Source organism: Emydura macquarii, unplaced genomic scaffold, assembly GCF_026122565.2.
Source record: "Emydura macquarii macquarii isolate MOO-44397 ecotype Brisbane River unplaced genomic scaffold, CSIRO-AGI_Emac_v2 contig_3517, whole genome shotgun sequence".
Classification (NCBI taxonomy): domain Eukaryota; kingdom Metazoa; phylum Chordata; order Testudines; family Chelidae; genus Emydura; species Emydura macquarii.
Window position 1 is genome coordinate 196,443 of NW_027133654.1, and position 72,089 is coordinate 268,531.

The following is a 72,089-nucleotide window of genomic DNA, read 5'->3' on the forward strand; positions in this document are numbered from 1 at the left end:
GAGAGAGAGAGAGAGAGCGCTTTGGAAATATAAAGGTTTATACACTATAGATTGACTAAGTGTATACCTGACTGAAGGATAGCTTTATGTCATCTATGCAGTCCCCAGATGATGCAGCTTCTCAGAGTTCTCTGAAAACATCCACTCAATGTGCAGCGGCAGTCAAAAAAGCTAACGACGTTGGAAATCATTAGGAAAGGGATAAATAATAAGACAGAAAATATATTGCCTCTTTATAAAACCATGGTACGTCCACATCTTGAATACTGCATGCAGATCTGGTCACCCCATCTCAAAAAAGATATATTGGAAGTGGAAAAGGTATAGAAAAGGGCAACTAAAATGATTAGGGGTATGGAAAAGCTTCCCTATGAGGAGAGATTAAGAAGACTGGGATTTTTCAATTTGGAAAAGAGACGACTAAGGGGGGATATGATAGAAGTCTATAAAATCATGAATGATGTGAATAGGAAAGTGTTATTTACCCCTTTACATACCACAAGAACCAGGGGTCACCTGAAGAAATTAATTGGCAGCAGGTTTAAAACAAACATAAGGAAGTACTTCTTCAAACAGAGCATAGTCAACCCTTGGAATTCACTGCCAGGGGATAGTGTGAAGGCCATAAATATAATGGGGTTCAAAAAAGAATGATATTAGTTCATGGTGGATAGTTCCATCAATGGCTATTAGCCAAGATGGTCAGGGATAAAACCCGTGCTCTAGGTGTCCCTAAACCTCTAACTGCCAGAAGCTGGGACTTGAAGACCAGGGATGGATCACTCGATAATTACCTTGTTCTGTTCATTCCCTCTGAAGCACCGGGCATTGGCCATTGTGAGAAGACAGGATACTGGGCTAGATGGACCATATGGCCATCCTTATTTATGTGTCAGGGCATCTGCAGGATGTTAAAAAAGCCAAACACATTTGAACTCTATTTCTAGGCTATCAGCTATGGGTGAAGTCTGAGCAGCTACAGATTTTGAATATTGACATTTTATAAAGAGAGAATTAACTCTGATTTCTAGCTTGCTCCAATATTTCACAATATAGATACAAATGTAGACAACTGAACTTTTTTGTGTTCATTCTGCTACAACCAAAACTAAGGAATGTTCATACCACTTAGACAATATCCTTATTAGGACATCCTTAGGATGTGCCTCAGTTAGTTATACTCCAGACAGCGTACACTTAGACAAATAACTCATTGGTTTGATGCATTCTTGGGTGTCGTCCATTAATTTATCACTCTACAGAATAAACATGCATCTTTAGTCTCACCATGAAATAAAACTGTTCTCCAAGGACATTGGTATATCACACAAAGCTCACATTAAAATGTAAACCAAAAATTTGGGAACAAAAATGTGATTAGCATTGTGGGGTTTTTATTTATTTGGATTTTTTTTTTCATTTTCACACATCTTGCTTTGTGTTTTTTTCTGGGATAGAAATGGAAATACTAAAATATTTCAAGAAAGGCCATTTTCATGATTTCCCAGAAGTACTGAAAATATAGCAAGGAAACGATTTCTTGTGAAATAAACACCCTAGTCATTAGCCAGTGTGCTTAGGATGAAGTGGTACGAGCATCTGCTGCAAAATGCAGGATTCTGTTTATTTCACTGGGGCCAGATTTCACCCCTGAAATTCATCTTATTACTTATAAGCTCTGTAATTGCACATGACACTGTACAATAGATGCACTGCGTCAAACAGATAACAGGTAGTAAGCCCCTGCCTAGAAGAGCTTATGTTCTAAAGATACAAGGAGGTACAATCCAGTACACAATGTGATCATGGGAAAATACCTTAAACTGTCCACATATGGCATTCCCATCGATTTCAAAGTGAGCACTATTTTAGCTTTACAGTCGGACAACTCTCTTGAAAAATGACTGAGTAAAGACACTAATGCCTTGTTAGCTACCTTCTCATCAAACAGGAGTGTTAAAGACTGCCTTTGTACCAGTCACTACCATATATGAAACTTTCAACTGCCAACACTCTAAGGCCTTATCTGCACATAAAAGTTACACAAATTTAACTCCATCAGTATAAAATTCAGTTCAATTAACTTGGTGGAAGCCGATTTAGAAGTGTCCAAATTAGGGGCTTGCACTGGTTTAGCTAAAGCAATTTAAAAAATGATTTATTTAAACCAATGGAACTTTTGTGCATGCACGAGGCTTGAATCACTCACAGGAAAGAACATTTTGGGGGTGCATTTTTAAGTCAGTGAGTATATGCACAAATCTTGAATGCTCACATGCATATTTACTCTTTTGAAAACAGAAGCAAAATACTGGTTTTAAATACATGAAAAATATTAAAAGGCAGGATCATAAGTTATTTGTGGCTGTCAACGTTTTAAAACATGCACAGATGCAGTATTTTATATCATGGCTGCCATTCTGCTATTTCCTGTGATGTTGTAGCTCTCAGAGCTGTTACAGTTTTTTTTTTTTTTTTTTTTTTAAATATGGTAAAATAATAAAACTTCCTTTGTTTCAAGTTTGCATTGTAAGCCAACAGCAACAGGTGGATTGAAAGAGTTTTACACATTCTTTTGAAAAAGTTATGGTAGACAGTAACAGCAATTCCACTGAAAAATGAACAATTAATTCAGTACATCTGTGAAATTGATTATTGAAGACTGCTGTAATTTCCAAGGGCTAAATTCTGACGTCAGTTACACAGTTTAAATGTGAAGTGACTCCATTGGCTCCACGTACTTTCATGATAGCCAACAGTGTATGTTGCAGCTCAGCTTTTATTAGAATTCCTGTTTTCATTCATTCATTGCTTCCTTTAAAATTGTGGACGGATTCCGCTGTTAGTTCTGCTAGGTGTAAATCTGAAGTAATTCCACTGGAGTCAACAGACTTAATCCAGCTTTATGTTGCTAGAACTGAGAACAGAATTAGTCCCCTCAGTCACAGTCTTAACCACAGACCTGCAATGTGCACACAGCGTCTGAGAGAACTTGGACAGGACCAAGTCTCCTGTAATTGACTTGAATGGGACTATTCAGGTACCTACAGTTAAGTATTGCTGGGACTGTGTTTCTGTTATATGATCGTACAGAGCCTACTGAGATGGGGCTGTGGCATCCTGATGTTACCTCAATAGACAGAACAACATTAGCTAGCATACATTACATATGGAATGTGCAATACTTTAGGAGGGGAACAGTTAACAATGCAGTGAAAACCTTTTTGCAAATAGTCCCATTAAATTCAGTGTGACTACTCACATTGAGTAAGACTTCAAAGGATCAAGGCAATAGGCCTGGTTCTCCAAAGATTATGCCCATTTTAGAGTCCCAGTGAAGCAAGGGTTTGCGCCTACAATCCATTCACAAGATCAGGGCCTGCATTTGGATTGATGTCATTTTTAAATAAGCATTTGCATTTCATTCTAAGTGCTTCCTTATTAAAGTATCATTTAATGCTCTTCTTACACTACTGAATAAGTCATCATATGCATAACACATTGGCAAATTAAAATATTAAATGAGTGTATTAAAAATTTATTGCAGTTATACGGCCAAATGCACCCTTACTGTTGTATGGAGGTGCAGTTTGCACCTTCTCAGCTTTCCTTGCTGCAGCTAGGCACAAATTTTTAACAGAGAGGGTAATTCACCACTGGAACAACTGAACCAGGAAAGTGGTGGATTCTCCATAACCTGAAGTCTTTACATCAAAATCAGATATCTTTCTAGAAAGATGTGCTCTAGCTTGACCAGATGATATGGGTTTGAGGCAGGAGTCACTTGGTGAAATTCCATGGCGTGTGGCATGCAGGTCAAACTAGATGATCATTATGATCCCGTCTAGCCTTAAAATCTATTCATTTAGTGCCACTTGCCCTTCCCCTGAGCTTCAGTTTTAATCATCGCTAGGCTATCTAAGGCTATGTCTACACTGATGGCGGCAAAGTTGCCACTGTCAGATCGACTTATCTGGATGGACTGAGCGGTCAGTAAAGACCCCTCAGTCGATCCAGAAGTCAACATTATTAATCCACCCACGCAAGTGGCATAGTGCTGCGTTGACAGGAACACGGTTCCCACTGGCGCAGTGCAATGAAGATGGCACGCAGAAGAGAAGCACAGCAGTCGATGGGAGTTATGCAAGTTCTTTGTGTACTTTGTGTAACTCCCGTCGACTGCCGCCGAATCGCGGCACTAAGTGTAGACCATGCCTAGGGAATATGCACAACAAGCATATCTCCTAGCCACTTGCTCTCCCTGGTGGAAAGGAAGTTTCACGTACAACACTTTTGATCACAACCCTTTCACCAGTGGAAGAAGGCACAGATTCAGGGCTAATTTGTCCCATAATATAAAAAATTAAAGAATATATTGTTCTGTCATTAGAAGTTGTTTTTACTAATTAGCAGCCTCTGGAATTTCAACACAACACCTTGTGGATCAGAAACAATTCACTTAGCTAGAGAAAACCACTACATCTAGAATCTGAAGCTGCTTTGAACTAATGTCACAAAATCCACATCTTGCTTATGAGAAAAGTCAAATATATTTTTTTCTGTCTCAGGATTTGTATAAATTACCTTTAGTTTTTCATGGAAAATTTTCACACGGTGCACAACAAAAGAGGGAAATATCTGAATTTCAGACTGTTCCAAATGAAACCTCTGGATCCTAATTCTGCCCTTAGAGTCACGTTGCCCATCTGTGAAATGTGGGACAGGAGTTAGTCATTTGAGGAGCCAACAGATAGAGCCACATCCTGTGCTCGATCAGTTTTCAGAACTCCAAGAGGTAGCAATTCATATGTGAATCTAAGGTGGGATATGACTCAGCTAGGATGTTCTCCGTGGCAGATAGCAGAAATCTGAAAGACAAAATAATGAAGATTTAAAAAAAAACCAACCTCAAGACAGTCATGGGCTACTATCTGAAATAATCTGATCTTGAGCCAATCGAGGGCCACATTTAGATAAAACTCACTAAGCGTGATCAAAGGACCAGGACACTCCATGAGGTGAACCTCACAGAATTTTCTTAGAATGCTCCCCTCAGGGGTAGAGGCTTGGGATGGACCTGGAAAAGACCGGAGGCATGGCTTCCAAACAATGTGGAGCCCATGAATTCCCATGAAAACCCTGTAACTGGCAGAATGTGTGTGTCAGACACAGCAAAGCTAAAGAAAATAAGAGACAAACCACTGAAACCTCTGAAATTATATTATTTTTATAGTTTGGTGAAAAAGATGGACGTGCTCACTGGGACTGACCTCCAAGAACTGGTTTTCCAGTCCAACACAAATATTAGTTTTTGTTTTTTTTTAAATCTCTCAATAATCACATGGTATTAGACACAGGGCAATCCAGCTGAACTTTTATTAAGTTTTTAGACCATTAACCAATTTCTGGATTGTTTAGCAACCCCAAATCAGGAGAACATATCTTTAAAGCAGTCACTCTTAAAAACCTTGCCAGGTTTGCTGTAGCTAATTCAATAACATTACCTCAGTATTTGCAGTATTCCCCATATTTACTATAGAAATTCCTTAGAAATCTGCCAATACTGAAGTTATGTTATTTAGTTACATGAAGCAAAGCGATTAAAGTTTTAGGAGTGACCATTGTAATTCAAATGAAGACTAAAGCATACTATTATTGCTAATAAAAAGCCATTTTTAGATATTAAAAAATCACATAAAGTGAATTAATATTCTGTTTCCATTTTCTCCAAAACAAGACAGTTACTTGGGGGCACTAATCAATTAGCATTTATTTACTTCTCACTCAGCAATGGAGTCCACAGAAGAGCAGTTTCTAACCTTTCATTAGAACTGATCAAATTACTAATTGCCACTAAATTATGCAATTAATTTAATCCTTTTCCCTGCTTGTTAACTAACCCCAATTTCTGCAAATCCATATGAATTCACTGAATATTTTGAATGAACAATTTTCAGCCTATGGGTAGTTTGCAAACTATTCATTTCAATTGTTTGCTGTTTGCAGTGCGTGCTTCGTCTCCAGGGCACACGGTATTGTATCATTGAATCAGGGGGCAGAAAACATTCTAAACAAGAGAATAATTAATCATGCATTTCTGGTTTGAATGTTCAGACATCTGAGCATTTGTACTAACAGCCATGATGCATTTTAGCATATATGAGCAGCCCAGAATAGTGACAGAGCGCACTCCTACCTTTATTCACTAATCACTTTTTTTGTATATGTTTCGCAGCTCCACATTTTGAACGATTATACCAGTTTAGCCAACTATGACCTTAGTGTTGTGTTCTCAGTTACTGGGAGAGCGCCTTTAATCAAGGCACTGTGAGTTTGTGCACAGCAACTACATTTACTTGGATTTATAAATCGTCTCTTTGTTTGATCTAATGTAAAAAGTATCCCTGTCAGTAGGACAAGATCAATCACTGAAACAAAAGGTGGTGAACGGTGGTGAAAGGTGGTGAAACCATTTTACCTTCCAAAGTGTACAGCATGAATGGCAGTTTCTGCTCAAGAACAGAGTAATCAAACAGGCTAGGCTTTGTCAGTAGGCACTTTTGTCAGTACAACTTTTGTCGGACATAAATTTTACCGACAGAAGCGCTTGTATGGACAGCGCTAATTCAGCGGGAGACGCTTTCCTGCCAACACAGCTACCACCGCTCGTAAGGGGTGATTTAATTAGGCTAACAGGAGAGCGCTTTCCCATTGGTGCGAGTGGCTACATGGGAGACCTTTCAGCAGTTCTGCAGAGTTAAAAATTAATTAATCCAAATAGGAAGCCTGAGTCTTACATTGGTTTTGCAATAGCTTTATGTCATTGGCTTTTTGGGAATTAGTCCCATTGACTTTAATGAGTATTGAATTGGGCCTTTTACACCACTGTAAAAAGAATATTTTCAGATCCAAATATCACTTGGTCCCATATTTATCCATTGAAAGAAACTAATAGTCAATCAATTAATTAACAATGGGTTTTGCAGGCTCTTCTTGGAGTGGTGGTGGGAATGAAGGGAGAAGAGAATTATTCTTTGATTAGAATAAAGATCAGTTTTATTTCCGATCTGCTTAACTTGTTTATATCCTGCACTCAAATAATCCAAAAGACGGAGATGGGGGTAAAAAAAAAAAAAAAAAAAAAAAAAAAAAAGAGAAAAAAAGCACAAATCCCTAATGTTGGGCCCAGTCTTGCATTACTACCTGTAGAGCCAGTTGAATGGTAAAAAAAACAATATTTGCAAATAATTTAAGTCATCAACTAATGGAAAGAATGCATAAAGAATTTGACAAATATCACGTGACCAACTATTCAGCTGGTTGAATGATACCAAGATGTAGTCATGAACAGTTCATCTAACAACTGACTATATTAAATATAGTTTTTACTGTAACAAAAATAAGACTTGCTGAGCTCTACTTACATGAGAAGACCTTATTCACATGAGAATTTCTGTAACCTGAGTAGGACTACTCATCTGAGAAGGGGCACGCACAGAAATAAAAATTTGGCTACTTTTGGAGGGGACTATGCCCCCATCTGAGAACGGCTAGGACCCTGCGGCCCCAGGACCTGTGGATCTGACACTCCTCTCCACCTCCCCCGTGGCTAGAGATGTTGTCACCTCCTGACCCAGCCTAGGGCAGGAGGCGCTCACTCCCCCCGCCTGGCCCCAGTGGAGTTCTGTGCCCCCACCAATTGGGGTAGGCCCATTTCCCTGCTTGTCCCCCCCCTTGCACAAAGCCCTGCATATGAGCAGGAAACATTTGAGGCAGGCTTTGCAGTGCTGAGAAATTCACAATGCAACACACACACACTACACCAGAGGTAACAGTCCTTTGCACTCAGAAAACATCCAAGATTTCCAGTGCACCTCAAAACATTATTGCCATCCATGCAAGATAGCATCATATTTTGCAGATAAGTAACTGAGGCACACAGAAGGTGTCTAATTTGCCAAGCGTTATTGACAGAGCCAGGAACAGAAAGAATCCAGGCATTCTGAAGCTTAGGGTCCTGCTTGAATGACTAGACTCTACTGTCTTTTACATTCTTCTGCATCCCATATGAATACAGACCAATTAGCTACCTTTATATACTTTAACAAAACTGTTCTATAATCAGCAGCTTATGACCGTGCAACTCACATTTTATGTTTTTCCTCTCTTCAACCTGACACATTGTTGGGTCTTTAGAGGCCAACTTGTGGCCTCAGATATGGATTTAGGTATGGATCTACAGTAGGAAAACATCCTTTTCCCTCTCCCTTCTCAACCCAAGCTGCCAGCACCACTAAAAATATGGGAAAGCCACCAAAATTAGACTGCTTTGTGACAGAAAAATTACTTATCCTTAGATACCAACATAGGCACAATCCTACAAAAACTTATATGGCAAGTAACTTTACTCATGTAAATAATCAGGGCCTCAGCCTCTTTGCCTCAGTTTCTATCTATAAAGTGGGACTGTCACCATAATATAGGAGTTCCTCTCAAATATCTGTGGGTTTATCCTTAAAACCCCACTGAAGTAGAGAAGCATTATCATCTCCATTATACTGGTAGCAAAGTAAAGAACAAGGAAAATAAGTGACTTGCTCAAAGTCACCTAGGAAGCCTGTGGCAGAGCTTGGATTTGAACCCAGCTCTTGAGTCAATCCAGTGCCTTAGCCATGAGACTATTATCACCTAGCTCACAATAAATATGTTTTTAAATGCCCTAACCTTTGCTACAAATGACACATTATTAATGTTGAAAGACTTAAATGCTCATTTTTTAAACAACTGTTTACTCTTTGCATGTGTCTCAGCTTGGACAATAAGAAAATAAACCATTTCACTAGCTTTTGGACTGCAACCTCGGTAGAGATGAAAAAATATTTCAATTGGATTTTTTTTTTTTTTTTTTTTTAAATTCATAGAAAATTTGCAATTAATCCTAGGTGTAAAAGCTCTTAGGCACCACCTCGCACCCCCCCCCCCCCGCAAGAAAATTACCCATCCCCCCAATGATAAATCCAATTTTTGACCTAACAATGTCTTTCTAATTAGTGTTTGGAAAGTACTAATTAAGTGTTACTGTTGCAGCAACAAATTTTCTCAGATTTATTTATTAGTAGAAAGATTTGAACAGATAGAACATCCTTCATCTTCAAACACCATTCGTGAGTCCCCTGCTCCTTTCTTTGAGGGGAGGAGGGGTAACAGCTGACAGAGGTGGTCCCAGCCAGGAGGGAACTATTTTGGCTGCTGCTGCTGCCGCCATAAAATTGCTATAAATAGCCAGAAAAAGAGTGATGTAAGTTAGGAGCACTGAATTTCTGCTCTGTTTACACTTCTGGAACAGAAGACCTGACAGGTAGACAGAAGGAATGAGATGGAACCTTGGGACAAATCTAAACAGGCTCTGGTATTTGTACTGAGAGGCACAGCACATACTTGGGGAGGTTAGGATCTAGAATAAAGTTGTACATACAACTTTAATGACAATTTTTAAAAATTAGTTTGAACAGAAGTTTCCTATTGGTATTTGAATGAGAAAAATACCACAATATAATTTAATATTCAAAAGGTTTTATTCAGTCAGTATAAAACTGAACCTTTCATTTCACTTTATATAAAAGATGACAGAAACTCTATAGTCAGACAAATATACAGCTCACATACAAATATATATTTTTATATTGATATATGATGTGCAGAAACAATTCATCTTACTCTGTCCCCCAACAATATATCTGCAATGGTTAAAATGTATGCCACCATGCAACAGTGAGATGCATATGCAAATGACATCAGTTCATTGGAATATTGCTCTCTGAACATGACTATACTCAAGTTGATTGAAGATCTCCTCTTCTGTTTCTGGAGTGAGCTGGATATTATCTTTGACTGGAGACAATGGGCCTGATTTTTTACAAGAGGGGAGCTTTTCAGAGTCTCTGCAAAAAAAGAGACAAGCAACCATGTACAATTAGGCACACTGAATTTTTTAATCACAGAACTATAATGCATATGCAAGTATGAAGAAATAGAGGAATAAGCACAAGGTTAGAACTCAGGAAACCCAGAGTTATAATCCCACTTCTGCCACTTATTTACTGAGTATATTGGGCAAGTTACTTCAACTCTCTGCTCCACCTATCCTACACTAACTAGAGTTCTTGGAGATGTGCTGTCCATATGTATTCCACTCTTGGTGTCCAAGCCCCGTGTTCTTGAGATCCAAGTCTTTTGGCCAGCACTGTCTGTTGGGGTCATGCTTGCCTTAAGGCTGAAGGGGTGGAGTTGATCCAATCACCACTCAGTTTCTTCACCACCACAGAATCCAGATGCTAAAGGACTCTGTACTAGTGAAGGAGGAGGGTGGGTCATGAATACATATACTCTACAAATGTCAAACAACTCCATTTACTGTAATGCAAGTAGCTTTTCTTCCTTCGAGTGCTTGTCCAAATGTATTACACTCTTGGGGATTTACCAACAGTGACCTGGTGTAAAAGCAGTGTACGCTCTGAGTCTATTTAACAAAGAACAAAAACAAAAACAGACTGATACAGTTCTGCCAAAAGAAGCATCAGACCCTCGACACATCTACCAAATGACAGTAGGGATTGATCTTGAGTAGCTGCTTTGCAGATGTCTGACAGGGGTATGCTTTGCATGGAGGATGCAGAAGCTGCCGAGGCCCTAGTGAAGTGAGCCCTTTGCTAAGCTGGAGGGATCAAGACTGACTAATTTGTAACAGAACCCAAAGCCCACTTGGATAGCCTCTGGGCTGATGTTGTCTGACCCCCACATTCTGCTGGCAAATGCTACAAATATTTTAGGGGAAGATCTACGAACATGCCCTACAAGCATGAAGCCTAGCCTCTTCTTTATTAGAATGTGGTTTAGGGAAGAATATTGGCAGATCATTTAAATGGAAGTCCATAACTACTTTTAGTAAGAACTTGGAATGTGGTCTTTATCCCTATGGAATATGGTATAGGGATGGAATACGGTATAGGGAGTTCCTGCCCCGAGAGCCTGTATTTTCCAATCCTTCCAACAAATGTAATGGCTACCAAAAAAGTGGTCATCAATAAGTGCAATAAGAAGCAGGTTGCCAGGGGTTTAGTAGAGGGGCAATTAAGCCTGTTGAAACCACGCTGAGATCCTATGGGGAGGAACGTTCCCTTACTGGTAGAAAAAACATGAAATAGGCTCTTAAGCAATTTAATCATTAGGGGGAAGAGGGAGGAAGAGGAAAAGAGGGGGAACTGTGTAGCTTTCAATAGGAAGGTGGTATGCAGAAATGGCTGCCAGGTGCACTTTAATACATCAAAATAGTTATTTGGATGTAGATGCAGAGTGGGATGAAGCAGTTGCCAAGGCAAAAGGTCTCCATTTCTGCATGTGCTGCCTCTTTCTTGTGGGTTCCTAGGTTCCCTGATGGAACAAGAAAACTAGTGATTGTCTCCGTCTGGAGTAAGTGTAAGATCTTCCCAGTTTTCTCTTCAGTACTGGAGTATAAACCCCAAGAGAATGGAGTGTGGGGAATCCTTCAGTGAGTGCAGTGCCTTATTTGTTTTTTGTACTGAAAAGGTCCAGGCCATGAAAAGGAAAATCTTCCATGGGAAATTGTGCCTCTTTTGGGATACCGGAGCTTTTTAACTAGAATGTCCTTCTCATTACAACCAAGATGTGGTATCAGCAGCATCCAAAGCTATCTGGAGGGACATCCTGAAAATTAAATGCCACCCTCTAAGTAAAGATTTAAACTCCTCCCTCTTCTTCTGTGGGAGCTTGTCATTGAAGTCTGAGACTTTATTAGAGTTTTAAAAAGTCATACTGAACCAATAATGACTACAATTTGCCATTTAAATTGCAGGCTGGCAGACAAACAGTTTTTATGTCCTAATAAATCAAGACATTTCAGATCTTCTTTTTCTCCCAGTCATTCATCTGTCTGTTTCCTCTCACTAGCTGCCATAACGACTTATGAATCAAATTCAGGATGCATGCAGAGATGCTCCACTCTGGTGGAAGGCATATGACACTTTTTGTCTGATGCTTTAGAGGTAGGACTAATTGTAGCTAGAGTATGCCATATATGCTTGGCCGGCTCCGTGAGAGCTTTGTTAATGGGCAATGCCACATGCCCATTGGTAGAAAAATATCTACAAGTTTTCCAAAAACTAGCTTTTAAGGTCCTTTCAGAAAAGGACTTGTATGCCACGCACTTCTCAGGGATGTGTGATTTCCCTAAACAAAAAGGCACTGTGTACCCAATCATTTATTGGAATTGCCACCTCAAAGAGCAACAGTACATAAAGCTAGGAGACTTCGGGCTTGTCTACAGAGTGTGGCAAGGCGCAATATAAGGGCCTGATTTCTAAAGCGCACTACGTGTTGCTCATTAATTGGTCTGTGTGGTCTCTGTTGGGGCTCATTAAACATTTCCTTGTGTGCTCTAACATAGTACTGCATGTCTGCATTACACGAAAGCTACGAGGGACCTTTGTGTGTGCACTAGCAGAGTCTACACAGACCAATTAATGCTCAACAAATTAGCGTGTTTTAAAAATAACCCTCCTGTGGTGCACACTGCTGCACCGTGTAGAAAGCCCTTAAAATGAGACATTACTACATCCCAATACAGTCACAGAAGGAAAATAAAATAAGTAAAAACTTCCAAACAAGTTCCAAGACTATCTATCTGCTAATAGGCAACTGCTCTATTAAAGCTAATTAACTCTATATCTACAGAAATATAGACAGCTAAGCTATAAGGCAATGCATGAAGACATGGACAGTGTGGAGCTGTATTTTACAGCCATGGCAGGGAGAAGAAACTCAGTAGCAACTGGGCCCACTCCATCCTTTATGCCTTCAGTATAGGAGCATAATAAGGACACTTAGGGCATATGCATGGCCCTAATGGACACGGCTGACCAAAACACTCTGATCTCAAGCATATAAGCACCAAGAATAGAATGCATGTGGACAAGGACTTGCAGGAGAAAGAGAATAGTAATTTCTTACTTACTGTCAGGGTGGATAAAAAAAATAGATCAATTTAAACACAAATTCAATTTGTTTTTTAAAATCAATTTCATTTAAATTAAATACATTTTTCTTAAAAGTAAACATCTTTAAAATTAAATATGAAATCGATAACCTCTATCAAGGCCTAAACTTCTTATAATCTATGAAAATCATGTAAATAGATACAAAAAAGAATATGCTGCATCGCTAAGCTCTGCTTAAATTTTAATGCATTAAAGGGTGCTGCTTCCCTCCTCCCACTATATATATAGAATCAGAGCAAAAACGTCTTTAATTTCAGAAGTCAAGTCAAGCTTCATAAATATGTCCAAGTGTCATGGCTGCATTAAGTATCTCTATTTGTACAGCACGCAGCACAATGCAGCCTTGGTCTGTGACTAGGGCTACTTGGCGCTACAGTAATACACATAATAAATAATTATTTTCAATCTTCACAATGGTGTGAATGCTGGCATTTACATTTTCCCCCAAATGTAAGGTACTTGGTTTCTGTTGTACAGAAAAGGTTTTGCCTTAATTACTTTTGGTATCAGTTTAGCTAGCACATGCAGAGAGAATGTTTTCTTCCTTTAGACTAGTTCATTCATAGTTGAGAAACCAATTGGGAGTTGAAAAAACAAAAAAGCTAGTTTTCCTCTTCCAATCCAAAACCAGGGGGAGGGGGAGAGGATGAGAAGGACACAGGACCAGGTTTTGAAATTTATTTAGGTACCTAAAGATGCAAATATTACCTAGTGGGATTTTCAAAATCATCTAAGCAAGTTAGGTGCCTAACTCCTATTGATTTTGATGGGAGTTAGGCACCTAAACTGCTTAGGTGTTTTTGAAAATCCCACTAGGCACCGAAATACCTTCAAAAGTCAGGCCCATGGTGACCAGAAACAAGGCATCAATTCACTACCTCCAATTAATACTTCCTTAGTTTTAAATGCAAAACCTGTTTTTATAAATTTACTTCTCTTATATATCCAGCACATTTATAAAATGATTTAAAAAAAAAAAAAACTAACAAAAACAACTATCAGATGCTGTTTTTGTACATTTTTAATTGTATTTCCCGGATCGCCTGCACTGGCGGGAGGCTGGGCAGAATGCCCCGGGACTCCCCCAGCAGGCAATAGCCGCTTCCACTTAACATGATAGACAACCTGCATGGAGGGCTTCCTGCTATCCAGCAGGACTCACTAGACTTGCTCTGAGTGGCTTACTTGTCGTCTCTCAGCCACTGATCCACCACTTCCTGAGGTGTCAAGGGTCCAGATCTGGGCAATGCAGGTGACCGTGATCCTGGGATCTGGGATCACGCTGTCTTGGAGGCTCCCGAGGCGGGCAATCGAGAAGTCCAGCAGTATGCAAAACCGTGCTGGCGTGGCCAGGCCGGAGCAATCAAGATGGCATCTGTTTAACCCCTCCTCATCTTCAGCAGGACTGTACGCAGGAGGGGAAGGCGGGAAAGTGAATATGAAGCTCTATGACTGCTACAGACGGATGGCATTGGTGATCGCCCCTGCCCCTTGACCACGAAAAGAGCAGCACTGTGGACACCTCATGCTCCAATCCGATACGGACAGATTCTCTTTGGGGAAACCCCCCCCTCCAGACAGTCGTAGATGCCCTTTGTGGGTGCAGCGACCCATCATGGTGAGAGAGGGCGACCTCTTGATGCAATCTGCCTCGTCGTTCATCACCTCCGGGAGGTGATCACCGCCAGGTCCTAAGGACCAATAGCTTCCCGTCATGAGGCTGACAAATGGGCTCCCTCCGCCTGTTGATGTAGTACATGGACACTGTGCTGTCTGTCAGCACCTGTACTGCCCTGCCCTCGATAAGCGGAGGAACATTCCACAAGCCCTGCGGGTGTTTCGCGAATCTTTACATCGGTGTGCCAACGCCTCTCCTTCCTTGGCCAGACGCCTTGTGAGCCGAAGTCAGCACTGATACGGCACTTCACCCTCTGCCTGAAGTGTCCAACATCAGGGTAACTGAGGGAGCCAGCTCCACGAACTGTACACCCCTTCACACCTCCTGAGTCATCCACCAGTCTAGGGAGGCTAGGGCTTGCTGCTGTTTGTTTTGGTTTTTTGTTTTTGTTTTTTTTGGGGGGGGGGGGGGAACGGAAGCCTCCCGGTGTTGAAGTTACCTGCTCAGACTGTACACCGAGGCTAGCCGTGATTAAAGCGGCCTAATCGTCAGACTTGCTAGTCTCACCACATAGGTGCAGGCCACCCTGTGACCTACCAGCTGTTGGCCACGTTTGACTGTTGTCCTCGGGCATTTGTGCAGGTGGGCCATCCCGAGGGACGCTGTCTCACAGCACGAAGGCCTGGCCCAGGAAGCAACTGGTCATGCCGATGCATTCCATATTCTGTACCTGAGTTAACGTGAACTTTGTTTACCAGCAGGACCCACCAGACGCAAGTGGAGCCTGACTGACTCACACTGCTCTGGATTTGGGACCTGGCCCTGCCTTGTGCAAGTCCTGCACCCCTGCTTTTGCCTCAAGCGCGCAGCTACCACTGCCAGGCCTTCAGTAAACACCCTCAGGGTCGAAAACAGGCTACAGGGTAAAGCCGTCAGCATTAGAAGGAGCCAACCACTACAAGGTGAAGGATGCATTGAAGATATGTGTCCCTGACATCCAGGGTGGTATACCAAGGTCCTGTATCCAATACTGGAGCTGGGGAGACCAGGCGAGACTTGCATCCCTTGCTGTATTTGTGAGACTACGTAGGTCTCACACCGTCCTCAAATCCCCTTTTTCCTAGGGGACGAGGAAGCACCTTGAGTAAGACCTCTTCCGCTGTGCCCTGAGGGACCTTTCCCACTGCCCCAGGCTGAGGCAGCCTCAACCTCTTGGATGTGGAATTGCCACTGAGAGGGAGGAAGGGGGAGGTGTCGTGGGGGGGGGGGGGGGAGCGTAGACGACCAGGGGGGCTAACCCACCGAACCATATCAAGGACTGTTGGAAAAAGACTAAGTGTGGTTTGTTATTTTGCACTGATAAGAGACTTATATAGGATTTTAGGCTGGACAGTTTTTAAAAAAGAGTTTATTTTGTAGAAGGTTAATTTTTAAGTTTATAAGTGGACAGTGGAAAAAGATTTTGAATAAAGGATTACAGACAGTTTTATATTTTATTGTTATTTAAATATTTATGATAAAATATATATATATATATATATATATATATATATATATATATATATATATATATATATATATATATATTATTTATAAGGGCACAAACTTATTTTTTTTATAATTATTGGTTTATATTATTTGGTATATATTTATAAAATATTTTTATAGATGTTTTGCAGCTAATTATAATTTATTTATTAAGGTTGTATAGCTTGCTGAATTTAGCTGAGGCTTATTTTTTTTTTTGCATTTTTAATAATTTTTTATGATTTGTGCACAGAGTGGAATGGCTTTGCTTTATAAATAAAAAAGCTGCAAAAATGGAGTAACTATAGTTAAGCAACTAAAAATTAGTTTACAATTTTTTTTTGAGTCAAACTGTCCTGCAGTTTAGACTCACTTACATGACTTGCAAAAAGCTTGGTTTATTTTTAGTTTAGTTTAATTTTAGTAATTTTAATTTGGGTGACTATTTGTATAGTAGCTACTTTTGGTTTTTAAAAATTGGGTGAAGGTAAAATACACAAAAGGTAGCGTGCTTGACATTGAAAACAATAATAGGCAAGAACAACAATAAAATAAATTATATTTATAAATAATTGTTTAAGTTAGGATAAATTTGGTAGTTATGAAGTTAAGGCATGAAATAGATTTGTGAAATTTTATGAAGTATTATTTTGGGAAATGTTATGGAATAGTGATGAGATTTGTAAAATGTTATGTGTATTGGTTTTTATTTTGTTAGATTTATTTATATAAGAATAATAGGTATTGATTATTGTGTATTTTTTTTTGTTTGTTAAGGTAAAGTTTAGGGCTATTTGGTTTTGTAGAATTATTTGTTAGATATTTATTTTAGTGGTTATGTTTTTAAAATTTTGGGTAGTGGCATTGGCCATTGTTTTAAGTATTTTAGTAATGTCTTTTATTTTTTTGATAGCATATGTAATTTTAAGTTGGGGCAAGGTGATATTTTAATATTGTTGGGCTTTGGTGATTGTTTTTTGGTTTTAGAGTTTGTTTTGGGGTAGTGTGGATGTGTGTTTAATGGCAGGGGTAATAGCTTTGATGTAGCAGGAGTTTTTTTTATTATAGGGGTAATTTTTTATGGGTTTTATTTTTATAAATAAAATAATGATTTATTAAATTTATATGTTTTATGAATAAGCTAAGGGGCTTTGTATTAAACGAATGTTATAATAGTTAATATTTAGGGAGTAGGGAAAATAATATGTAAAAGAGTTTTTATTTTGGGCTATATATTTTGTAGAGTTAATAGTAAAGGTATAGTTATAAGTGTTATAATTAATTTTTATATTTTTGTGAAGTGTAATTTTTTTTATATGGATTGGTTGGTTTTAAAGCAGAATTTTTTGGGGGATTTATAAGTTAGGTGGATGTATTTTGTTAGGAAAAGGAATGGTAATTTTTTGTATTAATGTGTGGTGTTTAATACAATTAGAACTACGGGTATACTTTTTTTAAAATGTAAGGGAATATGACTGCAAATTTAACAGTTAGATACATTTAAATTTGTTTGTAGTTGATTAATTAATTATAAAGATGTATTAGTATAGTTTAAGAAGCATTGTTTTTTATGGTTTAGTTGTTTGGGTTTTAATTGTATTTTAAAGTTATTAGGTTGTTGGGTTGTTTTTTTTTTAATGGATTTTGGGGATTTTTTTGAGAGGTGTATTGTTAATTAGGAATTTGGATTAAAAGAGAGTTATTTAGATAAGGCTAATATAGAATATTTAGAAGATTATTAGTTATGTTTATTTAGGGAAGTAGTGATTTGGGGGAGTTTTAAGTGGTTTTTTTTTTTTTTTTTTTTTGAGGTGGTAGGGATGATGTTGTGGTATTTTTTTTTTTTGTTTTGGAGTGGTTTTAAAAAATTTTTTGTTTTATTGTTATTCTTGCCTATTATTGTTTTAAAGGTCAAGCACGCTACCTTTTGTGTATTTTACCTTCACCCAATTTTTAAAAACCAAAAATAGCTACTATACAAATAGTCACCCAAATTAAAATTACTAAAATTAAAACTAAAAATAAACAAAGCTTTTTGCAAGTCATGTAAGTGAGTCTAAACTGCAGGACAGTTTGACTTAAAGGGGGGATTGTAAGCTTATTTTTAGTTGCTTGACTATAGTTATTTTATTTTTGCAGTATATTTAAAGCAACATTTTATAAACATTATAACTACTTGCATATACACAAAAATACTACTAATACTTTTAAATACAAGTAATATAATGTAGAAAAGTTTGGACCCCATAGGCTCCATTGACTTGTTTTATGGAGCTTTGCTACTTTTTATTTAGCTCGAGCTTTTTTTTTTTTTTTTTTGTATTGGTAACTTGCCTGCAGCCTATGCTGCTAATATTGCCCCTGAAGGGCTGCTCTCGGGGATTTTATTGCCACTGAGCCCCATCTCTTGTCTACAGCACTATTACTTTTTACACACACTTGCACGCGTTTCGTGTTAACACAGCACTTGGTTTTGTTCTTTAAAGAACAGGTCAGAGAATTTGATCCGAGCCCTTATTTTAGTACTTAAACCAGCACGTATTTTTTTTAAGCACACTTTGTGGACACTTTGTGCATAGAACAATTGGGGATATGCATATATTGCTTTAATTCACTTTTGGAGGAATTTTACTACAAGCAAAATTAAAGGTACAGACCAAAGAAAGGGTAGGGAGATTCCGTGCACGAAAAAAAACTTGTGTCACCCTGGACTTTTGCGTTAATGAGCCCTCAAACTCAACGCATGGCCATCGTCAAGGACGATGCTAGGGTGCCCTTTTTGGAATCTCCCAAGAGAAAAGCCTGTCAAGTACAAAGAAACAGACAACAAACACAAAACATAGAGGTACCTGGAATTCTTGGAGACTGAGACTCGAAGGGTCTCGACGCTTTACAGCCTTCCACCGAGTTCCATTTTCCGTCTAAAACCCTTCAGGGTGACCTCACCCAGTGCCGGCTGAGGCATTGGCTGGCGCAGGAACTCGGGGTTGGCAAGCAAGGTGTCCCAGCCAAGTCGCCAAATTGTTGGAAAAAGATTCTAAGTGTGGTTTGTTACTCTGCACTGATAAGAGACTCACACAGGATTTCAGGCTGGACAGTCTCCAAAAGAGTTTATTTTGTAGAAGGTCAATTTTTAAGCCCACAAGTGGACAGTGGAAAAAGATCCCGAACAAAGGATTAGACAGTTTTATACTTTATTGCTACTTAAACATTTATGACAAAACTATACATATTTTTTTTATAAGGGCACAAACTTATTTTTTTTTATAATTATTGGTTTATATTATTTGGCATACATTATTTATAAAATACTTTTACAGATGTTTTGCAGCTAACTACAACTTATTTATTAAGGTTGCATAGCTTGCTGAATCCAGCCGAGGCTTATCTCCTTCTGCATTCCTAAGAACTTTCCATGATCTGTGCACAGAGTGGAATGGCCTTGCCTTATAAACAAAAAAGGCTGCAAAAATGGAGTAACTATAGTCAAGCAACTAAAAATCAGCTTACAGGACCCAGTGGTCCAAAGGTGTTCTGGCCCACGTGAACCGGAAGGAGGGTAGAGGCTAGGGCGCTGCCCTTGCGTGCACCATCAGAAAGGGCCTTTTCCGACTGCCCTATCGCTGATATGACCTTACTGAGGGCCTAAGGAGCCACTCAGAGCGGATGGTGTCTCCTAGACCCCCTGACTCTGTCTCATTGCCCGTAGGTTGCGAGATGGCCGTGGCTGACACCTCTGCTGCTGCTGTCCTTGGGGACCTAAAGGTCTGTGGTGTGTAACGGCCCAGGGAACAGAGCGTGGTCTTGGAGTCCTTCAGACCACATAGCTTTGCATCCATCTGAACCGAAGACAAGACTGACTTGTCCAAGGGAGGGCCCCGGAAGGGGTGCTGGTATCTTTTAGGACAGCCCGAGATTGCCACCACTAACATCTGAGCATGCCGATGGCGGGGGGGGAATGGCTCTGCCCACCGAATCAGCAGCAACTGATGATTCCTGGAGCACTGCTCCAGGATGCCTGGAGCTCCCGTGGTACCCTCTTCTGCAATGGTATACAAGTTCAGCGCCTGCTGACGGGCAGAGCCTCAGCAAAGCAGCCCACTGAGTCCCCCAAGGGCTCACCTTCTACTTGCTGATAGTGCTGTTGAATAAAATTTTTCTCCAAACAAGTCTGGCTTACAATCGTCCTTGTTCTCTGAAGTAGAGTCCGGCTACCCTGCCCATTCCTGTGGCTGGTGGCAACCATCACCAGGGACCTGGGGCTGGGTGGTAAACAAGTATTCAAACCCCTGGGCTGGGGCGTAATACCTTTCTTGGCTCATTTAGGTATCGGCTACGGAGGAGGGGGTTGCCACGAGGCCCTCACTATCTTGAGCACCCCTTTGTAGACCGGGAGGGCTATCCCCACTGGGGGGGGCCCACCACTAGCACGTTAAAGGGACTGTCTGATGCCCCTTTAGCTCCTTCGCCTCCAGCCCCAAGGTGGAGGCCACCTCTTGAGTAGTCCCCAGTGTGCCCTAGAATCAACCAGGGCTTGGGAGCATGCTTCATCCAGCGAGGAGGAAGCAGGGGAATTGGAGGGCCGCAGCACCTCTTCCCATCGACAAGCAGTCCCCACAGGAGTCCCTGCCCGTGGGGCCGAGTCATCGTCCAAGGGCAAATGATGGCCCTTTTTCCTGTACCTGAGGCACTGACTACATCCCCGAGGGGTTGACGGACTGTGGTCTCATCCCCTCCCGAGAAACCCCATAGGCCTCCATGACCATTGCTTCTGAGACCATCCGGGGCTACTTGCACCTGAGGTTCTGGCACCTTTCATCGGTGGTGGCTCCCCCAGTGACTACCTCCCCAAGGGACACTGAGGCACGGTCAAAAGACCACGGTGATGCTGCCCCAAAGACTCTCACTGCTCCGTCGCTCCGGCGAGCGTCCCCTCAACGTCGATAACCTCGACTACCAGGTTCGACATGGGTGCCGTGGCTGGAGTAGGCGTACGGACAACGCTCCGGCGAGCTGGGCTCACCAGAGCATCATCCTGGTACCGAGGACTTTGCGCTCTGCATGCATCTCGGTGCCGAGTCAAACTCCAGCGCCAGGTTCTGCGCAGCCTCAGTGTGGGGGCGAACTCATAGAATATTAGAGTTGAAAGGGACCTCAGGAGGTCATCTAGTCCAACCTCCTGCTCAAAGCAGGACTAACCTCAGCTATCTCATCCCAGCCAGGGCTTTGTCAAGCCTCGGCTTAAAAACCTCTAAAGATTGAGATTCCACCACCTCCCTAGGTAACCCATTCCAGTGCTTCACCACCCTCCTAGTGAAAAACTTTTTCCTAATGTCCAACCTAGACCTCCCCAACTGCAACTTGAGACCGTTGCTCCTTGTTCTGTCATCTACCACCACCGAGTCAGTCTCTGGCATCTGGGTTCAGTGCTGCCTCAGTACGGGGGAGAGTGAACTCCTCGGTGCAGAGTCTATCTCCGGCAACCGCATTTGGCACAGACCGGCGAATTCCTCGGTACTGAGACTGTCTCTGGTGACCGGGATCAGCATCGCATCATTGCAGGCGAACTCTTCACTGCCGGAGAGCGGGAACGGTGAGATGGACCTCACCCAGTGCCATCGGGTTGAGACCGGTGTCAGGCAGGCGACTTCGCTCTCTGCCTCGATGTAGGTCGGTCTGGCGACCGCTACCTGGAATAACTTCTAGATGAGCGTTCCTGCTCTACCCTACGAAACCGGTCTGCAGGAGATCTTCCTCCTCGTGCTGGGGACCTCCTGAGCCATTCAGGGGGTCCCAATGCGGGCTTCCCATAACGCCAGCCCCTTCTCTCTCGTGGAGGTATGGGTGGCGGTGGTGTATGGAAGGCCGACAAGGCTCTTGCCGCCTGACAGCCTCCAAAGTCGATGATGCTGGTAGGTGCCGAGGGCTCCCCAACTCCCAAGAGTCGGGGGAGGTTCCCTGGCTGGAGACGGTGGCTCAGACAGTGGGTCTCCGTGATCTGACCTCTGTATGGATCGGTGCTCCACCCCGCCTGCTTAGCCGGTGCGGGGGAGTATCCGTGCTCCAAGCGCTGATCTCATCTCTTCGTGGTGCCTAGTCTAGTTATTGCCGATGGTGCCCTCTGCGCAGATGGCACGCTGAGTACCGCAGCAGAGCAGGTTGGTACGGAGCCGGTTGGGGGCTCCATGAGCGAGGCTTTCAGGCATATTTTGGTCTGAAAGCCTTGCAGATCCGTTCTCCTTACGAAGGTTTCCCCCCCATGCTTTAGGCAGTGGGGCTCACTTAGCGGGAAAGCCTTCCTGCTGGAAGCACACGCTTGAAGCCATGAGACCGGAGCATATCCGCTCCCTGTAAAATCTCAGCTAGACTATCTCAGTCTCTAACTAACACTAACAACAGTTATTAAGCTAACTAACTAACACACACAAAAATCCTTGCTTAAAGTTCAAAACACGGGGAAATATGCACTTGCAGTGCAAGCACAGGCAGTTCCAGTAACAGTCACGGGCGGAAAGAAGGAACTGAGGGGGTGTAGGGCCAGCAGCAGCTCATATACCACGGCATGTACGCGGGGCTCCAGAGGGTGCTGGAGCCCACCCTACGGGATCTACTAAGAGGAAAAAAGTTCCGGTAGCCATGCACGGAGGCTTGCACACACCTATAGTGGAATGGACATGAGTAAGCACTCGAAGAACAATTCTTAAGGGGATAGTAGGATCTCTAGCAACTGTAGCAGCACCAGCATATTGCTGTTTTTTGCAAAAAGATGCTAAAACACAGACATATATAGTGTTTTCATATCGTTCAAAGTCTCCCTTACATCTCCAAATTTTGCAGCAAGTTAAAACTCTGTAAACAGTATAAATTATATTTACTGAGTGAAAATTCCATCATGCTGAGGAAAGAGACTACAGGGAGAAAAGAGGAAATGTCTCATTTCTGTAGAGAAAAGTGAGAATATTTTTCCATTATGTGCAGGCACATAGTGACAAAAAAAAATCCTTCTCCCCACATCTTCAGAGTGTATAGAGAGAAGAGATATTGTTAGTTCTCCTCACAGTTCCAAAGGGGCTAGGGAGAGAACCAAGGCAGGTGGGAGAGAAATTGGGGGGGAAGGAGGAGGAGAGAAATCAATTTTTATAGTAAAGAGTTAAAGCAACTAACCGTTTAAATTGGAAGTTTTTCCAGAGTTCACTGATTGTGACCTGCAGATCTGGTTTATTTTCAGCATCGTGATGATTTTTCTTCTGTACAGTTGGTAGTTTCTTGCTTAACCCACTGACTTTAGCTGGCATCAGTGGCTTGAGTTTTGTCACAACACGTGACCTCGCAAAATTGGATCTATGTAAACCAAGGACCTGTAGATATAAATACTAAATCATTATACCTGTGGCAGATCAAGAGCAAACACTACGGGCTTTGTTGCACAATTTTATTTATTTTACACACGGGTAAAGATAAATAAAATTGTTTTGCTAGAGAATGTAAATAGTATTCACTTTTGCATACAGGTGCATACAGAAAGGCATCCAACTTGCTTTGAGGACATCAAGAGATGGAGAATCCACCCTTTCCCCGACTTTTTGCTCACCGTCACTGTTAAAAATTTGTGCCTTATTTCTATTTTTTTTTTTAATTTCTAATTGCTGCCTTCTCTTGCCACTGAGCCATGATGAACTTTTAGCCAAAGTTGCCTTCTTTCTCGACTGTGGTTCATAACTTTTGGCCATCTCAAACTCTTCTTAAAGAGCTCTCAATTTTCATTCACATTTTTCCTATCTACATTTTTCTCCCAATAAATGTTCCTCAGCTTTGGAATACATCATTAGACCTTTTGATGCAGCAAGTGTATATTGTATTGGCTGGGACTGTCCTCTGTCTATTTTGACTATAATTAGCACATGATCACTGGTCCCTTACACAACCAGAAACTTCCAGTCCAATGATTAATAATTAATCTGTCACAATGAGGTTCAAAATAGTTACCTCAAACTGAGGGAAATACCTTGTGTGTTAAAAAAAAAAAAAAATCTATAATTTTTAGAAACTAAATGTCAAACAAATGAATTACTGAATGTTATGCTTGTGACAAAGCAATGGAAATAATTTAAACCTTTGAGGACTAGGATTTTTAGAATTCTTCTATGACTCAATTTTCTTGCATTTGAGTTCTCTATCAAAAAATATATAAATTTGATCAGTCTTATAAAACAATAATTTATTTAGTATTCACAAGGGAGGAATATCTAAATTGTTGGAATCTGATATTCAGGACTACATATATGTAATGTCATACAAAAAACTGTATTAAAAAAGTTTGCAAAGTCATATGGCAAACAATAAAGGTATGAAGAATGCAAGAATATTTTATAATAGGTAGTGTTAGGCAACCTAAATATAGGGGATGCTAGCATCACACTCTACTCAAGGCTGCTACATAAATTCCCTGGATTTGCTCCTCTCCAAAGAATTCTGAAGTCAGTGTGAAGATATACACATCAAAGTAAAGCATATTTTCCCCCTTCTTTTGCTGTGTCTAGATTAGTCTTTTTTAATCTAAAATTTTTCACTGTTGCTATCATTAGTTCAGCTCCATCAGCAATAGCAAAAGGCAGAAATGCCATTGTAGGAAGGAGTCCAAGATCCTTGAGAGCTAGTTAATTTACATGTATCCATAATGATGACACAGATTAATCCTGAAATTAGAATCACCAAGACAGTACATATACATTATGAATTGGAAGATATTAAAGATTCTCAATTTGCCCATTCTGACGATTACCCTCCCTCCTCCCCCCCCCCATCAATAAAAATGTGTTTTTAGGCAACAAGGATGCAAAAATTGCTTTGAAAAGTATAACAGTGGTTTTATACAAACTTCTCTTTCAGCCCAGCCACAGCAGAATAATGGTAATATTTTAACATCCTCATAATGGGACTGATTGTTTCATAAATTCAGGTTCTTATACCATCCTCATCCTCATTAATTTGTCTTTACCTCTGTCCACCCATCAGTAAAACATTATTGTACTAACACCAAGAGATCCTGAGTTTCCTGAAACTTCTTTGATGCGTTTAATCAAAGATACTTATATGGCTTCTGCACAATCTGTAATGCACTTATCTTCACAACAGCTCTGAGAAGCAGGGAAGTATTACTGTCCCTGTTCTACAGATAAGAAACTGAGGCAAGGAGAGATTAAGTGACTTGCCCAAGAAAGTCACACAGAAAATTTAGAAGAATGGAATTCAACCCAGATCTCCCAACTCCCAGGCTAATGTCCTGACCATTCGATAATCCGCCCTCTCTTCAAATTACTATGTGTCATTCTAATGAAAAGTACACATCAACATTTTTTTAAAAAAGCAAGAAATACAGAATAATTCAGAAGATGAGAAAACATTAAAATTTCTTTACGTGGAAAGCAACCTAAGAACCACAAGGTGTCACTATTCTTCCAAGGAATGCATGCAGCACTGCTGTGGTGTATGGATACTTGTGATTTTTTAATATTTATAAAACAGTTTATTGCTAAAATTAGCGAGAATTAAGACTCTTATCTATTCTAGCCAAAGATACCTTATGAGTATTTTTCTGGCTGGGGTGGGGGGCATGCAGGGGAAGAAAAACATGTATGGCCTCATCTACATTTATCAGTAAAACCAGACAAAGGTCTGTTTATAGAGTGCTTGTCAATTCATCATTTAAAATGTGGCTGCAATTTTGTAATATATACGGGAACTTAATGTTCTTTAACCAGGTTAAAATCTTAGAAATGTCCTGGGCTTTAGTGAAGTAACATGGTTAACAGTAATGTGGTTAAGATCTGTGATCATGTTAATGGTTCTAACCAGGGTTTATAACCAAGTCCCGTTTCAGCTGTATTTCTAATGTGGATGAGCACCAAGAATGAGTTAGAGAAGTGCTGACATGCCTTCTCTGGATAGCATACACTTGTGCCTACCATCTGACCTTACAAAGGCTTACAATGAGTGTAGTGGTTTACCCAAGACTTTGATCTTTAAAACTCAATGGACCATACATTAAAATTAAAGGAGTGTTATACCTTGCTCTTTAGGAGTGTATTCTTTCTTTCAGTACAAAGAGCAGAAAACATCGGAGAGCTCCGAGAACCTGGATCATTGCCTGGCTTTAGTCTACAGTCAGATTCCTTTGGGACAAAAAAAATATTAAACTGAGGTTTTAAAACTAACTTTTTCATAATGTAAAACAATAGTTTTATATGTATACACATATGTGTGTGTACACACACATTCAGTTTACAATATTTTTGAACATTTTAAAAGCTTCCCTGAGACCCTCTGCTTGTTTTCACCAGACACTACCATAAGCACATTAAAAGGGACTTCTTCAGTGATTAGTAAAAACAGATTCAGAAATCTAAATGCATTAGTCTTCTTACTCCTTGCATGATCAGCAATGGGAAAACTGAAAATATAAAATAGAAATAGGAATTATTTTGGGGACGTTTTATGGCCTGCGTTTTAGAAGTCAGACTAGATCACAATGGTCCCTCCTGGCTTAGAATCTGAGAATCTATGAAAATAAAAGGACTGACCTACAAATTGCCAATCCATGCTATTCAGACACTTCCACCATACAGACTAGTAGCTTTTGTCTTAAGAAATTAATGTATCCATGGGGTATTATTTTGAAGAGGAGAGTCAGATTAATAACTACTGTAATTAACATGAGCTGTTTGCAAACCCCTGAGACAGTTCTGAAAGTATTACCCTAAATCCTGATGAATTAGCCCACATGGCCAGTACAGCTGAATTGAAACAAAGCTAATTTTCTTACTTCTGCATCTGAGTCTTTGTTAGATGTCTGTGATATCCTTGAGGAGTCCAAGCTGCTTTCTGACAGCTCACTAGACCCTTGAGACTGAGAAGAATATTCCATTTCCAGCAAGGGGGAGGATTCTTCATCTGACTCATCAACAGCTGTGTTGTTGACAGTGTGTAATCTAGGTATCTCACCATCCTGGGGCACCGTTTGGTTGTTTCTCTGACGGTGAAACTGCTGTAACAGCAGTACACCATGAGATGGGCTGGGTGTCCCAGGACTCCCTCCAAGGCTTCCAGACCAACTGAAGCAACTTCTTTGTGTTTCCATGGGGGATGATGCGATAGTTCTTGTAAATTTCCCAGCCTCCAAACACTGAGGAACAGGATCTTCTGTTATATTTTTAGTTTCCTGGGCCTGACAATCCAACTCAACATCCTGTGATGGCTGGGCAGCTTCATTCTTTGCTGTACAATCAAGCATATTTGTGGCATGGCAGAAGAACCTAACATACATAAAATGAAAGATACAAGGGATAAAGAGGTGAAAAATAATCAATTATTTTTCAATTTAAATTTCATTTTCACAGACAGTAGTTATTTGCACCCAGCACTTTTGTTTTGGAAGTACTATTTAAAACTTTATAGGTTCTAGCTCAAAGAAAGCAGCAACGATACCAATCACTGTCTGACCTCTCATTCATCCTATTCCTTCAGTACCTGAGAGAACTAATCTGCATTTTGAGTAGGAGCCCTAGTGAGGTTTGCAAACAAGGCCACTGCAGCATCATACTCCTCTCAGACTAACAGATCTATGTCCTCTCTTATGCCCTGGCCCCAATAATACCGGTTAAGTTGTAAGATGGGGCTACTGCCAGTCACCCCAATCTTAGCTAGATCCTCCACCCTAGTGCTGCAGAGGTACTGAAGACAGGCAGACTAACTGCTTTTGTGGGTAAGACGAGAGGCTGAGACCCAGGAGATCTTGGTTCGATTCACTTGTGTCTGACCGTGGGCAAGTCACTAGGGCCCTGACCCTGCAAACATTTATGTACATGCTTAACTTCATAGATGTGAATAGATACACTGACCTCAATGGGACTACTCATGCTTCAAGTTATGCACATGCGTAAATGTTTTCAGGAGTAGGGCCCTAATCTTTCCATGCTGCAGTTCTCTAGTTGTAAAAAGAGAATAATAACTTCTCTGAGATATGATGATACATTCATTAATGAGGAGCAGCTCAGACATTTTGGTAATAGGAGCCATATACATACTTAACTTGATGGATAGCTTTGTATGAAAATCACTACAGGAGTGAACGAGAACTGATCCAGTCCTTTCAACTTTGGCAGTTACAGCTAAGGACTGCTGCTACAGCATCATTTAAGATCTCTCTGACACCAAGCTCCACCTTGGGGGAAAACAACTAGCAAATGCTGGTTTCTGGGGTGAGATGTCAAAGCTGGATGCTGTGCAATTCTAGGTCATGCCACAGATTAGCAGACCCACAGAACCCCACTGATATATTTTTTAAGAACATTTTCTAACATACTCCCAAACATTTAGTGAAGTAGTACAACATATAAGTTAAAATGCTTTGCTTTGAGATCATTTATGCATAACAGAGGCACAGAAAATGAGAATATTCTTTGCAAAGCTTAGAATCAAGTAGGCAGCAGATATGCCCTTCAGGATTAATTGTTCCTATCCCTGGTAGAACATTGCAGCTATTTTTTTACAATTGTTATTGCATAAGCTGGAAATTAAATACCATCAATTCCTAATAAACTTTTGTATCTATACAGTATTATAACATGGAAGATTGATAAAAGAAAAAATAATGTTCTGTTTTACAGCAGTCTTGTTTTACTCTGCAGTTATAGTAAAAACTAGACACTTAACTATATGCTCCTAGTAAGTTAGGCCCTTTCCCTTCTTTTCCAGGATTAATAGGAAAAAATAACCATAGAAATATGGCAAGAAAGCCCAGCATCAGATGTGTAATGCAAGGTCACTGCAGCCACACATTGTTTACTTTAAGAAATGCAAGCAAGCAGATGCAAATAAGACACAAAGTCAGACTGACTAAGCTCTTGATGTAGCCTTCGTCCATGAGACCTGGTTGGGAGACATGAGAATCCTTGTGTTGTTTCACTTTATCCTCTAAACTACTCAGCACACTAATGAACCTCTGGCAGACAAGAGTGGAAATTGGATTGGCAACAATATTCTGTTATCCTCATATATAAAAAACTCAACATCTTAAAAATGAAGGAATTTAAACAATATGAAACCAAAGCCAAAGCCAATTGGGATTTTCTACTCTTCTGCAGAATCCTGGAGACCAATGAATTAATAAAAGAGCTGAAATACATTCAAATAATATTGCATCACTAAACACAGTTAATACACATCACTGACTTAAGCACATACTAAGTCCAGTGCTTAAGGAGACAACATGGTTTAAATTGACTGGAGACTGGATTAAGAGTTAAGAGACCTGGGTTCTATTCCTGGTTTCACTACTCATCTGCTGTTTGACCTTGGGGAAGCCATGTCACCTTTTGTTCAACAGTTTCTGCTCCCATCTTTTGTAGTCTATTGACAGTGTAAATTCTTTAGGGTGGGGATTGTCTCTTGGTATGTGTTTGTAGTGTGCCTAACACAAGGGGTTTCTGATCTCCATTGGGGTTTTGAGGCACTATTGTAATACACTGTTCATTATGTGTAGTAGGAAAATTGCAGTGTATTCCACAAGAATTTAATCTCGGCTTTTTATATTATATTACTTGTTAAAATGGTGATGTAAACATGCCTGCTTTTAGTCCCTGGAACAACAATAGCTCCACTCTCTTCATTTTTCCTCTGCAGAAAGGTAGCAAATTTGTTCCTGGCTTTAGGTTGGGTGTTTGAGCTTTCTTTACTGGAAGAGTCCCCCGAAGCATGAATCATTGACACTGCAGAGACACACTTCTGTAGCTCATCGTCTTCACTGTTTTCTTTCTTGGGCTTTTTTGTTTTTGAAAACGAATACTGACTCAATAGATCTCCATCCGACAACTCTTCTAAATAGAAAGAATATAGTTCTAATTAAATTTAATATCACTGTAGAAAAGCACTGTAGAATGAGCTCTTCCAGCTGGTAAGAAATTAGCTGAATGGAGCATTATGCCACTTACCATTTGCCAACAAACTTGAATGGGTGTTAATTTAATTTAGTGTAGGCCAGGGGTTCCCAATCTTTTACTCAGTGTGACCCCATTTAAACAATGAAAATTTTTGGCGACCCTAGCACACAAGTTATGACATTGCAATGCTTCTGTAGACATTTAGGAGATTATTGTCTTTAACACAATGTTGGCCCGTAAATGTATACTTTTCTAGTACATGTTCTTACAAGTTATGCACTACAAAGTGGCCTTTTTTACAAATCATATTAGGATAAAAATCCAAAATTATTACTACTAATCATTTATAAAAACAATGCAAATGCATAGAGTATTTTACCAGAATAAGAAGCATTCCCTGCTTCATTAAGTATATTAACTGAGAGAGACAGTGGACAACTGTTTAGAAAAAGGAGGGCATGAGGAAACTATCAATGAGGAAGACAAGGTAGATCACTGAAAGAAATGGTACTGACACGGAAGATGACTGAAAGAAACGGTATTGAAGAGAAAAAAAGATCATGTGCTTGGTTGACAAATACTGAAAGCTTGTTCCAAGCATGACAGAGGGTCTAAAACCAAGAAAGGCACAAAATGATCAATAGCGGCAGCACTGAGAGAACCTGTGGAACAAGAAGAGGAGTAGGAGCAAATGAAGACTGAGATTTAAATAAGGCAAGATTAAGGCCTTGAAAGTGAGGACAAGGATCTTGAGTTTGAAACAGTAAGCAAAAAGAGGCCAGTGAAATGATACAAGAAGTGGTGGATAAATCTACCTAGGAAGCTGAATTTTTAAAAACCTGGAGATGAGAGAAGCTGGAGAGAAGAATGTCACAGCAGTCAAGCAAGAAGTGACAAAGGCTTACCAGAAGCATGGATAGGAAGAGGCTGAAGCAGAGACAACTCCACTAAAGGCACTAGACAGACGAAGCAGAATAAGAACAGAGAAGTGCCCCTTTCACTTAACTAGCAATAGTTCACCAGTTTCCCTAGTAAGGGGTAGCTTCCGTGGAATAGAGAGCAGAAGCCAAATTCAAGGATATCATGGGAAAACTGGAAGACAGAGTGTCTAGGCAGTGAGAATAGACAGAATGTTCCAAGATCTGGGAGGGTAAGAAGGAGTCGCATATATAATGTTTTTGAGAACTCCTCTGCCTGCATCCCATCCTTTAACTGGTGGGATATTTTCTAGTGCCTTACGAGCCACTATACAACAAACAAAAACAAAATTTGAAATAGAACAGATTTTCAAAAATAATTTTAAGCAATGTAATTAAAAATTTGACAGGACGAGATATCTAATGAAATAGCTGCACTTTTGAAAATCCCAATGTAAATCAGACTAAATCTAAATATTACTGAAAGGCATATAACAGGGATGGCCAATCCGTGGCCTGTGAGCCGCATGCGGCTCTTTTACAGTTGAAGTTCAGCTCGCAGAGTCACCTAGGCCCCCCCACAGAATTCTCCACCTACCAGACTGAGGTGCGGCGCTCAGAGTTTTTGCCCTGAGGGAGGATAGTGAGGCTAGAGGATTCTGCCCAGTGGCAATGGGAGTCAGTAAGTTTGGGCACCCCGGCATATAACCATAAAGCCAATTTTTACTTAGTTTTAGTATTTTGTCTCTTCAGTCTTGCAACACATGTTGTAAACCTTTCTCTCTCACTCACTCACAATTCTTCACATAAAAATATATTGGAAATGGAGTTTTCAACCTCAAGTCTTCAACGCAACTAAAAAAATTATCCTTTTCTCCCTTTCTGTCCTGATAATTTTTGTGTAAAGAAACATACCACTTCTTGATCTTTTGACTAATAGCTCCTTGCTTGGAAGTTTCAGGCCTTTGATACTAATTATCTTCTCCATGCCTTTGGTAGTTGATTTCTCTAGCAAATGCATGGTACGCATGGTAATGTTCGTATTATGACCAGGCTTGTAGTCTCTGCTCCAAACGCTATTTACATGGCATGGCTTCTGACTAGCAGCTCTATCATTCCAGCCTCGACTTCTTGGCCACGAAGGCTAAAAAAATAAAAACAGAGCAAAGCATGTGTTGGAGGAAAACTTATTCAACCTATGATTCCCCACTTTAGTGTATCAGAATGATTTGACATTTATGCAACAGCTATCACAGACGTTCTCCTCTTCATTCACATTTTCTTCTCTTCATTTCCATGTTTTCAAATGCTTTCCACATAAACTAATTTTTGTGCTGCCACGTCTATTTCCCTTCCGTGAGATGTGACTGACTGCTAGTCTAAGACAGATATAAACAGGCAGCACAGTCAAAACTTAATTTGAATTTGTTATAAAAACAATTAATTTGAGGAAATATTTCCCAATAATTTGTAGAGTTATATCTGAACTAGTTACTTCCACAAGTAGGCCTTTCATTAATGACTTTTTTTTTTCTTTAAAGCGAGTTTCATTTGCTTTACTGAAGCCATTTTTTCAATATTTTTAAAACCTTCCACTAGTGTCACAAAAAATTTCCACCTTCAAAAGAACCTAAAATGGCTCATTATAATTAGGTGAAGAAGGTAGTACAGAAACAGCATCTGATTTCCCCTACTTAATTTCATGAGGCTTCTTGAACCCAGAAAATTGTTTATAGTCCAATTTCAGAAAAGCCCATAAAAATGCTGAATTTCCACGGACTTCAAAGGGACTCAAGCACACAGGGCCAGTGATAACGATAAAATGGGCATTCAATTGTTATATTTTACTGGGAGAGGAAACTACAAAAGGTATTAATATGTATGAACTTATTTTATGCTTTTTGGAACTACTAAGAGATTTTAAAAAATATTGGCAAAAATTATTTAAAAAAAAATTAGGTGTCACCTACATTTTAGGATCCAAAAACACTTTTCAAAGCACTAGCCCTTTGACTTATCGGAAGGGGGGACACGGGACGGGAACAAAAACCAACAAATTTGTATTCTGTTGCTGCTTGAGCCTTACTTTTATTCCAGACTCCTCGTGTACTATATACAACTTTCATAACACCAGACCAGCTTGTGATCCTTGACACAGATGTAGGTAACATTCCTCCATACTTTCCCAGAGGCATGTCAAAATCCTACGTTGAATGTTTTAAAAACAATGTTACCTGTGAAGCCTCAGGGTTGTAGTCATCAATTTGTTCCATTGTATCAATATCTTTATTGCCAAGGGCAATTTGAAAAGCAGTATCATCATCAATATGTCTAAGTCAATCAAATTAAGGGGATATATATCTGAATATTTGTATTATAAATATAAAAAAGTAGTATGACAAATTAGAACTCCTGTTCTATTTTCTATATTAAAATATGCTATTAGAATAATCCAAAAATTGAGCATCCAAAGAACATATACTACTGCACAAACTGCTTTCCCCTGACTTCATTCAGTAGCAGCTCCTGGCAGAAGTCTTTAGCCATTACTAGGGAGAGCAAGCAGGAGACATAGTGGTGGCCAAAGAAAATGAAAGTCTCTGTCAATCATTCCCCACAGCAGTTTGGCAGGTATACCACAGCTGGGAGCTAGTTCTTAATGGCTTTCTCCCTTCATACTGGATTTTTTTATTCCACTATGATGGGAGTCATAAAAAGGAGACGGAGGATGGGGAAATGTCACTGCTCCCACAGGTTAGGGCCCTGTCTGTCATTCGCCTAAGTGCTAATGGGAGAGTTACAACGTATATTATCTTAACACTACCCACAATAGACACTGTCTCAAAGAAGTCAAGACAGTTGAAAAAAAATCTAAATTCAGTCTAAAGTTAAGTAAAATAACAGTTTCTTTAAAAAAAAGCATATTTGTGGTTTTAGAACAAAGGATATTTACGATTACTGAAAGTTTTTTCTTTCTGAGTATAATGCTTTAAAATGTTAAAGGAAAAAGATGGACATCTTTTGCTAGGCTGACTGATCAAACAAAAGCCTCCTGTATAATAATGGAGAAAATCAAACACATAAGGAAGAGAAGGAACCCACTATGACACACCATTTCCCCCATAATACGCCAGAGCAAAAAGGATACGGCCCTGCATAAAGTAGTGTTTCTGGATCAATGCTGTCATCATAAGCATTTAGAGGAACAAGCTTCCTCTTGACTGGGTCGAAAACCAATTGATAAAGGAAAGTATTATTGGCTCGAATAAATCCCTCTATGTATTCTTCCGATACAGTTATATTCATCTTCAGGTACTGACCAATTTTCTTAATAACCTGTCAACAATAAAGATGTTGCTTTCTCGTCACTTCCAATCAAAGGAGATACAATATTGTGCAGGTCTTCAAAATTATGATTCCAAATATCCTTGACTCTATGACTACATGGAATGTTGTTCTGAGCACAGGGAAGGAGTGGCTGGAACACAGAACAGCCTTCTGAGGAACATATATATGGACAATTTTATATCCAAATATCCTAGAGGAGGTACTCTGTGACTACATGGGAAGCTGAGAGGGTGGAGAAGAAATGTAATAGAACAGCCTTCACAGAAACATATATATATGGACAAATTACACAAACACACACACACACACACACACACACACACACACACACACGTTAAATTAGCAAAGAAAACTTATGTTTAGTGACAGTTAAGGTTGTAACAGGACACAGTCCATCCATCCAAAACCTTACAAGTAGGGAAATAAGTTAATGGGGGAGGACTTGTGCATTCTTTCTCACCTTTATATTGCCTACAACACTGTTAATAACATGCTCCAACTCTAATAGCTACCATTAGCAAAATGTACCCCATCTTCATTAAGGTTTTCCATTAGAGTGCAAGTCTGATGAAGCTAAGGTAACACTAAATTTATCCTTTATTTATCCTCTTCTCCTCTGCCTTCAAACACACAGCTAAAAAATGTAAGTACAACAAAACTCTTAAACTTTTAGAAAATCCTTTGCTGGCTGTTTTTAATCAACAAAAATACTGACTTACTATTTAAATAGTTTCTCCAATATATACATGCGATTTAGGTAGTTTTTTGGTGATTCCTATGAATTCACTAATTGGTAGTTAAGTTTTTAGACAAGTTTGTTGAGAAGGATGCATCTCAGTATATGGGAAAATTTTACCCTCAAAGAAACTAAACTGCAAAACATGAGAAAACCAAACAAACAGATAAGACAGTGAACATATTTTGGCAGTCTTCTTTCTATATTAATTCCAATTACTCTTCAGTGTAACTCGCTACAATGAGAAATATGAATACTGTTTCACTCACTGTTGGATCAGTATGCTTATTGCTCAGTTACTGGCTTACAATAGTTACAGCAGAAATGTTTCACATGAGATATTAGCAAACGACAGCTTTTCAGGTGCAAATTTCACTATTTTACTAAGCTAAGTATACTTAAAGGTTTGTTTTTGTTTTTTTTTTTTTTAAATGCTGGTTTGTCTAAACAGTGGAAACTGATTAAACAAAAAAATGGAAAATCTACGAGATTCCTTTCTGATATTAAGAAAAGCTTGATGAGCAAATCAAATAGGTTTGATACATGCCTTACCAATACATTTTTAAATAGGTTTTAAGAAGTGCTATTCTTTCTTCAAGGCCTAGATCAAGCAGACACTTAAACAAGTGCTTAACTTTAAGCAAATGAGTAGTTCAGTTTAAATTAACTAGACTTTGGTTTGCTGGATTAGGACTACTGTGCCTCCAAAATAACATTGTGACGTTTCACATTCATTATCCTTTAAGAATGCTCTTCTTCCATATTGCCCACAAGAACTTAATAAATAAATATGAAGAATAATACAATTCCAAACTCAATCTATTCTCTGGATTTCTCAATGTGTCAGTTTTGTTTAACTGTAAGCTCTTTTATGTCTTGCACAGTGTCAAACATTGTTTGCCCATGATACTGATAAAAAATAAGCAGACATGACTTTGAATACTATGGGGAGCAGAGTAAGAAGGTGCAACTTCTTCCATCAGTCACTCTTCCTACAGAAGAACCACATTTTAAGTAGCTGAATCTGGCACAATCTGAATCCAATTTAAAAGTTGTGGACTGGTTTTCTGGGAATGTAACAAAGGAGTAAATAAATGATAGCATGAAGGACAATCCTTTAGGCTTTGAAAAATCTGTCCCCATGCACTATATATTCTTGAAGAATTGGAATAAGTCAACATTTATTTTATTTAGCAGTTCTCCAACGCTTAAGACCACACACTACAACATTACTGAAACACACCATTCTCCAACACCAGTGGAGTATTTCCTTTGAGGTCTCCTCAAATTGCAGGTACTTAAGGAGAACACCCTTCATGACATCCGACCCCTCAGATTTTTTCAATAAAGTGTTAATATGTAAAGGCTTTAGAAATCCTAAAATACAAATCTGAGCATACATTACCTTTATAATATCAGGATTGCTGGCTAGTTTTAACAGCTTGCATGCCTTAGCTAACCCGATTCCATAAAGCGATGGAAGGTAGTCACAACCAGAGAGAATGCACATGTAACGGAATTTCTCTTCTGTAAATACATCCCCAAGCTGTTTGCACTTTCCTAGTCGAGCCTGATCGATCTCTAGTCCATTTCCAAACTTGTCAATTTTCAGAAACACCTTGAGATAAAAGGGAGAGCAAGAAGTAACATTAATGTTCATCTCATTGTATTTTTATGCACATTAGTGAACTAAAGCTTGTTTCCTCTCAAACATTTATTACATTATTAGCTTGTGGTGTTTGCCTTGCCTATTGCACTTGCTCTCAGAAGACCCTTAAGTTCTAGAGGCAGTGATCAGAGGTGACTGCCAGAAACTCTACAGCCAGTAGGAAGAATGTTTTGAAAGGAATCAGGGAACAAAGCAGAGGCTTCTACACAGACCTTCTGCAAAAAAACCATGGATAGGATATTCTGGGATAGGTTCTAAGAGTCAGGGTTGTTGTCAAAAAGTTGTGTGTATGCTTCCTGACCCAGCAGTGGCATCTGAGTACATCTATTTGCAGATTCCTGCTTCTAGAATATGGACATGCATTAACACTGTAATGATGGGAGAGTGTTGGTTTTTGTTTGTTTGCGTTCATTTTAAAGAATATGATCACCTTTGGGGCAGGTATTTTGCTTTATCTGTTTGGAAAGCACATACTACATTGTGAGCACTACTAAAATAGGTATGTATTAGTTTGTGGCACTTAATGGAGAAACAAAAAGATTTAATTTGACCCTTAAACTCTGTGTCTCAGTTTCCCTATCTGTGACAAGACAATAACTGTATTACACACATTACATTACGTACACTTCACAAGGGTGTATGGACAATTAGTTTGTACAATGCTTTGAAGATGTAACGTGAGATGTAAGAGCTATTTATAATTTTCATTACCTTTTTACACCCAAAAGCCAGAAGATCGGAGTCCTCGGTGATTATAGCTTGTACTATGCCAGTCTTATTAAGATAGGCCAACTGAGCATCAGCTTCATATGGAGCAACAACACAATCAACTCCTCGAGCCCGGGCAGCCTGTACACAAACGAAGTGTGAACAATGTAAGAACTCAACACTATTATTACTGGACTGCAGCAGCATCTAGGCTTCATCCAGATTTAGGTCTTATTTTGCTAGGGATTGTGTATACAATTTTCAAAAGTGCCTAAATGACTTAGTAATCTGCATTTGCAAAAATGACTTAAGCACTTAGGAGCCTATTGACTTTCAATGACAGTTAGGCTCCCACGTCACTTTTGAAAATGGAAGTTAGGCAGTTTTGAAAATTTTACCCTGTGTAAACATATAGTAACAACAGTCAATACTACAAAAAACTTACTGTCTAAAAACCCAATCTTGCAAATCACTATGTTGGGACACTGCCCATTGAAATCAATGGGGCTCCACCCATGCAAACCCATTTGAAGAAGCCATTAAAGTTTAAAAATAAATCATTTCAATTGAAAATAAAAAAAAAAAAAAAAAAAAAACCAAACAAACCCAAAACATTTGTGTATAAATAACCTTTCCTAGTGGCCTCCAACACTATCCACATTCATTGGATCCGAGCACAACTGTTTATGCTTCAATTCCAACCATTTTTTTTGGTTCAAAAAAGAGCATCTGGGCAAATATAAGACTGTTTGATAAAACTCTTCTATGACTGATAATTTCAAAAGTTTGATTTCCTGGGCCATTTTTTAAGTGATCCATAATGTTCCTATCTACAAGTGTTTGCTAACAACAAAAAATGAAAAAACTGTACTATTTCATCCCTATGTCATTTATTTATGCCAGTGATACTCAGACTGAGGCTCCTGAGCTGCAAGTCTCTTATGTGTCTCCTGTGGCTTATTTGCATCACATGATATTAAAACATTGGTTAATAATTAAATCACACAATCTAAGTTATTATCCCAACCAGGATGCTTTTACTAAGTTATTAACTAATTGTAGTTGATAAAGTAATACATGGTCAGTCATTTTGCTGTGAGAACAACACACAGACACCCACCCACCCCTCAGAGTTACAAACAACTTAGGAATGGAGGTTATTCGTAATTCTGAACAAAACGTTATGGCTATTCTTTCAAAAGATTACAACTGAAGATTGACTTAATACAGCTTCGAAACTTTACTATGCAGAAAAAAAAATGTTGCTTTTAACCATCTTAATTTAAATGAAACAATCACAGAAAGTTTCCTTACCTTGTTAAAAAAAAAAAAAAAAGATATAAATTACTTAAGTTTAACACAGTATTGTACTGTATTTGTGTGGGGTTTTTTTGTCTCTACTTCTGTCTGATTGCATACTTCTGGTTCCAAATGAGGTATGCAGTTGGTCAGTTCATAACTCTGGTGTTTGTAACTCTGAGGTTCCCTACCGTATAAACTAAATATTTCCCGCCATACTGTATATACATGAATATATAGTATTACAAATAAAACAATGATCGTTAATTTGGCTCCTGAACCACTGAGGTCCGAGTATCACTGATTTATGCTGTATATCAAATGCAAGAGGACACACAACGGTTTAGTTAGAATTGCAAAGATATCTGTAAAAACAACGAGAGTCCTGTAGCACCTTAAAGACTAACACATTTCTGTGGGCATCGTTCATGAGCTGCAACCCAGATGCATCCGACAAAGTGGGTTGCAGCCCACGAAAGCTTATGCCCACAGAAATGTGTTAGTCTTTAAGGTGCTACAGGACTCTTGTTGTTTTTGCTGTATACAGACCAACATGGCTACCCTTCTGAAAGATATCTGTGAATGACTACCACATGCCAATTAAAAGAAGTCTGACATAATGAAAAGCAGAGATGAATATGGTAGATTTATCGGTCAGCTATACTGAATAGACAAAAATGTGCCTAACACATATCTCTGGGCATATTATATGGTTATAATGTGAGAGCCAAGTATCATGTAAATATGGGCAAGGAATAGCAATGAGCAAGGTATAAACATAGAGGAGAAGCAGCTAACAAAAACTATAAATGTAATTTGCAAATCTACAATAGATATAATTAGCAACTTACTTTAATAACTTCATGAGCCATAGCATGGGTAACATTAACACTGCGCCCAAAACAGTCTCTGGCTTCTGATAACTTCCCCTCACGAAGCAATTGTTTCCCCTTCAGAAGATTGGCCTGTCGTTTCCTGCAAGGTAAAACAAAAAAACAAAAAATCCATCTCCCTCGATACAATATTATTCAATACTGACATAATACCATAGTTTTGCATGATACTTTATGAAGAATTAAGATGGACGTGTTTCCTTCTCCAAAGAGGTCAAACTATGTTACACAAAGAACATGAAGATACGAAAGGGAGTAGGAAAAAGGAGTGCAAACTGATACAAATAATGAGCGTCATTCTGTGATGCTTATAAATAGTAATACACTGAAGTAGAGACTGAAAAAGGAGCATACAACACAGGAGCTGAGGTGAACAGTGAAAAGTAGGGCAGAAGAAGTGTGTTTTTAGGATAGTTTTAAAGAAGAATAAAAATGCTTGACACAAGAGGTTTGTGAGGGAATTGTGTTTGCTTCCAGACTGAGTCCAATACCACAAATTGACTATTTTCCAGATTTGAGGAGGCCAAGACCTCTTGAGATTTAACACTCTTTGGGGCAGGGACCATCTGTTTGTTCTGCATTTGAACAGTATGTAGCAGCACAATGGGGTCCTGGTCCATGACTATAGCTCCTAGACACTATCAGAGTGTACAATGAGAATAGCTAACCTAGCAATATTTGCAAAAATATAGGACAAAAAATTATCAGCTCACAAGATATCAGCATGATCAAACCAGAACCTGAATCCGAAACCCAGGCCTGATCCAAAATTAATGTAATGCAGATTGTATACCATCCTGTTGATCCATCAATAATAATAATCAATTACACATAGTGGCAACAACTACTTCTACAGTTCTGATCTGATTGGACAAATCAGAGGTATAACTACACAAGGTATTTCAGATTATAAATTACTGAGAAGCTATTGCTCAAAATATCTGTTTCCCCCCCCCCCCCCATTTATAAAAGATTTGCAGTTTTTAAAGTGCAGTTCTATTCTAAACACCCAAAACTGTCACTAACAGTATTTTGGGGTTCAGTGCTAGAATAATCACCACATCACATTATGTGTGTGGAAACTAAAGCAATCTTTGAAAAGCACAGTGAAATTATCACAGTTTTAAAAAATGAAGCATTACGCACATAGCCAATATAAATTGTTTGGAAGTTGATAATTACTTACTCTCTTCGAGCCTTTTCCACTTCCTTTTTAGAAGGCAGGGTACATCCATCAAATACTAGAATTGGCTTGATCCCAAATGACAAGAGCATATCAACAAGTTTCATGCAGAAGACTACATATCTGTAAGAATATATATATATATATTCATTTTACAAACGTAAAACATTCACTTGCTTAAGGCTACCACATATTTCTAACTTGCAGAAAAAACAAACATAAGTTGATGATAATTAGGACTCAAAGTTGTCAGTGGGTTATACGCTCTTTTTTTGAAAAAAAGGAAGCACAGAACATCCACACATTTTTACTCTGAAGGAGTGAGTCCTTTTCATCTCCTGTCTCCAGTGAAGAGCAGTCCACTATGTACACCATTGTCTGCTATGCTATTTACTCTTCCATACGAATCATTGTGTGTCCAAAGAATAAGTTAGACTTCACTGCATTTTAAAGCATTTTATAAACTATAGCACAGATAGATAATCTCCCTGACATCTGTGAACTGAGTACATGATGATCAGACAAACGGAGAGGGGGATGCATGTTGCATTTTCCTTTCCTGAAACTCTGTGGATGACTCTGTTGGAGCTTTATGGTGATTAAGGGGTGATGGAAGACAACCATCTGTGTGCGTCACTATCCACCCGTCACTCTAGATTGTGCATAAATACTGGGATGCCTGCACTGAAACTACAACTATGTGAAGCAGCAATCTGCGCCTATATCCACCCACTCCCAGAGAAAGGAGAGGTTAGGATCAAGAGCAGGGTATGAGCTTGCCAGTAGCACAACTGCAAACAGTGCCCTCAGATGGAAGGGAGGACAAAGCAGCAGCCCAGAAGGGACAACCCACCTTCACTGCTCCCCAAGCCCATCTTTTCTAGAGAAAAAGATTTGTAAGAGATTCCAAGGTCAACCTTCCCATGTTTCTTTGGTCCTCTGATCTCCTTACCTTGGTATTTCTATCGAAATGTACAATTTGATCCAGTATGTGTATACAGTGGTCATTTCACTATTACAAATATAGCTGCCTGTCGCTGAAAAGTGACAACCTTTACACAGCACTGAAGGCTATATTATTAAAAGTGCATTACACATTTTTGACAGTCATCTAATATTTTTCAGGTGTTAACTGACCACAGTTTTTTCTAACACATAATGTGGGACAATAGGGGCATTTTACAGTGAAAATAGCTTTTACAGTGAAATAGCAAGAAACACTTCTTACAGTGAGTTAGACACTGGAAAAGCTGAATGGAAAGCTGCAAAAATTACACCAAAAGAAAATGCTATAACATTCACCATTTATGAAAGAGGGATAGGTCACATAGTATGACAGAGAACAGATATTCCTTTACCTTCACTTTCATCAAGGTTGCATTCTACTTCAAATGCAAACCTGGTATTAATGATCATATGCTTATGGAAGTGGGTAAGTCCATTTATGAAAAAATTAATTTGGTTTCCAGCACTCTAAAGTTCAATGTAATCATTACCACTTCTCCAGTCAATCAGCATCCCGCATTCCCTAAAGGTCTGAAATACCCCAGTCCTCAGAACCCTGGGAAATCCCGATTGGCTTGGAAAGTGGGTAGCAGCTGTCTAAAACTCAGCAATTTTTGGTTCAAAGGGATTTCATGTAAATCTTCCATCCCCAGTTTCAGTTCATGTAAATTTGCAAAGACCACCCAAGCCCTCTATTTCGCTGTTAATCAGAGGTTTAACTAACACCCAAAATAAATCAAGATTAGCTCAAACTGCTTAGTTTTGACTAAATTACAGTAAAAAAAAAATAAATCACTTAATCTAATAGGTTTTTCAGCCTAAAACAAAAGGTTTCCTCCAACTTTCCCAGGTTTGTGAATCTTGTAACAAAATTCAAAAGCAGGCATATTTCTCTGGGATTCATTATGAGCAATGAACAATGTATAATAATAAATAATATATGTTATGCAGTGTATTTTTCTGCAGGAAGAGATTGATCTCATTCACAATACAAAGTGCCAGAATTACTTGTCATTCTGTCACATAACATTGTTTATGAGCAGTTATTTTTGTACTACAGGACCTTCCAGTGGCACATGCTGTATTATAGCTGGAACACTTTTCATTTTGCATACAGTACCTTATAACTTATACCTTATATGCATATTGAAAAAACCTCTCCTGTCTGTTTTTTTAAAACTTACTCATGATACAGGTAACACCCAATAATGTGTGTGTGTGGGGGGGGGGTGCGGAATCTTATTATCAGTATCTGACAATTTGTATATGTAGACTCAGTTTTGTTATTTCCCCATTTGTACATGATTATAAAGACACAGAAATTGGCAGGGGGGAGCCAACGTCAGCTGTAGCACAAGAAACCTAGTCAGTTTTTCAAAAATAAGAGTTAAAAGCAGTTTCAAGTTGGCAGTGCGTCCCTTTAGTTTGCAAAAAGGGCCAAGAAACTCAGAAAAATAAGTTCGTTTTTGAAAGCTTACTGGTCAGTGGGTTCTCCTTTGGCTAGTTTTTCAGCACAAGCATAGGCTCCTTTATGCAGCCAGCAGTAAGTATCCACAGCTACGGCTTGCCCTCTGTATTTCTTCACGTGAGTGGGTTCAGCTGCCTCTTTGATAAACTGGAGCAGGCCGTGGATGCCCATGGTTCTGCTTAGACTGGAATCGGGAAAAGAGGAAGAGGCGACATAAAAGAGGTTCTGCTCGCCCGCTGCAGCGTGAGGTGTCAGTCAGTCTTTGCACGAGGCCCAGCCCATCGGATCCGAGGAGCAGACCGGCTGGGGCTGAGCGCGGGAAAGTAAAGCACCAGGGGCTGGGAGCGGGACCAGGGCAGGACCCGCTGGGCAGGGCAGGGAGATCTGAGCTCCCGCCGCCCATAACGGGCCGCCACCGGCCCGGGAACTGCGGCCAGGCTGATAAAGCCGGCGCCCGTGCGGAGCCCTCGATCCCGGCCCCGGGCAGAGCCAGGCCCCGTTGGCCCCTTTCGTCGTTAGCCCTGGGCGAGCCCAGGCCTCCCCCCACCCCCGCGGAACGGGCGCCGCCTCCCCTCCCCCATCAACGGCTCCCCCCGCCCTCAGCACCTGGGGGCGTTGGGAGGCGGGGAAGCCGCGAGACGGTCCTTTCCGGCCGAGCCGGCTCCATCCGTTCAGCCGCGGCGCGCGGGATCCTCCAGGCCGCCCGCGTTCGCCAGAGCACTTTCAAGCAGCGCGCGCGCTGCTGTGGGGTGGGGCGGGGCGGGGCGAGGCTGGACTCCTCCCCCCTTCGCCTCGAGAAGACCCCGCCTCCCGCTGGCCCAGGCGACGCGAGTCCAGAGCGCGCTGCCTGGGGACAGAGTGAGAGACTACCCGTCCCAGCATGCTGTGCGGCGCCGGCCGGCCGTGCGGCGGGTGGCGAGTCGGAGCGTTGCAGGCTGGGACGTGTAGTCTGCGCTGCGCTGCCTGTCTAGGAGCGAGGGCGGACGGGACTCGTCCTGCTGCCGCTGTGCTGCGCACCCGGGGACTCTGTGCAGCCGGTTCCGAGTCCGGGCGGGCTCCGGCCCCCCAGTCATCAGGGAAGGGCCATCAGCTGGGTCCGCCGGTCCCTGGATTGTCATTGTCAGGCACCCCCAGGCACACGGGGGACGTCTGCACCGCAGGGGTGCAGCAGCGAGCAGTGTGGCGCCCGAGGAGGGGCTGAGACACCCCAGAACCCCGTGGGCATGGCCCCCACACTGCTGTGCGCCTCCGTCCAACCAGCCGCTGCTTCCCCTCTCATTAGCAGCCTAGCGTCCCGCAGCCGCAGCCTGACCCCGGCCAGACGCGAGAGCCTTTCCCTAGCTCACGGCAGGGTGGATGCAGGCAGCCTGCTTTTCTCTGCGGTGTGTAGCTACACTACGGGCCTAACCCCACCCTGCTGCTACATGTGGTGTACAGTGTAGCCATACCTAGAGAGAGTCCCAGCCCGGCATTGGTGTAATGGATTCCCTCCCAGTCCCCAGGCACACACACGAAGACCATCCAGCAACAGGCCCGGGAGAGGTGGGCAACATTTTTCAAAAGTTGGGGGGGAAAAGAAGGAGAAATTTTTTTAAAATTAAACATAAAATAAAAAACAGAAGGGGATTGTTTTTTAAAAGTTTGAATTTTTTCTACTCTTTTGACCAGCTCTAGTGCTCCTCCCAGGAGCAGCATAAAATCTGGCCCATGCCTGTCATCATCTGATCCACATGGGTCACATTGGAGCTCCATATGGCTGCAGAAGTTCAGCTGCACAGATTCCATTGCAGGATCAGAGCTTGAGACAGTCCCTGCCCTGAGAAGAGTAAAGACATTTAGGAAAAGGGTAAGTTGACTTTTTGTCCATCAGCAGCTGGGGCAACCTGGCAATACTTAGGAGCAGAAACATGCACAGTTGACGGTGATGGGGTGATGTTTCCTATATGCAGATGTCCACTTGTTGCTATCACATGATGCTTGTAACATTTAAAAGGGAAATATTAAGGAATTAACATTAGAGTCATAACACATTACAATCTTATTTCTGAATCTATGTTGAATCTTGACTTCTATGGATAATATATTCTGGCCCACAGTGAGATTTTTTTGAAATTTTCTGTTAGGGAAAGAATTTAAGTAAATAAAAACAGGGGAGGACAACTTAGAAATAATTGTTATCCTCATCTGTGGATATTCATGTAGTATATAAAGGGGACAGAAGAGGCCATGATAATCCTTACTCCTAACCCAGAGTGCAAAAGTAGAAATTTCTCCCACCCCCACTAAAGGCAAAGACTGCTGAGGGACAAGAGAGGCTATTATAAGGCTTTTAGATACTTTCAGTGACTTAGGCACCCTCTGATTAGATGTCCTCTCTCCCTGTTTCTCACCCAGAATCTATTTTTGTGTTGCCAGCAGAATAGAAAAGGAGCATTAGGTCCATTCTGGAGGAGCATGTTAACTGAGGCATCTGGACATAGAGACAGAATGAGGGGATGGTTTGAAAGAAATCTTTTTTAAAATGTAGATGAAGATATATTAACCCTGGTATTTCACTTATGCTGCAGTGTATAAGGCTATGTCTACACTACCGCCTATGTCAGCAAAATTTATGTCGCTCAGGTATGTGAATATTCCATAAGAGCTTCTCCCACCAATATAACTTATGCCACTCATGGGGGTGGTTTTTTTAAGCTGTCCCGTTGGCATAAAGTGTCTTCACCAGACGCACTGCAGTGGCACAGCTGTATCAGTACAGCTGTGCTGCTGCAGCGCTGTACACATGGACATGGCCTGAACTGTTTGTCTGGTCTATGTCAATTGAAAGCTCTTCAGGCTGTAGCTGGAGATTTTTGTTTCAATCTATTTGAATCTGCTATGAAGAATAGTCAGGTAAAAGAAAAGTCTCAGAAGGGGTTTAAAATTATAACAAAAATAACAGTAATCAATTGGATAAATAAAGAGTGGTATCAGTGTTTGGACATTCTGTGGTATTTAAATATTGATAAGTTTTAGGAAAAGGATCTTTTAGGATAAAAATTAGTAAGTGAATCTAGCATTGGCAACTGGAAAATAGCTCTTCTCCTAGTCCCTCCCCTACCCATTGTTGAGGTTCTCACTCCTGACGTAACCCCTCCCTTGCTCCCTGCCCCACCCTTCTAATTAGCATGGAAGGTGAGGCTAATTAGCATGAAAGGTGAGGCTAATTAGCATATTATGTATTGATTGGCTTAAGAGCCTTTTGACATCAGAACCTGATTAACATGGCAGGTATGACCTGATTAGCATATTGGGTAGCCTTCAAGCTGATTGGCTAAGTTTGGGTGACCTTTGGATGAGCTCCCTAATGTCACCGCTCCCCTATCCATTTTGAGTTCTCACTCCTAATGTCCCCACTCCCCTACACATTCTGACAAGCTATATATAGACAACTGTCAGCAAGCCAGCTTTGTAGAGAGCTGAAATTAACGAGAGAGAGAGAGGAAGAGAGAGATATCATTGGAGTAAGAAGGAGAGAGGAAGGTCGAGAGAACCAAGGAAAAGGACATCTAGACCAACTTGAACAACGGCGAGCAAGGGTGCACCTTAGGTTTTGGACAACTGGGCTGAGTCCCCACTTTATGTCCGAGCCAGGGTAATCCTTCTACTAGGAAACTGCACAGGTGATCCTGGTCTTACAGGCAAACGGGCTAACTGAGTCCCGACTCTGTGTCTGAGCCTAAGTTGATCCTTGTGTCAGAGAGCTGTGTAGGTCCTTCTGGGCTTACAGGCAAACGGACTAACTGAGTCCCTGCTCTGTGTCTGAGCCTGAGATACCTCTCTTAGCAATTCTTGGACAGAGCAGAAGGACCTTCCCTGACGAACAGAGGGATGTGTAAAGGTTGTGTAAGTAAAAGACCACCTGAGTTTGTATGTCAATAAAGTTGGATGCTTGTGGTCTGAGTGAAGTTCTCCCTCTACCCATCCAGCAAGCACCTGATCCATGCTTGCTGGATGATAAATGTTTTTAGTATAGATATTGTTGTGATAGAATATTAAGTATATATTATTGTTGAATTAATGGTGTTAGTTATTGTAGAGTTAAGTTATAGTCTTATACCGGATATATTCTAGTAGGCTACGTACTATTTTTCTGTACCATATATCTTCTAATAGTTGAATTCTGAGATATGGTTACATGTCCTGTTTGATTTCTCTCTCTTTCTGCTTAATGTAATCATTCACTGCTAAATAAATTCGATATCTGTTTTCGAAGTATCACAACTTATGTGTTCTATCTTGATTAGAGGGCTGTATCCGAGTCCTTTCAGGGGAGGATTGCCTCCCTGGAAATTCCAATAGAGCGAACTACCATACCAGTAGTTTTTAGGGGTAATCTTGTACTCTAAAGTTCTCTCAGTAATAATAAATTGTCTCCCCTAAATTCTTCTTGGTAACAAAGCCAGCGACCTTACTTTTTGGTCAGAGCTGGGAGAAGGAGTTCTGGCAGCCATGGACTCCCTTGGAATATGTTACTGATTGTGATTGCGGTATGCAACTTACTATAGAATCTTTGGTGTGATGGATCCTTCCCAAGAAATTAGAAAAGAAGATTTTGCATTTCAGCAGAAGTTTCTTGCATATATTCATTGCTCATTGTGGACTAAAGCTCAAACAAGTAATTTTAATGGCTATGTATTTAATATGTTTTTCCTTAAAGTTGGTTAGAATCACATTCATCACTCCCTGGCAAGTTTGAAATGCTCCCATTCTGTCACTTTTGGTGTTATCTGGTACAAATAAAAGATTTTGTTTTTTAAAGCAAAGAAACAATTGCCCTCTCCTCAGGGAATACTCAGAAGTAAGGGTAAGGTACAGGTTTTTGTGTGTTTTGTGTATTGCACAAATAACTGGGGAGGAGGAGACATGATTCTGATCACTGAAAAACAGAACTCTGGTTTGATCCACCACCCCTAGGTGTCCCAGCTAATTCAGAAGAAGGGCAGTGCAATGAGTTCAAAGTCCCTTTGATTTTGTATATTCTGTAACCCTAACGTATACATGCTTCTGGTAATGTGGTTCCAGTGGAGGCAGCTGACAGGATTGCTTCAGCAGAAGCTGTCCCTAGGATTTCTTTTTAAAGGACAATCCCTACTGAATCTTATAAACCCTCTTGAATACAGGGGAAGTGGAAGTGGAACAATGGCCTGTAAGAGGCTGTACCTTCCTTTTATGCAGGATAGAGAGACCCACAGGCAGAGGGTTTGCTCCTGCTGCCAGATTTCAGGGCATCATTATGCCTCAGGCATTTGCACCATTACACTAACTAACTAAATGTCAAGCTACTTCAGAGTATCTCCCCTGATTTAGCTGAAATTTCCTAGAGACTCACCTTTGAGCTGAAATCTAGCAGGGGACATTTTGATTTATAATTCATGACACAGTTTTGAATGACAGAAAAGAGTGGCTCAGAAAAGATGACATCTCAGCTTAAACCATAAGGTTTGCTACTCACAAAGTATATTATGAAATGTAATTCTAGTCATTACAAAGATTAGTTATATTGTATTTTCCGTGGTCATATCAATTAATGCATGATGCAGTGTTGCCAACTCTCTTGATATTTGGTGGTTTTTTTAAAATCCCCAGCTCCTGGAGGCTAAATTTCTAGCTCTCATGGGTGCAGAGAGAAATCTGAAAACATGAGCTGAGTTTGCCCTAAATGTCAAAAACCAGACAGGAAATAAAAAGAATACAGAATGGATTGCCTTGAAAAAGCTGGAGATTTTAAAAAATAGCTTCATGATTTGTAGGGCCTGAGTCATGAACTTTGAAGGCTATGGATTGGCAGGATCACTTAATGCTAATTTTGTGTAACCACTAGTCTTTAGTTTGACCGTAATCAAATTCAGGGTCAGCAGGAAAGATTGTCCTTTTTGTATTTAGTTTTTATTTTTAGTTATATGTTTTCCTTTGATAACAGAGCACATCTGTGTATTCTGGCATACAAAAGCAGAAGTTTTTCTGGTAGGTGTGAATTAAAACCAAAAACCACTGTTGGAGCAAAAATATATTCACATCTGTTACTTTTTTACGGTAACTTAAACGTTAAGAGACTAAATAATAGTGACTGAAAGTTATGCAAATCTTTTTTTAAAGATATGATTCATGAATGTAAAGACATCAGCTGTCGGTTTTGTGTTTGCAGATGGTCAAAATTTTTAATTAATAATTACAATACAATGCTCTGTATGAGGTGGATCTTTAGTGGCAACTTTTTTCAAACTGGTGACTCTAGAAAGCAAATCAGTTCAATTAAGAGAAAGGATTAAACTGTAAGAAGGCATCTTATGTAACTGTGGCCTGCTGCTGAAGGCAATATGTACATAACACAACACCTCACAAGAACATTTTAAAGGTTATAACACATGGGACTCAAAAAGCATCACAGAGAATTGGCAGGACACAGACAAAGAAGTGAGTCCTGCATTCTACACAGGGAAAACACGAACTTGTACTGCTTTTTAAGAAAAGAGTAGGGAAAATTAGGCATCAGCTGACTGAAGTGTTGAAGGACAGATACTTGCATTTACATCAGTGCAACTCTAGACTGAGATATTTAAAAATGGGTGGCAAAAGTCAGGCTTCTAAATCCATATCAGGCTCCTAAGTAATTGGCTTGATTTTCCAAAAATGCTGACCAGCCATAGCATCTACTGATTTCAAAACTGTGTAGTAATGAGATTTTTTTTAAGTCAAATCAGAATGTAAAAAATGTACTTGAGCGAGATTTTTATTGCAATAATCTACATATTAGGCATGTTGGTTTAAATAAATATTTGTGAACTCATATGCTGGACCAGAACACTAAGTTAGCCATCTGCTCCTATCCATCTAAAATGACATCATATTCCGCTTTTCTAATTAATGGATGAAATATACAGTCAGGCATCTGCACAAGTCCCATAGACTAGAAACTAGGGGAGTCATTACATTGCGCACTCTAATTGCTGCCCACCAGAAATACCTGTAATGAAACCTAAAACAGATACTAATTTATCTTAGTCCTAATTTTTCCTATCCTCAGGAATTATGTATTCAGTTCTTTGATAAAGACAGTGCTCTAGCCTAGCAAGTCTGGCAATGCAAATTTCACTGCAGTCCCACAAAAATCCTCACAGCCTCTTCATTCCTGTAGCTGATCCTCCAATATCCTGAAACAAAACCAGGGTGTATGTATTTCCAGAAGCAAGTGATGGTGAACTTAAGACAGATATCTTCTTCCCAATATCTGTTTTCATCACCCTAGACTCACGGTTATTTCTTTTTTTCCCCAAAATGAAACTGAAAGAAATGGTCATTTATTTTAAGCCAGTTTATTCAGCTGCCATTAGAAATAGTCAGAAAAGTGGGCATTTGAATCCTGATTGAGGGTGCATTGGCTGTAAGGCAACAGGAAGTGCAAAAAAAGCCCTACTACTTTTTAGATATTACCTTTTGTTACATTTGTCCTCAGTGCTGTAAGAGTTTAAATCATGTGACGGAGGATGTGGAGAAAGCTGAGGTACTCAATGCCTTTTTTGCCTCTGTCTTCACAGACAAGATCAGCTCCCAGACTGCTGTACTGGGTGGCACAGAATGGGAAGGAGGCAAACATCCCGCAGTGCTGAAGGAACAGGTTCAAGACTATTTAGAAGGATTGGACATTCATAAGTCCATGGGGCCGGATGCAATGCACCCGAGGGTGCTGAGGGAGTTGGCTGAGGTGATTTCAGAGCCATTGGCTATTATCTTTGAAAGCTCGTGGCAACAGGGGGAGGTCCCTGAGGACTGGAAAAAAGCAAATATAGTGCCCATCTTCAAAAAAGGGAGGAAAGAGGATCCGGGGAACTACAGACCGGTCAGCCTCACCTCAATCCCTGGAAAGATCATGGAGCAGGTCCTTAAGGAATCCATTTTAAGGCACTTGGAAGAGAGGAAGGTGATCAGGAACAGTCAACACGGATTCACCAAGGGAAAGTCATGCCTGACCAACCTGATTGCTTTCTATGATGAGGTGACTGGTTCTGTGGATGTGGGGAAGGCGGTGGATGTGATATACCTTGACTTTAGCAAAGCTTTTGATACGGTTTCTCACAGTATTCTTATCAGCAAGTTAAAGAAGTATGGGTTGGATGAATGGACTATAAAATGGATAGTGAACTGGCTAGAGCATAGGGCTCAACGAGTAGTGATCAATGGCTCCATGTCTAGCTGGCAACCGGTCACAAGCGGAGTTCCCCAGGGGTCGGTCCTGGGGCCGGTTTTGTTCAACATCTTTATTAATGATCTGGAGGATGGGGTAGATTGCACCCTCAGCAAGTTTGCAGACGACACTAAGCTGGGGGGAGTGGTAGATACCCTGCAAGGTAGGGATAGGATACAGAGTGACCTAAACAAACTGGAGGATTGGGCCAAAAGAAATCTAATGAGGTTCAACAAAGAAAAGTGCAGAGTCCTCCACTTAGGAAGAAAGAATCCCATGCACAGCTATAGACTGGGGACCGACGAGCTGGGCAGCAGCTCTGCAGAAAAGGACCTGGGGGTAACGGTGGATAAAAAGCTGGATATGAGTCAGCAGTGTGCCCTGGTTGTCAAGAAGGCCAATGGCATATTGGGCTGCATTAGGAGGGGCATTGCTAGCAGGTCACGGGAAGTGATTATTCCCCTCTATTCGGCATTGGTGAGGCCGCATTTAGAATATTGTGTCCAGTTTTGGGCCCCCCAATACAAAAAGGATGTGGACAAGTTGGAGAGAGTCCAGCGGAGGGCAACAAAAATGATTAGGGGGCTGGAGCACAGGACTTATGAGGAGAGGCTGAGGGAACTGGGCTTGTTTAGTCTGCAAAAGAGAAGAGTGAGGGGGATTTGATAGCGGCCTTTAACTACCTGAAAGGGGGTTCTAGGGAGGATGGGGCTAGGCTGTTCTCGGTGGTGGCAGATGACAGAACAAGGAGCAACGGTCTCAAGTTGCAGGGAGGGAGGTCTAGGTTGGACATTAGGAAAAAGTTTTTACTAGGAGGGTGGTGAAGCACTGGAATGGGTTACCTAGGGAGGTGGTGGAATCTCCATCCTTAGAGGTTTTTAAGCTGCGGCTTGACCAAGCCCTGGTTGGGATGATATAGCAGAGGTTAGTCCTGCTTTGAGCAGGGGGTTGGACTAGATGACCTCCTGAGGTCCCTTCCAACTCTAATATTCTATGATTCTATGATTCTATGTGGACTTGATCTCTTTGTAGAACAAACAATATTCTCAAGCCTCCACTTTCAAGATTAGTAATTTCTGGTATAAAATTAACAATAGAAAATGAGACAGCAACTTTGTGAGCCAGAAGTAAATGAAAGTGTAAAAAAAAAAATTAGTCACACCCTCTCGTTGTGTAGGATCACTGCCTTCCATCTATATTTTTAGCGGTCAGTGTGTGAAGAACAACTTTTTGCTTGATTTCTAAATCTTGTTTCCTCTTATTCTCAGTCTACTCAATGTGTTTCTGCTGTTCCTTTTATTTTTGGCTCCTATAGAAAATGCCACTAGACTTTTTAATGTAAAATAAGAGAGAATAATTTATTTCTTTCGCATCCAGGATCTATCTTCATATCAGTTTGAACTTCAAACAGCTACTTCAAGACTTTGCACCAATATGATACATAGAACAGGGGATCAAATTTTGCCCTCACTTAAATCCCATACAGTCAGTGGGATTTCACAGGTTGTCAGTGAGGACAGTATTTGGCCCACAATTTGCTTTATATATTGGTCAGAATACGGAAACTCTAAATGTGAATAATTGTCTCCCCTCTATATGTTTTGGACACAAATATGAATCAAATCTGAAAATAGAAGCCCTTAAAAGTACCTTTCTACTAGAGATGTACAAAGTATACAATTCCAGTGAAACTCCATATCAGGTGAAGTTCATCTGGTTTCAGATTTCATTATGAACCCAAAATGCACTGAAATTTGTTGAAAAGTTTGCCTAAATCTTTCCTTGAATGAGTTTCAGTTAGGGCAAAATGGAGATTCTGTGAAATATTCACTCGAGTGTGTCGGCAGTGTTAGGATTTTGTTAGAAAAAGGACAAAAATTGCCAGCCTCAAAGAAACCCGTCATAATTTGTTGATTTTGTGATAGATGTGATGAAACTCACCAGTATGAGTTGTGCAGTGGGTGCCAAAATACAAAGCAAAGGAAAAGGATCAGGAATCCTTGCAACCCAAACTCACTGGAAAGGTTTCCTGAAGTGTATGGGAAACTGACAGGTTTCACATAATTCTACCCAGTGCTAGGTTAAGGTGTTGCACTATCAGCTCATGATTAGGGTCCCAGCTCTTGGTGTCATGGGATTACATCAGAATTGCACCTTTCATTTTAAAAACAATGTTTCCTGCCCTAATTGTAATGAAGAGAAGCTTGGAGACATGAGCCCCAGATAATTGATGCAACAATGCCTGCCGACAGACAGCCTGCAGACAGCCTGAAACAATACCACTCAGAGGAATGAACTGTACCATTCAACTCAATCTTAACTCCAAGATCCACTCCCGTTTGGTACTGCTGACACTGTCCCAGCAGAGGACTGTGTGTGTGACAGAAAGAGAAGAGTGTAGTAGCACAGGTTGTGGGAAGGAAGAATTTGGAGGAGGCCCAAGGAAGTCAGTCTGTGTGCACACGGCTAGAATGCTAGCTGGCAGATGCAGTACTTTTGAATAGTTCTCTTAATAAGGAGCCAATTTAATTTTAGACACACTGAGACTTCTTGTTTTATTATCCATGTGATACATGAAATACTGTGGTCTTTTTATTTGGTTTCTGGTACTGGAGCATTTAGGGTTCAGATTTTCAAGTTTTTTTCCAGAGGCTTGAGGACTAGAAACTCCTTTTTTAATGAAAGCTGAGATTCTCAAGTAATAAACTGATTCTGGTAGCTGGGGCCTTAAGAAAAACACCAAATACCCTGAGAGTTGGCAACAGTGAACAGCAGATCTGCTTCAAAGACTTCACCTAAAAAGTGAGAAGTTTAATGTCTAATGTGAAATTGGCTAGAAACCAGCAACTGACTAGATTCATTTAGAGTGTGAAAATTTGTGTTGAAACTTTTTTTTTTTTTGGGGGGGTTAGTTCACATAAAGGCACCCACCACTAAGATAGTTCAAGAAAACAAAGTCAAGAATACAAGTGGACTTGTTTCTACTAGATAAGTTTATTTTTCTTCAACCATTTCTCATGGTGTGTATAATTCTCCAGATATTTTAATTATGATACATGAATGATTCAGTCAGTAGTGCAGAAAAACAATGTTTCTAGACAGTGGACAACAAGGCTTAAATTGAATTTATTGGAAAAAGAGCATAACTAAGTCATAACATCTCAAATTGTGTGTGCAGTTGAGAAATTCATAGAAATAACTGGATGACAGTATAAGACATTTTTAAGGAAACAAGTAAAGGTCATTTTGCTGAATCCTTTTCACTTCATGATTCTGTTTGTATCTGGAATAGCCCAAAACTTTTAAATTCAAGTGCAGTTACAATTCCTATTGGATTACAGTCTCGTCTATTAAAAATACTTACTTATATCATTTCTGACATTTGTTTTTAATTCCACTTATGTATGCTCTTTTGTGAAAGTATCCTTTTCACAGTGAAAACAGTAAATTGGGTAGACAACATAATATATCAACATCAGTTAAACGTCATGTACAATTCAATTACATCTGCCTTTGACTGTTTGATATAGATTATATCAAAAATAGTTATAAGGTAAATCTCTGACTCAGAACCATTGGAACAATGGCAACTTGTCTTGAAGAAAGCCAGAGCTGCTGCTTTTCTCTGTTCTCAGGGGATGGATATCTTAGGTTTAATACAGAAAATTCAGGGTCTAGTTTTGATTTTCATGAAAACTTTGAAGTTTATTAAATAGCTTTTTTAAAAAATTCATTTTTAAAAATCTTGTGTAGCCACATTATGTCAGTGGGAGAGAACTCTTCCATCGACATAATAAAACCACCAAAGTGATCGGCAGTAGCTATGTCGTTGGAGAGCATCTCCCACCAACATAGCGGTGTCCATACGAACGCTTATGCTGGCAAAATTTATGTCACTCAGGGGGGTGTTTTTTCCCACCCTGAGTGACAAAAGTTTTGCCGGCATAAGTGCTAGTGTAAACAAGGGCTAATTCTATTAAATTTCAGGGATGATTATGACACTAAGGGCTTGTCTACACACAGATTTGCACTGGCCTTACTAAAGGTGTTATTTTAAACCAATATAGTTAAATGGGTGCAAAAGTGCTGGGTAGACACTCTTATTTTGATTTTAGTTTAATCCTGTTCCTAACTGAACTAAGTTAGATGGAACTAAGAACATCCACCCAGCCTTTAGCACCTGTTAATATATATTGGTTTAAAACCACATCTTAAGTTAAACCGGTACAACTTTCTGCATCCATAACATTTTCAATTCAGCCTTAACTAGGAGGTTGCTATTGATGCCCCCATGATAGGTGTTCATTATGAATTTTGTAACACTGCATATATGTTTTAAAAACATTGAGTGCCTGTTTAATACTCAAACAAATCTAAACTATGTCCTCTCCATTAAACAAATAAGTTTAGCTATAATGCTTAATTTTGTGATAAATCTATGATAATTTTGTTTGCGAACTCTGATTATTTTCTTTTGTCAAAAATGTGGTCTTTCCTATGTTTAAGCAATAAGAGACAACATTGGACCTTTAATTTCCCTAGTGACCCAAACTTGTACTAGTTCAATTCCAGCCATGTAAATACGTCTGTTCTTACACTCAGAGGAACGCTACACTTTTAGCACCAAACATTTTCTCAAACAACCAATTCAAGGATTGCCTACCACCAGTCCTCATTTCTCATCCCCGCTGTAGGCCCCATCCCTTTCCCTGTCCCCTCTATTCTCCCTACCCAACACACACAAAGTCCTCTGTGTCTGTCTTTTCTCCACCTGATATAACAAAAATTTTGCTTAGACCGGCTGATAGCTGTTCTGCTGCGTTCACAGAAAACCTCCCCATAAAAAACAGGTTATTTTAGAGGCAACTTGTAGCAAGCAAAATGAGAGATTAAATCTTTATTGCACAGGTGTACAAAGATTCAGACTAGAAGCATCAATGCCAGGGTCTTCGCTAGGAGCAATGGCATTCGTGCGTTAACTCAAATACCCAGGCTAACATGAAGTGACTCACAGTTTTTCTTTATTGGCACACGCGCATCATAATCCATCCAGACTGCACATCTACACAAGTAAAGTGAACATTTTCTTAAATACCGTTCACACTTTGGATCCTCCAAAGATTTAATGGATGCCATGCACAGCCTTGGGTAAAAATTGACCAAATAAGATCATTTTGACCTACATCACAGCAATAGTTTGATCTCTTGCTCTGGACAAAAAAAAAGCAAACAAACAAAAAAATCCCGAACAAAACCACCTAGAAACTTTTTGAAAATGGCTATTTTTTTCAGGGCTTATATCTCCGGAATCCCTTGCCCAAATGATCTGAAATTTGGGTCACTTACCCTACTCTGCACTTCTACAAGGCATAGCTAATTTCAAGGAGCCAATTAAGTATGTTGATTTTAGAGGACTCAGAAAGGTTGATCTTTAAATAGACATTGTGATGCAACCTTAGATATAGTGGGGTGGCACCACTATAATATTAGGGTAGCAGGGAGGGGAACTCATAAATCTCAAGAGCCCCCCAGATCTGAGCACATGTGAAGGGAGAATGTAGGGCTGATAGATACCTATCCCTCTTCTCTCCCAATGCCTCTCACCCACACATTGCCCTGCCCAGTGTCCCACCCTCCACTTCCCCTAACCCCCAAGCATCTCTCACATGAGCCACCAACCTCTCTCCCCTCCCCTACAACCTATACCATTTTATCCTTCTCCCCATAAGCCCTTTCCCCTTGCTGCAGCTCCAAACCCCTTTCCCTCACCCCACTCCCCCCCGTATTCCCCAGGAAGCAATCACGTCTGATTTCTCCCCCGCAAGACTTTGATTACATTCCCACCAAAATAAAATTGCCACCCATGACTCATAAATTGCAGCAACCTTCTGCAGCTAGGAGTTCTGGGAAGGCAGAGAAGATTGCAGTGCATCGGGTGCAGGCTCAACGTCCCATGATGCATTGATTTCCTTGTGTTCCCAACTGCGTTTCGCTGCATTTTTCAACAGCCCTCCGTTTCCTGAGCACCTGCTAGCTCTGGCTGAAAGGATGGATCTTGCACTGTTGCTGTCAAATGTTCTGAACACATCATGGCTGGTCGTGCAGTATACCATGAGCTCCCAATTGGAACAAGAATCCGAGGCACCTGACCTGCTGTGTGCCATGCAAACAAACAGCACCGGATTACTGGTTGCATTCATGGAGCATCTGCACACAGTGCACCGCCACTTTTGGGTGCATGAAATGAGAACTCAGTGGTGGGATTGCATCATTATGCAAGTCTGGGATGATAAGCCGTGGCTGCAGAACTTCTGAATATGCAAAGCTATTTTCATGGAACTCTGCAGCGCTCACCCCTGTCCTGCGGCGGAAGGACACATGACTGAGAGCTGCCTTCTTGGTGGAAAAACGCATGGCGATCCCTGTGTGGAAGTTCACAACTCCAGACTGCTACCAGTCAGTCACTAATCAGTTTGAAGTCAGCCAGTCCACCGTTGGAGCTGTGTTATCGCAAGCGTGCAGGGCCATCGATTGCATTCTGCTGCAAAGAACTGAGAATCTGGAGAATGTTTGTGAAATAGTGGATGGCTTTGCAGCGATGGGGTTCCCTAATGGTGGCAGGGCAATAGATGGCACGCATATCCCAATTTTGGCTCCAGACCATCTTGTGATGGAGAAACAATAGAAAGGGGTATTTCTCTATGGTACTGCAGGCTCTTGTGGATCACTATGGGCGTTTCACTGACATAAACGCAGTTTGGTCAGGGAAGGTGCATGACACACGCATCTTCAGGAACACTGGCCTGTACAGGAAGCTACATGCAGGGACTTTCTTTCCAGGCCAAAAGATTCCCGTGGGGGATGTTGAGATGCCCATAGTGATCCTGGGAGAACCAGCCTACCCCTTACTGCCATGACTCACGACGCTTTATACAGGCAACCTAGATAGCAGCAAGGAGCACTTCAATAACAGGTGCCAAGTGACAGTTGAATATGTGTTTGGCAGATTAAAGGCTCACTGGAGGTGCCTTTATGACAGGTTAGACCTAAATGAGGAATATATTCCCATGGTTATTGGCGCCTGCTGTGTGCTCCATAATTTACGTGACACTAAGGGCAAAATGTTTGCCCCTGGGTGGACCACAGAGGTGGATCACCTTGCATCTAAATATGAACAGCCAGATGTTAGGGGTATTAAAAGGGTACAACGGGGGACCGTTCAGATTAGGGAGGCATTGCGGGCCCATTTTGAGAATAAGAACCAATTAGGTGTTTTTGTGAGCAGCGCTGTGCCAGACTATGACTGCTATCTAGCTTGATCTGTGTATCAGTAACAGGTGAAAGTACCATAGGCAACACAGAAATAAAGAGTGTTTATTGTTCTCACAGCTTGTCTTTATTAAACGAAGAAAGTTGACAACACAAACAAAACACCGGGCTGGAGGTGAGAAAGCAGGAAGGAGCAGTGTGAGCTATGACAACTGGGTGTAAGTCCAGATGTCACTCTCATAGCTCTCTGAAGGTGTGGAGTGAAAGGGCTAATGAGATGGGCTGGGGTTTAGTAGGAATGTGGGGAGGGCATGGAAAGCAGTTCTGTAATGGCTGCAAGGGGGGGTGAGCACGCATGAACTCTGTGTGCAGTGTCATGATTGTCTTTAGCAACTCTGTCTGCTCCTTCATGGCTTTGGTCATGCGCTCATGACCTGTTAACACTAGGTCATGGTTTTCCCTCCTTTCCTGTCTATCAATTTTCTGATTTTCAGACAGATTGTCTCCAGGCCCTTTTTTCGCCACCTTAGAGGACTGGAGGAGTTCTTGGAACATCTCCTCTTTGCTTCTCCAAGGTCACTTCCTTATCAGCCAGAGGTGCTCCGCAGGTGTGTGGGGTTTTGCTGTGGAGGCCACATCTGTAGAAGCACAATAAACAATGAACAGAAGCATTATTGTGGATGCCTTAACACTATAGATGCGTTACTGTTAAACACACCTCTTTCTCACAGTCCCCTGAGAGAAGCGCAGCTCAGTGATCAGCCTGGGCATGGTGAGTTTTGCTAGTGGGGGGGAGGGAGTGTGGGCCATTGTACTGGAGAAGAGGTTTGGGTTCTGGGTGGGTGGTTGCTTGGGGCATAAATGCAGGTACACAGGAACAAAATTTCAAACTGTGCCACCATTTTCCACAGGTGGGGGCCATAGAAGCCGATATCTTGCTCCTGAGAGTAAACAGGGATTCTAGGATGCATCTCATCCATGCAAGCAGCTTCAAGCCGAGTCCCTATGCTGCTCGCCTTTGCACCGCTTTGGTACCTTCACAAGTGATTGCTGATTGGTATGGGAAAGTGTCCTACAACGGGGGAAGAAACAAACCACTCTGTTGAGGAATCTGAGGGAGAGGATTGGCGAGTACCTCCAAGAAAGTTTCCTGGAGATCTCAGTGGAGGATGCCTGTGAAATCTCAATGTGCATTAACATGCTTCTCAGCTGCGTTCTCTAGCTGCTCAGGGGAATGGGAAGCACATGGAAATACAGCTAATCTTGTGCATTTCTATCCCTTCAACTACCTCTATCATTTAGCAAAGAAAAGGACACCTATGCCTCCTATAAACAAGCAGCATCCGTGCTGAGAAACACTTACTAGAGCTCTCCTCTCCTGTATCCTGCATGCCAGAGCTGCAGGGGTGGGACTGGCTGGAACTCTCCAGATCACAAAGAGATCCTGACTCCACATTTCACCAAATGACCCAGTCCCCAGCTCCAGTTTCTCATCCAACTCAACCTCCTCATCAACGACTTCTTTGTCGGGGTTGAGTCTGGTGTCCGTTGCTCCCAGACACGAGAAGGTATCCACGGGTGTCCCCGGGTTGGAGGTGGGGTCACCGCTGAGGATGGCTTCTAGCTCCTTATAGAAGCAGCAGGGGGTTGGCTGTGCACCAGAGCCACTGTTTGCCTCCCAGGCCTTTTGGTAGTTCTGCTGCATCTCCTTGATTTTCACTCGGCACTGCGTGTCCCGTTCATTGCTCTTTTTCACCATGGCACAAGAAATCTGGTCATAGGTATCAAAGTTCCTTCGGCACAGAGCTGGGACTGCATGGTCGACTGTCCCCAAATGCCGATGAGATCCAGAAGCACCGGTGTACTCCAAGGGAAGCTTATATTACTGCTGCCTGTTCTGTATCAAGTCTGAGGATAAACAGAGAATTTGCATCTACACAGTTGTCAATCCCTTTTGCTTATTTTTTAAAAAAGAATAAACAGATCAGATAAGTTTGCTGTCAGGCATGAGCCACAACATTCAGTTCAGGGTTCCAACCCAGATTTCTGAAGTTGGGCATATTTCGGTTAAGCATTCCAAATTCAGCCTTTTAGAAACGGAGGCCCTAATAGGGAAGTTTGGATCCTGGACTAGAACTCTTGTTTCAGCCCTCCATCCCAGATTGTTGGTCAGGACAGGAGAACGAGGAAAATACAGATTCAGGATTCTTTTTTGTGCCCATCTGTCAGGATGTGTACTGTACGTAAAATGTCACATAGTCATTTCACCTTAGTCTGCAGGGACACAGGAGGTACCTTGCAGGGATGTAGTATCTGTATTTATTTATTTCAGGTATGTAGAGGATCCCCTGTAGGGGGCAGTGCTGGTGGCCGTCCCTCTGTGTCAGTCTCTGAGGGAGGCCACACCTCCCGGCACCTATGTCCTTCGGAGAGTCCCACTTAAAGGGGCCGCCTCCGGCCCTTAGTAGGGGGTAACCGTTTCCTGCCCTCACGGGGCAGGTGAACATGCTATGGCCCAGCCCTCAGCCAGGGACGGGCCGGCAGCGGGAATCAGCCTTTAGCGGGGTGAGGCAATAGTGTCCAGGTTAGCCCTCTGGCAGGGCAGGCCGGCACTGGGGGAACACAGCCTCGAGCCCTTGGCAGGGCGCGTAGCAGTCTATGGCCTGGTTCTGCTATAGGGCAGGCAGACAAACAGTCTCGAGCCCCTGGCAGGGCGAGTAAGCAGTCTCTCACCTGGGAGGGTGAGGAAATGGTCGCAGTCTCTAGCCCTTAGCAGGGCGTGTAGCAGTTTATGGCTCGGCCCTTTGGCGGGGTGGGGCCAGCAGTAAGGGACAGGGTCTGGCCTTTAATGAGTGTGCACCCCTAGGTCAGGGTAGGAAGGGGATGCAGGCCCACCCGTCTCCACTGCGTCCCAGCCCAGGGCCCTGTCAGTGACGGGGTGTCCTGTCACTGGGTCAGGGGGGCTCCGGCCGAAACATGCTGACTCACAGCGAGTGTAAGCTCAGCTGGACTGTAGTCGGCTTCCCTGGGCTTCTTCCTCCCACCCTCTCCCTAGAGTACCTGGTCTCCTCTGCTGTACCCCGCTTCCTCATTGCTTGACGGCAGGTCTGGGAGCAGTTCGGGGTCCTTTGCGGAGGGCAGTTCCTCTAGGTCCCAGGGTCCGTGGGTCCGTTCTGGCTCCCCAGGGGCTGGTAGTTCTGGCAGCTCCTCCAGGTTCTCAGGGCCCCAGGCAGTAGGCAACTCTGGCAGCCCCTCCTCCGGATTGTAGGATCCAGGGGTCTCCTTCAGCCCATCCGGTTCAGACAGCTCCTCCAGGTCCTCAGGGCCCCATGCCATGGGTAGATCTGGCAGCCTCTCCTCTGGGTAGCGGTCGGCTGCGGCCATAGGCTCGAGCACCAAGGGAGAGGCATCCTCCCTCAGCCACTGGGCTCTGACTGAGTGGAAAGGCCTGGGTTTTGTAGGCCTAGCCCCGCCTACCTGCTTCCGGTCAGGTGTTGCTTTCCTGGGTTCAATCTCCGACGGAGGCCACACCTTCCAACTACAAGTTACTATAAACCTGTTTATGGGGCCAAACTAAACTGCCTGGCTTCTAATGGCTTTCAGTTCCCAAATAACAAAATCATCAGAAAAAAACAGATTTCAAGGTGTTTTATGTAATGAATGTTTTTTCCCTGATCATAGTCCCACCACAAGACACAACAAAATTGCAAATACAAACAGTAATACATTTTGGTTTATTCAGTTTTCTGTAGGCCCCAAAAGCCTAGGCCCAAGTAAGTTACTTAAAATAAGCAGCACTAAAAGAGTTCTTTACCTTATTAAATCTTCATCTTTAGGCAGATAAAAGAAACACTGCAATTAAAGATGGTGGAATATTAAAATCTGGATTCATGAGAATTTTCATTAATAAATATGCTGAGTTAAATTCACTGTGGTATGAGGGGGTTGTATTAGTTGATAGTAGTGAAGATTTTGGTCAACTTCTAGATATAAGAAAAAGTGTTTGTGAAGCCCAAGGTGGTGTATCTTGTTACTTATAGTCTTGTAATGTTTAAGTCATCCAACTGGGGACCAGAAATGATATCAAATGAGTTATAGTAGGTGACCAACTACAAATTAACCATGTAAACAAAGTTCATAGAGTTTAAGACTAGAAGGGACTACTAAATCATCTAGTCTGACTTCCTGTATAACACAGGCCATTAAATTTAATCTGGTTACTCTTGGATTGAGCTTGTTTGATTAAAGCATAATTTGTGTTTTAGCTAAAGCATAACTTTCATCATGTTAAGATCATCATAGTTGTACACAATGTAGGAATTTGCAAAGAAATTTCTAAAGCTTGTAAATTTTTTTCCTCAAATTGATATTTGTCCAATTTTTTCAATAAATGCTTACAAATAAACAACAATTAGAAGAAAAAGATTGGTTCCCAAATGATTTGCTAAATATAAAAGGAGCTAAATTTGTAACTAATTCATAATTAATTAGTTGTACTTAGTACTGTTCTGAAGATATGAATCATCCAGAAAAAACTGAGTTAGATTTTGTAACTGGTTGCTAAAAGATGAAGCTAAATAACTTCAGAAATGCTCTTTCATTCAAAATGAACTCATCTCATGCACAGCCATTGGAGAGACAGACATACAAGCCTACTACAATGCAGTATAACTGACAGTTCTCTTTCTATTATGAATGTACTAAAATCAAGCAACTGAGTAACCTTAAAGTTGACAACACAGCAGTGAAATAAAAGATTTAAAATAGCTATTTATTGTCCCACAAAATCTCTCTCCATACCTCTCATCAATAAGAGAATATATAAAATAAGGATATATTGGCATGTAATTGAACGTGCATCTTTGTGGTTTAGAAATGGTGTTCCAAAATAATCAAATAGTACAGAATGGATTATTGATGCTATATTCTTAACTACTGTGATGAAATGGAGATGCCTCTAATGTTTTCTCTGAGTGCTGTGTGCATGCTTCAGTTTCCCCCATATGTTACTCGTGTATTTTGGTGATGGGACCCCGTGTGTGATCATTGCAGAGACCACTAGAGGGCGGATGGGCCTTCCCCAGCCACATGTAGACAGACAATGGCATGACATTGACAGACAATTGACAGACATGTAGACAGACAATGCCCTCCTGGGTCAAACCAGCTACCGCAGGTTGTAACATCTTGCCCAGGAAAGAGACAAAGGATTGGGGAGGGGCAAGAGGAGACTGTCTGTCTGGTGGCTGGGAGAAAGGGCAGTCCCCCGTGAGGAGTTAAGGGGAGTAGCGCCCGAGAGCGTGGCTCCGAGACTCCACAGTCACTGCTGTAACTTCTAATGAAGCTGCTAACAAAGTCTTTCTATGCTGTGATCCTGAGAACTAATAAACCCTTTTGACGTCAATGCTGGCTGTGAATCACTTCTGACTCAAGATGGGGTGCATGGCCCTTTGGGGGGGTGGAAGGGCTCCCCAGAGTCCCATTGAGGGGGTCCCACATGGGGAGTTCAGCCGAAGCAGGGCTGCTGAACCCTCTGAGGCCAGATTCAGGAGGCGGCTGCACTGGTGTGTGGAGACCCAAGGGGGCAGACTCTGAAGCACTAGAGTCCTGACTGGCTGTGGTTGCAGAGCACTATTCCTGGGGGACTCTGTCACAACTACTTCAACACAATATTTGAATAGCCCCTTAGAGAAGAGACAAAGTGCACAGCTAAAACCATCACGGACAGGCTGCTTGCAGAACAAACCCAGGCTCAACCTCTCAGTCCTTGTTAGACAAACTCCTACTGAAATTAAGGGAAGTGTTTTGCCTGAATATGATCTTCAGGAGCAGGGCTTAATGATATGATTGCCTCTTCCTAACGCTGTACATAGGCTTATCAATGAGCAGCTTCCACTTATTTGCATGCAAAGTTATACATATGTACTATATGTACTTGTATCCAGTTTGCACTTGCAACATCTGCATGTGAGCTAACATGGGCATGCATCCTTTGGATAGTTCATTTCCAGCCCACATGCACAAGCATTAGCAGTCATACTGACAAGATACGATGGGGCTGATGTTAGCATTTGCACCCGCAGATGCACATTGGATGTGCGCGGAGGCTCTAAACTATTGAAAGGACCCACTTGAATGTTATAATTTTTAGATGACATTTTCACCAAAAAAGTGCAGGTACAAGTATTTGGGCATGTTATTTTATGCATACAAATGGGGGCCAGATAGAGAATTAATTGATGATTTACTCAACCATCCAGAGGAAGGGATGCAGAGAGAACATTGGGAAGAAATGTTCTAAGCCATTTTATTCAAAGCCAATTGAGTTTAATTTGGTATTTGCCCTTGTGTTTTTTGAGAAAATACCAAGAGGGACAGAGGCTACATCCAGAATGTCACAGGCAGTTGGCAATGACTTGAGTAGCTGTTATATGCTCACCATTAAAAGAGAACTTGAAGTGATGCATAATAAGGAATACAATGGAAACCCATCAGTCTGCAGTCAGCAGCACTTAACTTCAGAGCACAAGAGCCTCTGTGCATCCCCATTGCAGTAACTGATGACCCTAAGAAAAGAGAACCCATCATTAAAGTTTATGGATGCAGTTATATACTAATAAAAAAGCTTTAGAAGCTGGTGGAAAGCAACCACAAATGTAATTTAGAATAGCCTTGGAGACAAACAGCATGCCTTTACTAAGGAGATGCAAATGTTGAGCCTAATCCTGAGAAGTGCTGGGTACCCGTGACTCTTGCTGGTATCAGTGGGAAATTCAGATGCTGTACACCAATCAGGATCAAGCCCAAAATCTTCTAAACTGAGAAAGCAGTATTTGATTCAAATCTGTAAATAAGGTCCCAGTTTTGTTCATGTCTGAGTTTTGTTTTTCTCCATCTTCCTTCTAGTTCTCTCTCTCTGCTGCCTTCCATTTTTTACCTTCCATTCCAGAGATACTTCTCCTTTTTCCTTTGCTTTCCAAAGAGATCCTTCCCCGCCACAAATGTTTTAATCCTCCCCTCAGTATTAGCTTGTCTGCCACCTAGAGGTCTTTTAATCCAATCATCTCTACTTTCTTCCAGTCTGCCCTCCTTCTATTCTCACAGAGAGGAAGCCTTTTATCCCTGTGTAAGAGGAACCTGTGACAAGACCTGAATGCATTTCACCCACACACCCCTTCAAAAGTTGGAAAGAGTCTTGGGAAAATTCTCATGATTTTGGAACTTGGGAGACTTCCTCTGAGAAAACAGAATTCTGGTCCCATTTTTGCCAATATACACAAGGCCCCAAAGACCTGCAGGTCAAAAGCTCTGCCTCCATTACTGCTCTGCTGAGCTACCCTAATTCTATATTTTGTATGGATTTGATGTTGGGAGGGTTTTGTTTTGTTTTGTTTTTTTACACTGATTAAGAAATTGGGTGTTGGATTGCAGGGAATTGACATAGGGATGTTGAGCTGATGATATAGTAATGTGCATTTCCTCCCCCTTTCCTAATTCTTTTAAATTCTGTTTAAAGCCACGTACAGGTACATACCGATTTTATTCTCCAAGAAATCTGCATGGCTCAGACTGGCCTCTAGAGGGAGTTTGCAAAAACTAGACTGCCTAAGCAAGAGACAAGCTCAAAAGAGGAACTACAGGGAAGTGACCGAGAAGCAGTTCTGGTTCGCATTCTTTGCAGGTCAATATTCCTCCATTTATTGCTGTCAGATTGAACTAACTCCCAGATATAAATGATATAGGCTGGTCATATTGTATTTTTTTTAAGTTAAAAATGTTACTGTTAATGGTTAAAATAATAGCAGTAAAAGGGTGACTAAGCATTACTGACTAGCACTTCCGTGTTGTAAACAAAACAGGAAACTTCAGGCCTAGTCCTGAAATCCATATGAAATTATGCAGCTCCCAGTGAGTTAATGGGAGTCTTTCCTGCAGGCTAAAACTGTAAGAAGATAACCACATGAGACAATAAAGGTGCAACACAGTGATTGGGTGGGTTGCAGCATATAACCAATTACCACGGTAGGGGACTGTATGGAGGTGCAGTGCAAAGTAAGAGCTGCTGAAAGTACTGTGTTTCACACAGGCACTGTTGCACACTTGTAGAGGGTGTAGCATTTGCTCCTAATTGTGTCTTGTGTAGGAAATAGTCAGGGCCCCTCTCTGCTCCTCACTCTGTTTGAAAAGGCACTTGCCCAACAGAGTCCTTGTTCTTCCTGAACTCATGGACTTCTTGTGAGACCCCCTCTCACCTTCCTGTGAGAGCTCCCAGGTGCCTTCAATCTCACTTTCGGCATGGTGTCGGTGCTCCCTCTTTCAGGAGAAAAACCACCTAGTTGGACTCAGAGTTCCTGATGAAAAAACGCAGGCCACTTTACTAGGGCAGGCTATGGGATATTTCCCTGCTCCGTGTTAGTTACTGGGACTAGGATTCTCATTCTCTACACTCTTCTATGCTTTCTAGACAGAACTATGACTGGGGTTACTTACAGTGGGATTGCCTGCAATAGCAGGAAACTGGACTCAATGATTAAATTGCACACTGTTTTAACTGAATATTTGGAAAAGGGATTTCCAATGGAAAAAAATCACAGTGTTAGTGATTAAGATGAAGCCAGTCTCTTAACAGCAAATTGCAAAAGAAATACACACTGCCATGGATAACACAGAGGCAGTTTGGCAAGAGGAGGGGACTGAACAGCTCTCTCATGCCATTTAACACTTGTAGGAAACTTGCATCCTTTAGAGGCAGGTGAATTGTCGAGTGTTGCTGCTGATGTATTTCACATGGCACTGCCTGAAGTGGGTCATGCCTGCATGCAAGGAAGAGTTTGGATTTTGTTCTGTTGGGGAGGCTTCCCTTTGCAGAAGCAGCAGATGTTCATTCACCACAAGAACTGAGCCGGTCTTGGAGGATCTGCTGAAGACTAACGCAATGTTGCACAGTGTAAGATGTGCAGTCATTAAAATATGCCTTGAAAATACACTAACTTCTTTTTAACTCTCTGGTGGCAATCATATTAATGCACATTGCAAACCTTACCTCCCTTTTGGAGCTAAAGACCATGGAAGTCAATAGGCCTATGTAGGTGAGACATCTTGTCTGGGGGAGCATTCCATAAGCTAACACACAGTTCCCAGGAAAGGAAAGCTCTGCTGCTTTATAAGGAATTTTCCAACTATTGTTAGTTTCTCAAACCAAAGACTTCCATTACTTACTTATGGAGGAGACTTCCATCTCATAGTATAGCTAAGGAGAACTTGAGAGAGATGACAAGCTGGCCCCTGTACAGAGTGCCCTATTGTCTCCTATATGTTAATTAAGAATCAGAGGAGAGAAAAATAAAACCAGTTAGAAATAGCTTGGCTGGTGACCCAAAAAATGTTCCAGAGGTCAAACTTCCTGATGTGTCAAGAAGCTCATATAATATATATTCACCCCAATTTAGAAATCGTACATTTATTTGCCTTAGGAATCAGAAATCTATATCTTCATGTAAATAATCTGTCTTGTGTATCTTATGATACACCTTGAAATGTGTGAAGTGAGGAGTATTAGATATAATCAAAGCATTCATTCATTGTGTCCATTAGATTTAGAAGACTAATGGATTTTGTTTCATTTCTTGGTAAATTGTTGCATCCTACAAGTAATAATTGTATGCACTAGAACGAAAAAGGAACTTTGAAAGATATTCTGAAGTTATACCCTGGTTGAGCGACTATATGAAAAGAAATTGCTTAAAAGTGGGGATCCCAAATTAAGTCAGGGCAAATTATGAAATACAGTCTATGAAATAAATTAAACCCTCCAAATAAAGGAAGCATTGAAGAAATGTTATACACTGCTGCCATCTACTGGTAGCAATAGAAGCAGCAGAGAAACTTAGGAAGCGGAGAGCAATTTGGCAAATGGCCAATAGGAATCAGGGTTGCTCTCTCCAATGAGCCCTGAAACAGTGTATATTAAACAGAGGTCATCATGGGGACCCTGTACACTTGATCGATGAACTGTTGATTGTATACTGATGTGGTTCTGAGTGAAATAATAAATTATTTGGTTAAGAATAACCAAGTGTCCTGATTTAAAAGATACTGTTCAAGTTAAAAGTTGACTTGAAAATAACCTAGCGTTAGCTTACTAGTTTAATGCTCCCTTGACTCAGAGAGGTTATCCTATTAGATTCCATTCTTACATTGACTATAACATTTATCAAACTGGCAAATCTAGCTTGTTAGATTTCACCTTTAAAATCCAACTGGCACCTTGGCAAACTTGCTAAATTGACCCCCGCTTCCTTTAACTCCCTGTGCCTCTGCATAGTCTCTGTGGCCTACTTCCTTTGCAGGCTACTGCTCCCACCAGCCCAGCCAGAAAGCACTGCAAACACCACAAACTGTTATCTGAATTGCAGCTGTACTAGAAATGAAAGATTTATTGAGTTCCTTGGAAGAGAATGGAAAGTGCACTGGCTAGAAAAGTTACCATTCATCAGTAATGCACCCATCAAGGCTTTCTGCCAAATCAAACAAATCATTAAACGCGTATAGTCTGAGAACCATTGCACCAGCCAGTGACCAGAGTTGATGGCATCACACCGTGCATTGTGTAGTGAAGTTCCAAGATCTAGCTCAATCCTGCAAATCCATGAATCTATGGGCCAGCTCCATGAGCAGTGCCAGGTACAGTCATAGCATGCACCCCTTTGCATTTTTATGGAGAGTTTGAGAGCATGGTGTATTGTGGTATTTTTTGTCCATCCTTGTGACATGGCCAAAGAGCATGCAGTGCTACTTTTGAATAAGTGATTGAATGAAGGCCAGATCTCTGAGATGACATTTTGCACAAAGTCAAATCACTTTATGATCAGGATTTGGTGCTGACAATGCATACGGAATGCCTCTGTAAGAGAGTCCAGGTTGCTGACCCATATTGCAATACTGGTAGTACGCAGGTTTGATTGATTTTGAATTTTGTCTCAGCGAAAAGATGCTTTTGTGTCCATAAGTGAAACATGGACTTCATGCAGAAAGCGCCAAAATCTATTTGAAGAATGCCTGTCTGGTTTGGTATGACTGTTTGAACTCTACTTGCAGCCAAGATAGATGAACTATCAACATACTTCATGATACTCAACCCCATGTGCACAGAAGCTTTTGATAGCCAAACTCTGAGGTTCTGGGCCTTGGTCTTATGTTCAACCCCATAGTTCAGTCAGCGCCTTGGAAGGTGGGACTGAATGTCTGACTTCTCCACAAGCAAGGCAGTATTGCTGGCATAATCTTGATCCATGAACACTTTTCAACCAACTTTGACTGTGACATATGGAGTGGCAAGTCCAGTTATCCAGTTGATAGCTTAATAGAGTAGTGTTGAGGTGACACTGCATCTCTGCTACATGCCTGAGCTTGTGTAGAAATAATGTCAAAAGCCATGAACCAATGCGCACTCTTGCACTGGTATCTGTGCAAAGATCGTGCACCAAAGTTAATAGAATATCGGGATCACCAGTTCCTTTCAGCATGAACCACAGTGCTGAGCTCTTGACCAAATCAAAAGCCACTTTGATGTAGATATGTGCCACATGAAGTGGGTGGTTAAATTTTTGGTACAACTCAGCTAGAAGCTGGAAGGTAAAAACAGCATCTATTGTCGACCTACCCCACAGTGAAATCTGACTGTTGTGAGTGACAACGTCTGTTAAGGGATGGCTTCATCCTATCAAACAGAATGTGAGCAAAGATCTCTCGAGGGACCAACAACGAGATTGGCCTGTAGTGGCAACAATATCTGTGAGATACTTAGTTCTCCTACAGAGACACTGTGATGCTGTCTTTCCATTCTGCTGGTAATTTGCCCAATGATCACACTTTTAAGAACAGTTGATGCATGCCAAAGCTTACGGGTTCTAAGGCACCTTTTAGCAGCTTGGATAGAATACCGTCAGGTCCAGCAGCACATCTAGTCTAACTTTTGGATGGCCTTAGGTACTTCCTTGAGAGATGGAGGTTCAGTGTTTGTCTCTGGGTCTGCAGCCACCTGGTTTGCCAGGTCATGTAGCTCTAGACAATTGTCATTAGGTGCATGGTTCAGCACATTTTCACAAAGTGTTTTTTATCTGTCTCGGACCTCATCAATCAATGAGCAGGGAGAGCCATCTGGTTTCATGATGGGGGGTAAGACAACTATATATGGCTGCAAGCCAGGCATGTGATGGTTCAGTAGGCAGGACGCAGATTGTTGTACTTGAGGCCATCCTCTGCTGCCTCTGCCAGGGAGTTGCTGTAGATCTCACGGTCATGTTTTGCCAGAGCCCAGAAAACATCTCAGACCCCTACATTCTTAGCCATCTCCTTGCTTGCGTGCTTCTGCCTTTTTCACCAATATATCAAAGACCATGTCAGAAAGCCAAGTTTTCTTGTGCAACCATCCCAAGCCAATTGTTCTAGTGGCGGCATGTGACATAGAATCATGTCTATCATTGCAGTTGATCTCCACGTTGTCTGAGAGGGTATCATGATTAGGTATGTGATCCTTGATGGCCTGTGTATGTTTCCCGGCTTCAACATGACCCTCAGTCAGACACTGGACATTGTTGGATGTCTGGCTTGCAAAGAGTTGGAAAGTGCAGTGAGAGTTGAGTGATAACTAATCTGTTTGCTGGCACTTCTGTGTCGAAGAACACATGAGATTTCACTATGGAGTGATTTCTGACAAGGCTGTGATCAGTTTCCTTCATGTCCTGTTCATTTTTGTTTGAAATCCAGGTCCAAAGACTGTTTAAGCTGCCTAAACCAAGAGCCCATAACAGGAAAGCCCTCAGCAGCAAACAGTGTCAAGAGCTGGGAAGTGGCGGGGTCATTTGGAGAACCTGAACCAAAGGGACCTTTCACTGTTTCACACCCAGTTAGATCACAGCCAGTCATGGCGTTTGGAAACTCCAAGTGCTACCCGTGTGTCATGTGCTGGAGTTGACTGGATTTTTGCTGCTGGTAGAATGAGTCCTTTTTTCACAAGTGATGAGTCGTCTGTTGGCATGTAGGTCACATTGACAGGTAAGTGTCCCTGGTGATGTTGGAGCCAAGCATAGATAAGCATGGAGAGATGCAGTTCCACCTGGGTAAAGTCTGTGCTAGAGGATGTCTAATGAGGAGTGCCATACTGTGAGTTCGGTGTGGACCACTGGGATGGAGGAATGTCTCTCCTTCCCCAGT

At 41.3% G+C, this 72,089-nt stretch overlaps 1 protein-coding gene across 2 annotated transcripts; it reads right to left on the reverse strand.

The window, feature by feature from the left end:
* Positions 1-9,556: 9,556 nt before the first annotated feature.
* Positions 9,557-44,120, reverse strand: EXO1 (exonuclease 1). 2 transcript variants are annotated; one of them, XM_067535753.1, is made up of 14 exons: positions 43,988-44,120; positions 43,392-43,565; positions 40,912-41,031; positions 39,684-39,807; positions 37,537-37,674; positions 36,562-36,774; positions 34,221-34,408; positions 33,307-33,403; positions 31,988-32,216; positions 29,843-30,089; positions 27,041-27,530; positions 26,286-26,390; positions 23,383-23,576; positions 9,557-9,941 (listed from the first exon to the last, which is right to left on the reverse strand). In XM_067535753.1, the coding sequence occupies exons 2-14, from the start codon at positions 43,550-43,552 to the stop codon at positions 9,800-9,802; spliced, it is 2,448 nt and encodes an 815-aa protein (XP_067391854.1). In that variant the 5' UTR covers positions 43,553-43,565; positions 43,988-44,120; the 3' UTR covers positions 9,557-9,799. The 2 variants fall into 2 exon arrangements, with proteins under 2 accessions (XP_067391854.1, XP_067391853.1); XM_067535752.1 differs by having other exon boundaries at positions 29,843-30,092.
* Positions 44,121-72,089: the final 27,969 nt, after the last annotated feature.

Excerpts from the sequence above, each read along its gene's own strand:
- EXO1 (XM_067535752.1), bottom strand. The coding sequence starts at position 43,552 with ATGGGCATCCACGGCCTGCTCCAGTTTATCAAAGAGGCAGCTGAACCC. Across the intron at positions 37,675-39,683 it reads TGGCTCATGAAGTTATTAAA|GCTGCCCGGGCTCGAGGAGT; the intron begins GTAAGTTGCTAA and ends GTTTGTGTACAG. Across the intron at positions 34,409-36,561 it reads GCAATCCTGATATTATAAAG|GTTATTAAGAAAATTGGTCA; the intron begins GTAATGTATGCT and ends TATTGTTGACAG.